The 58447-nt window shown below is 39.0% G+C and overlaps 3 protein-coding genes and 1 long non-coding RNA gene across 13 annotated transcripts; 2 read left to right on the forward strand and 2 right to left on the reverse strand.

Moving 5' to 3' along the window:
* Positions 1 to 5066: 5066 nt before the first annotated feature.
* LOC114292429 (uncharacterized) lies at positions 5067 to 14479 on the forward strand. Of its 5 annotated transcripts, none has more exons than XM_028236402.2 (6): positions 5067 to 5430; positions 7370 to 7534; positions 7791 to 8475; positions 8562 to 8657; positions 13099 to 13274; positions 13938 to 14479. In XM_028236402.2, exons 2-6 carry the CDS (start codon positions 7439 to 7441, stop codon positions 14148 to 14150), a joined length of 1266 nt encoding a protein of 421 aa, XP_028092203.2. In that variant the 5' UTR covers positions 5067 to 5430; positions 7370 to 7438; the 3' UTR covers positions 14151 to 14479. The 5 variants fall into 5 exon arrangements, with proteins under 5 accessions (XP_028092203.2, XP_082739772.1, XP_082739774.1 ...); XM_082883646.1 differs by having other exon boundaries at positions 5212 to 5430; positions 7373 to 7534; XM_082883648.1 differs by having other exon boundaries at positions 5212 to 5430; positions 7430 to 7534.
* A 961-nt stretch (positions 14480 to 15440) lies between these two features.
* Positions 15441 to 18395, reverse strand: LOC114292432 (protein trichome birefringence-like 42). Its single transcript, XM_028236405.2, has 4 exons — positions 17587 to 18395; positions 17285 to 17459; positions 16446 to 16630; positions 15441 to 16347 (listed from the first exon to the last, which is right to left on the reverse strand). Exons 1-4 carry the CDS (start codon positions 17976 to 17978, stop codon positions 15849 to 15851), a joined length of 1251 nt encoding a protein of 416 aa, XP_028092206.1. The 5' UTR covers positions 17979 to 18395; the 3' UTR covers positions 15441 to 15848.
* Positions 18396 to 34137: 15742 nt separating this feature from the next.
* Positions 34138 to 56425, reverse strand: LOC145797163 (uncharacterized). 6 transcript variants are annotated; one of them, XR_014338354.1, is made up of 5 exons: positions 56240 to 56420; positions 53802 to 53873; positions 53141 to 53217; positions 37893 to 37968; positions 34138 to 34415 (listed from the first exon to the last, which is right to left on the reverse strand). It is a non-coding gene; the product is annotated as an uncharacterized LOC145797163 (long non-coding RNA). The 6 variants fall into 6 exon arrangements; XR_014338350.1 differs by lacking the exon at positions 34138 to 34415 and adding an exon at positions 35675 to 35912; XR_014338351.1 differs by lacking the exon at positions 37893 to 37968.
* On the forward strand, positions 39201 to 45052 carry LOC145797445 (uncharacterized). The gene is made up of 4 exons (XM_082884593.1): positions 39201 to 39326; positions 40399 to 41067; positions 44219 to 44242; positions 44317 to 45052. Exons 1-4 carry the CDS (start codon positions 39201 to 39203, stop codon positions 44938 to 44940), a joined length of 1443 nt encoding a protein of 480 aa, XP_082740719.1. The 3' UTR covers positions 44941 to 45052.
* Positions 56426 to 58447: the final 2022 nt, after the last annotated feature.

Here is a 58447-nt window from a genome sequence, read left to right on the forward strand (position 1 = left end):
AGTTGTATACCTTCAGTGTGTCGCTCGGTTCCATCTTGACACTTAGCAGATGATCAACTTCCTTTGGTGTTTTTGTGTTGGTTTTGAAGCGTGTAACAAACGCCTCGGCCAACTGATGCCACCTTTGTATGCTCCCTTCCGGCAACCGCTCGAACCACTTTAAGCCCAGCTCGCCCAAACTTGACGGGAAGATTAGGCACATAAGTCCGTCATTCCACCTATGTCCGGCTATAACCTGTCGGAAGTGACTCACATGCATGTAAGGATCGGTTTTTCCATCGTAAAGTGTGAACTTAGGCTGGTGGAAGCCTGCCGGAAGCGGTGTTGTTTCTATATCTAGGGAAAATGGGGTGGCGCTCAGCCTGGCCAAGTCCGTATCCTCAAAGAGCGGCACTGCTTGGCGGGGTGGAGGCATTCCGACCTCCTCACTGGCGTGTACCCCATAAGATAACCGCTGGAGCACCGGTGTTCTCTGTGCTTCGCGCCGGCGGGCCCGCTCCTTTAAGACCGCCCGTAAATCCTCTGACTGAGCAGAGTAAGAGTACCTCGACGTCGTCTCCGGACGTGAGGGTTTGTAGGTGCTGTCTTGCGCGCTAGACTTCCCTGCACCCACGTCGGAATCACCAACCTGGTAACTTCTGGTAATGGATATTGACTGAGTACGTCGCTGACTCTGACCACCTGAACGGCGGGACGGGGTGCGCTCACTGTGGTCTCCCACTCCAACTACACCCTTCCCTTTGACATGCCGCTTGAGATCTTCCATCTCCGCCGCCATTCGCCGGATGACAGCATCTTGATCCCTCAACTTGCTTTCCAGTCGCCTGGCGTGCGAGTCTCTCCTCCGCCGGTGACCGTCTGGACTCCGTGAATGTCCGTGACTTCGTCCGCGCTTGTCCCGCGCGTCTCCAGACTGTCCGCCAGTGGGCGTTCCCAAGTCAGCCATTGGGTGGACAGCAGGAGGTCCCTCTCTCCTACGGGTATACTCCGGGGTGGCTCCGTCGATGGCGGACAACGGAAACTCGTCGTTGTTCGCCATGGACGGCGATCAAATGAACCTAGAAGACAAGGTTTTGTCTGTCAAGCTTCCCACAGACGACGCCAATTGTACGGGGAGCAAATATTCCGGCAAGCCCGTACTCCTTTCTTCCGAGCTCCGTCGATGTCCAATCACCTGCGAGCAAGTAACGGTGAGCTACCCGGCGGTGTGTGGCCGGAAAAACCCTCCGACGATCAAGTTAGCACACACCTTAAGACGGATAGAGAGAAGGGAGAGAGTGTTTGAGTGTAAGAATTCCTTACAGAGATGTTCGTGTCGCGTATGGGGGGCGCAGACATGCTTATATACCTTCTGAGCCCCATATCCACTCCCAGTCATCTCTTGACACGTGGCTCTGCTATCCCATCTGTCAGCGTAAACTTTGCCGATCAACAGCTAATCTCAACTGCCTGACTTCACAGTTGGAGCTCGGCAGCCGAGCTGCTCTACCACGGCCATGCCATGCTTCATACCCAAGCGCCTAACCGGATAAACACATGGAGGACCGGGCTAGGCGGCATCCCGGCAGTGCCTAGCCGGGGCACCTCCTTTGGTCGGCCTTTCTGCCGGTCAAACAGTCTCCTCGGTCGACCACGCCTTTCCGGGCGCCGGTCACTCAGCTTATCTGGCTTCAGCCATCCCCTGATCAGGCAGCCTGGTCCAACCAGGCGCTATTTAGCCGAGCTCCATCTTGGGCCGGGGTGACTCACACTTGGCCCAAGTTCTTCCCGACTCAAGTTCTGGCAGCCCACTTCCCGGCGGATGGCCAGTCATCTCGGCCCCATGCACCGTTGGGCTCTCAATCTGCTCGGCCGTTACCTCGGCCCAACTCCTGATCATAAATCACCCTCTCAAGTCCTAAAAAGTGAATAGTTCAGATTATCAAAATGGAACTTATGATGACTTTTATGAATTCCTCAAATTCTCTGATGTTGATATCCGAACATGAGAGAAGCCCAATCTTTATTTTTTTCCATAATGAGTTAATAATGAAAAATCACTCAAGCGTTACATGAATTTTGAGTGAGGTTAGTATCATCATCATCATTATTATTATTATTATTATTTAAATTCCAAGGAGAGCAAGTGTAATTGACTCTATCTATTTTCAAAAATAGTAAAAATGGAGAATAGAGGAATGAAAATATTTTCAGGGTTTGTAACATTTTTTAAGAGAAAATTAGTTTAAGGTCCCTCTCCCATTTTTAGTAATGGAAGAGATCAACAATATTATTTTATGATGTCTAAGGTCCCTTCACCCCATACCCATATATCACAGAGAAATTTGACTCTTTTACATCAAACCTCATTTCTCGCTCTCTACCTTCTCTATTTCATGTCTCTCTCTCTCTGAATCCAAACCTCACTTCACTCCCTTCAATGGCCACTGCCACCACCACCACCACAAATACCATCGTCGTCGGAGTCGATTTCATCGCCATCGGAGTTGCCACCAATGTAGATCGGCACAAATCTCTGTCTCCCAATGCTGGAAAATGACGTTGACGCAACAGAATGTGTCCCGGACAGAACCACCAAAGACCGCCACAAAGTGGTCCAACTAGCTTGGGAAAAGCTGGTCTTGTGGTCTCGTTCTTGATGAGGTTTTCTTGAGTTGTGTCCATTTCATAGGTTTGTGCTGTTGGGTTTTCTAGTTCGAGTTCATTCTGTTTTGTGCTCCAACGAAGTTGTTTTCAGTGATCAAGATGGCATTACCATTGTTCTCTTTGTTATTTCCTTTTTTATTGCATTTCTGGTCACTTAATAGACATGAAATTATCAGCATTTGGTACTTGAATTGAGTACCTATTTGAACTAAAGCCTCTCTAATGTCTGTGGTCTTGTCTCTTATTAGTTATATCTTTATATGGGTTTAACTCCATTTTTACCATCATCAATTCCCTCTATCACATAAACATGTATGATATCTATTGAATTATGCTTTCATCAGTCTCTTATATGCATAAACATGTATGATAACCATCGAATTATCTTTATATGGGTGTTTGTTCAATTTTCTCTGGTTTGTTGTCATCTGAATGTCTTACAGTCTAGAGATAATTGGTCAAAATGAAAATGATGGTTGTTCAATTTTCTTGGGTTTGCTGTTGTTTGAATCTCTTATAGTCCAGAGAAAATTGGTCAAATTGAAAAAGGTGGTTGTTCAATTTTCTTGGGTTTGTTATTGTTTGAATCCCTTACAGTCCAAAAAAAAATTGGTCAAAATGAAAATAGTGGTTGTTCAATTTTCTCTAGATTGCTGTTGTCTGAATGTCTTACAATCCAGAGAAAATTGGTTAAAATGAAAATGGTGGTTGTTCAATTTTCTCTAGGTTGCTGTTGTCATACAAAACCACACAAATTTTCTCTAACACAATTTTTTTTAGAGAGAGCCACACAGATTTTCTCTACATAATTTTCTCTAACACAATTTTCTTTGGATAGAGCCGCACAAAGTCACACAAATTTTCTACACAATTTTCTCTGGATAAAGCCACGCAAATTTTCTCTAACACAATTTTCCCTAGATAGAGCCATACAAAGCCACACAAATTTTCTCTACATAATTTTCTCTGGATAGAGTCATACAAAGCCACACAAATTGTCTCTTAACACAAATTTCTCTAGATAGAGCCACACAAATGTTCTCTACACAATTTTCTTTGGATTTCTTTGGTACTCAGAGAAAATTGGTCAAAACGGTGGTTGTTCAATTTTCTTTGGTTTGTTGTTGTCTAAATGGCCTACAGTCTAGTTTGATAAAAAACACAGAAATTATGTGCAAACCAAAGAAAAATGGTCAAAAACACAGAGAAATTATTTGGAAAGTCCAGAGAAATTCTATAGAGAGAAGATCTATGGGAGGTCCAGAAAAATTCTCTGGGAAGTGCAGGAAAGAATTTCTTTAGAGAGAAAATCTCTAGAAGGTCCAAAGAAATTTTCAGAATTTCTCTAGAGAGAAAATCTATGGGAGGTCTAGAGAAATTCTCTGGGAAGTACAGAGAAATTAGAATTTCTCTGGAGTGAAAAATCTCTGGGAGGTTCAGAGAAATTTTTAGAATTTCTCTAGAGAGAATTTCTCTGAGAAGGCCAGAGAAATTTTCTAGGTCGAATTTTCTCTAGATCGATATTGAAGGACCTTAGACATTATAAAAATATTTGATGTCTTTTATGTTATAAAATCTTAATACCATGAACCTTCAGAAAAATCCCCATTTTTAACGTGCACTTTTCTACTTTTATTGGCCTTGCTTTTGTGAAATAAGCTTAAAAGTCCAAAATTCTTTTTAAATGGTTATTATGATTTTATTTATATCTTGTGTATCACTATTATCTTGTTGGGAATGATTTGTCTTCAATTAAAAGTATAATTTTATATCAAATAGTTGAGATCTTATCAGTTAGAATTAATAAATGAACATCCCTTTCTTTTAATAAAGATGCTAATTTCTTATTTTATTTATTTTTTCATTCATAATGAATTATATAGCTATATTTTTATAACTATAAAAATAAAAACATATTATTAAATTTCTCAAAAAAAAAAAATCATATGAAATATCATGTTAATTAGAATGTAAGAGCATCACCAACATACTAGGTACATAATATTTGTTAGTCAAAATGCATAGTAAAACTTACTTTTTTCAACTCCAATACACTAGGCATATGATTAGACATTTTATCTCAACTCACATTCACCAGCTACATATAGCTAGTCTTCAAAACTAAGCAAAATATATTTAATTATTAAGATTGTTTTCCTACATCTTTGTTACTAATGTGACATTCTATAAAGTTAATAATATTTAGATGAATAATTAAAATAAAGAACATAATTGAAGTAAAAACATGAAACAATTAATAGGTAAAATAAAAAATATATTTCATAGTAATATTTAAATAGATAAAATACCTATTACCATTAAATATGCTCTAAAAATATAATAATATGTAAAAGAAGTACATATCATAAGTATCTCTATTTCTAGCCGTAATATAATCAAACTTCACCATACCATATGTCATTTAGATTGAAAAACACAAAATTTAATTAATATAATTGTGACATAAAATAATTAAATGTTTCAATCACTAACTTGGATGATTAAAATATTATTACTTCTTATATATTATTTTTATTTTATCGTATTATTGAACACGTGTCGAACAATCAGGTTCAAAGAAACCTAGGTGAACTCGGTCTCTACGTTTTTGATTCTCCTACTCAACACAAAAAACTCTCTCTCTCTCTCTCTCTCTCAAAACTCTTTCTTTGGTATAGTTCTTCCTTTTATCTATTCTCCTTCAAATCCAAAATTGGTTCTGGAATTCACTCCTAATTGTTGATTTCAGAGGTTTTGGCTTCTGGGTATTGATTTCTACCCTACGTAAGTGCCTATACAGTACTTTCTTTTACTGTTCTGTTTTATTTCTATTTATCTCTGTATACGATTTTGTGTTGTTTCTCAGTTATATATTATATTTGGTCTTTTCTCTGTTAACTAATTTATTGATTTTGGAGACTTTGATTGTTTGTGTTGAATTGATTTTTTTTTTTTTTTTTTTTTTTTTTTTTTTTTTTTTTTTTTGGGTACCCCAATTTGGGTTTGAGCAATTTATTTTTCTATATATTGTATTCAGTGAATTGCTTAATGGTTTTTGGTGTACTTTTCGTGATAATTTTGGAGAAGTTTAGTTTTGGGGGAAAAAGGACCTCTTGAAGCCTCACTGTTATGGGCAAGTTAAAGATAACTTGTAGGATATGAAAAGCCTTCAGAGTTATTCCTAACATAAGGGAAAAGTTTTCTGAACATGAATGAATGCTTTAGGGAAATATTGTGTTGTTAAAAGAAAACTTTCCCCTGATCAAAAACTTTCCTCTGATCATAATGGTGCCACTGGTGGATGCCTCTAACAACCACCAAAAAAATGGAAGAAAATAGTAAAAATTGTACCTAATGGTTACATAGTGGTGGGTAGAAGTTAGTTGAAGAGGTGAGGGTACCACCACGCGTATATGGGGCATAATACTTTTGTAATTAGGCGATGTGGTACTTTTCTTTACACCCTCCCTAGTGTGCTTACTCAGCATTTGCTGTGTGTAGGCTAGGGACATGCACCTTACCCATCCTTGGATACTTCGACTCTTATACCATGTTATGATCTTGGGTAAGACTCAACCTCTTGAATTCTACTGAAGACTGTGTAACAGTGAAACAAGTCAGAATATCTAAAGTAGTTCACTTTGTAAACAAACATACCGTTACACGATATTGGGTAAGACTCAACCTTTTGAATTCTATTGAAGACAGTGTAATAGTGAAACAAGTCAGAATATTTAAAGTAGTTCACTTTGTAGACATGTATAACTCCAAACATACGCTCAGCGCAGCTGAAAGCTAGCCCCCACAGTCATCTTTTTAACAGGGTTAAATAATTTTTCAAGCTCCTAAGGAATTAAAAGTAAAATTATCATGATGTACTATGAAGTATGGACACTTCAACTTAGTTGCACTTGTGTTTGACAGTTGTCGTACGCCGACAAGCTTTGGACATGTTGAGTTACGTATTGGACAAGCCACGTGGCATGTCCCATTTTTAACTATTTTTTCTTCTTTCGGACATTTTGGGGACATGTGACAGGCACGCGTGTCCAATGTCTAGAGTGTATGAAGACACAGTTATCTTGCCATGAGCCATAAAAAGAGTCATCATAAATTCATAACCACCACTATGTAAACATGTTGTCTCATATCGATGTTAATCATCACTAAGTAGAATTCCCTCCTTTATTTATTAAGCAATGCAAATAAGTAACATTCTCTCATTTAATTTCTGAATTAGTGTTTGATTGTTGAAATTGTTTTTATTTTTACTTGTAATTGTTATAGGAAAAAACTTGTCTTCTTCTACTCGTGCTAAAACCCACAATTTATAATGTTGATGAAGACAAGCCACTATGATGTAGTGGTTTATGATTGGTAAAATAGTATTTCCTATATTGAATAAGAGTTTAATTTATAGATTGAGTTGTTTTTTCACGTTGAATTGCTATTAGTTTTTCATTATTTTTAGATGTTTGTGGTTGTAATATTCATGTATATAGCAAATAAACATATATAAAAATATTTTTCTTGGTCATATCTTTGTCGTGTCTGTATTATGATTTTTGGAATTTGTCGTATCCTGTGTTGGTGTTGGTGACCGTGTCTGTGTCCATGTTTCTTAGATGACATATTTAGGTTAGGTCAAGGTCTAACTTAATTTGTTTGACCTAACCAACTTAATTTATGCAATCCTGATAGATTTTCATTTGAATTTCTGCAGTAGAGTAGTGCCATCTTGGAGACAGAATCCAATAAAATCACTGGGTCTATTTTCTAGCAGAATCAACATATGATCACTATGGATTTTAATGGTATAGCTTGGGTTGGAAATATATATCAAAAGTTTGAAGCTATGTGCTTGGAGGTGGAAGAAGTTATGTATCAGGTAAACCTATTGCTTTCCCCCTTTCTTTACCATCTGTTTCCTTTTTCCCCACCATTGGTGAAATATGATCCTTTGTTTGAACATGTCTGTCTCTTTGTCTGATGTGAATGTGTTTCATGTAATACCCATTCTCATCATGTGGATGTAGTTATACTAATATGTTAGTTAGTCGCATCTCTGACTATATACACTCGATGAAGTTGGCAATTCTTTTCATCATAATTCAAATTTTGATTTTTTTTTTTTTTTTGGACAGGACACAGTTAAATATGTTGAAAATCAGGTGCAGACGGTTGGCGTAAGTGTCAAAAAGTTTTACTCAGATGTTGTGCAAGATTTGGTTCCTCCATCTTGCATAGATCCTGTGAAAGTAGCTGCTGCTGATTTGTCTCTGAACCCTTATGCTGATTTTGGGATCTATAAGAAACCAAAAGCAAGCATCAAGAAAGGTACTATAAAGCGCGAAAAGGAGGTTACTAAGGATTCAAAAGTGTTTTCTGGTGCGAATACAGACCATAGTTCTTTCAGTGGACTGCACAATGTAGATAGAGGTTTTTATGAACATTCAAATGTGCCTATCAAAAGAAAATCTACAAGGAACAATAATCTGCCATCAGAAATTTTAAGGTCAACCACTCCCCCATCAAAAGATTTGAGCAGGGTGTCATCATGCCATGAAATAGGTGAGAATCATGAAGTAGCATGTGACCAGATTGCTATGATATCGTGTCCAGCTACAGTTGGTGTTACAGGATGTGATACTAGTGTAGCAAAATTTTGTGACAATATTGCTGGCTCAACTGCGTCTAAAGATGATACCTCAATTGATACCCCGAAATCCAAAATGATTTTACCAGTTGAATCTGGTGCTAAGAAAGAAACAAAACTTAGATGTACATCCTCCAACTGTGGGTCTAATGTGTTATCGGCAGAACTAAATGGTGATTATTTCCATCATTAATTTAATTTTAGTTTTTAGATGCGTTCTCTAGCTTCTGTATGGTAACTTTTGCTTTGGAAACTGCAGGCATGAATAGTGGAGTGGTTTCTCTGATAGAGTCATACATTAGTGGTGATCCACATTACAGTGAATCTGCTAGTGAGGACTATTTCTCCCCTACAGGTATTGATGTTTTGCATATTCATGATATGAACTTCTCTATTTTGTTATGACTTTTTATAAAAAAATTTGTGGGAAATGTAATATAGGTTACAAATAAAAAATTGTACGTCTGACCTGAAAAATGGAACCAAAATGATTTCTGAAACTAACTTGAATTCCCTATTCCAGCTAATCAAAATGCCAGTAGATTATAGTATACTAGTAGGTACAACTGCATGTGACGTAGGTTTAGCAGTTTTGGAACCATCAATGATTGGTGAACCAGCAGATCCATTTGCAACTCCAGGAACTAACACTATACTAATACAATGGAAAGTTATTTGAACACTGATCTGGCAAGTTGTCTACCTGTTCAAAATGTAGAACATCAACAGGGCAGAAATTACTAGCTTTGCCGCTTTTCTGAGGATTGGATAGGGCCTTGGAAACACGGATATGGATATGGGATACGGATATGGCGATACGGCAAAATTTGAAAAATTAGGATATGGGTATGGCGGGGGATACGTTCGTAAAAAATATTATTTTTACAATTTTTAGTAATGTAGTATGCAGTGTTTTAAAAGGCGCGCGCGCCTAAGCGTGAGGCGCAATGAGGCGCAGCCTTGCGTTTCAAACAGATTGAGGCGAGGCGCAACACGCAAGGCGCAGCTTAGGCGCTGAGGCGAGGGCTTTTTTTCGAGGCGCAAGGCATGGGCTTCATGGGCTTTACCCATTTTTCTACTCCAATTGTTGATTAAGTGCTTTTTTTTTAGACATGCCCACAGTAATTCAAAACTATTCAATATAAAATGACCAAATGTAGTCATAAGAGAGCAAAAAGTGATAAAAGATTGAATGTTATACTTTATATCTTTTGTTGGATATTATATTTCTAATTTTTAGAAGATTGAATGTTAGGTTTAGAGATTATTAAAAATGGTTATGATTTTTTAAATATTATATATATATTTGTTATGTTGAAAAATTTACCTATTTTATAATTTTGCTTTTCTTTTACCACTTGAGCTTCGCTTTGGTGAGGCGCGTGCTTCGCCTTACGCCTCGCGCCTCGCGCTTAGGCTATAGGAGACTTTATCGCCTCGGTGCGCCTAGAGCCTTTTAAAACATTGATAGTATGCATAAAAATAAAACCTAAAGCAAAAGACAACTTGATAAAAAAGAAAGATTCCTATAAAGCTAAGAGTCTTCAAGGTCAATAGCTTCAACTTGTTCCCCTTCATCAGTGAATATAACAGCTTCTATATCTGGTTCATCAAGAGAAAGACGTGCAATTTTGAGTAAGCCTGCACCCTCCAATGAATCAAAAGCATCTTCACCAACATCCTATGACTTAGTTTCTCCTTCAATGTAATGTCGACTTCTCCTTGATAGGAGACGAAGATTGTTGTGCACAAAAACAAAATCTTCAGCACGTTGTGGTGTCATTTTGTTTCTTTTCATTGAGTGAATAAAAGAGTAGGTGCTCCAATTCCTTTCACAGCATGATGAGGAACATGGCTGGCCAAGCAATTTTAATGGTAAAGATTGAAGCATAGGAGCATGAGACCCATGTGTAAACCACCAAATAAGTGGATTCAATACTCCTATATCAATCTTTGAGTCAAAATCTCTAAACATATCCAAACCTCTTGAAAACTTGGCATATTCCACATTTCCACATTTACAACCCTTCTCTCTTTTAAATTTAGAAAGTATTTCTTGAAGCACTTGTTTCTCATACTTGAAATTTCTTCATCCCTATGAGGAGGGACACGATTCGGATTTTCATTAAGCCGCGTTGAACTATAATACCTAGATTACAACATTAGAAAGTTTCAAAATTAAATTATATTATTCATATTAAAAGACAAATGTGAACAAAGAAATCTAATTAGTAAGAGTATGAATTAAGTTATTACCTCGAATTCAAAGAATGTGCAAGGCAATGAAGAGGAGAGTTACTTTTGGCCCACCTCTCAACTAGTGTATTGTGCACAATGAAATAAAAGATTGATTCCTTATCATCTAGCTTCCCTTCATACCTAAAGATGCTTGCCTTCACCTTTTCAACCATGGTGTCCCACATTTCATAGACTAAGTGAAGACATGGTTTGTCAGTGTCACAAAACCTAAGCATCTCATAGATAGGCAATGTAAAAGACAAAATGTAATCAATCTTATCCCACCACACATCATTCAATAATTTTTCCTTCACAGATGCTGCTTTCCCAACATTATCTTCTTTGTAAGAAACCCACTGGTCACTAATAACCATTGATTGGAGGCCACGCTTTATAAGTTTAAAACTTTTGAGAATGACAATGGTAGATGCAAAACGTGTGTCCGCAATAGCAACCAACTTCAAGGGTACGAATTCATCGAAAATAGCTAGCCGCATGGAATGGTTCATGATGAAGTTTTTGATAAACATCACATCATCAACACAAAGTGTGATTCAATGACATTCATCATAAGCAAAAGCAGTACCCCCTGTCTCCTTTGGAGCACAAATATTCTTAAGAGCAAGATTCAATGTGTGAACTACACATGTTGTCCAAAAGATACTCGAGTACTTACTTTCAATAAGTAAACCAGCTGCACTACACTTGGGAGCATTATCTGTAATGACTTGAATGACATTTTGATGTCCAACTTCTTCAATTGCTTGACTAATTAAGTTGGAAATAAAAACTTGTCTTTTTGCTCACCTTCACAATTAACAGCTTTCAAGAACACTGCCCCAGCTTATGATGCTCCCATAAAATTAATAACGGGTCTTTGAGAATCAGTCCATCTATCTAAAACAATACTCAATCCCTTTTCCTTCCATGATGCTCTAGTTGGCTCCAACAACCTCTCTACATTAGCCCTTTCTTTTTGAAGCAATGTAGTCCTTAACAATTTATAACCAGGTGGTACATAACTAGGAATTGAATTGTTGGCAGCAAATTGAAAAGAACTAACATAATATGGGTTCCTTGATAAATGAAAAGGTAACCCTGCTGAATAAAATATGCGAGCAATCTCAGAATGCAATTGTTCCCGAATAACAGGGTTGAATGCCTTTTCTAGAGCAGAAGTTCCAGTAGCCTTTCTTTTTCTTGGCTCATACCCTTCCATCTTAAATCCTCCAGTATCTAAAGACCCTGAACCTGTTGAAATAGATTGGCAAGTGAAAGGTGGTAAAGGAACTTTTTTAGGCATAGCTATCTTTGACCTCTTCTCGGCTTCTTCAATTTTCCTTTGCATTTCAGTAAGGTGTTGCGGAGTCACTTTGGGGCACACTTTAATTCCATTGCCAGAAAGTTTTAACAAATGTGCTTTGATCCTAAAGTATGAACCCTTGTACTCATTTTGACAGTAATTGCATTTAAACTTGGTATTACCACCTCTTTCTCCCATTTTTTCCAGTTTTGTAACATAACACCAAAGAGGAGCATGATCATCTTCTTCCATTGGTGTACCACTTGTTGAACCTAAACTTCCCGTACTCGAACTCATTTTCTAAAAATTATAAATTTGGTAAAGAAATAAAACAAAACATTTATGTAGTTATCTTTTGACATGAACATAAAAAAAAATTCAGCAATTCAATTAAATTTCAACAATTCAATTCAATTAAATTCAGCAATTCAATTAAATCTCTTAAATCTTTAAAGAGATAGTCTGTAACAAGTTACTGAAGGGAAAACATAAATTAACATTGAGCAGAAGATGTAACACAGGTAAAGAAAAAAATAATTCAAAAGTAAATTTCTGGTTACTATTTAACAGGATTGGAATAGAGTAAATATACCTCGGATTAGGATTGCCTTTCAGCTTACCTGCAAAAAAAAGGAAAAAAATAAAATAAAAGAGTGAGATTGAGCGAGAGGGAGAAACAGAGAGAGTGAGATTGAGCGAGAGAGACAGAGAGATCGAGCGAGAGAGAGAGAGAGAGAGAGTGAGTGAGATCGAGCGAGAGGGACAGAAAGAGGGAGCGAGAGGGAGAGGGAGATGGCTCACCTTGATCTCCTCCTCCTCCTCCTCCTCCTCCTCCTCCTCCCTGCTGTTTGATTGATTTTTTTTGTTTTATTTTATATTACTTTTGTTATTTTACATTTTGACCCAATTATAAGTTTTTAAAATTATTTTTTCGCCCTGCCGTATCCCAAAAGTATCCCAAGCGTATCCCTGAAGTATTCTCGCGTATCCCAAATGTATCCAAAATTCAAAAAATTTAAAAAAAAATTGGGATACTTCTTTGCCGTATTTGATACGTATCCCGCCGTATCGGACGCATATCCGTATCCGACATGCGTACGGGGGCCATTTCGGAGTATCCGTGCTTCATAGGATAGGGCACTAACTCATGTTTATACCATGTACAATATCTGTGGTACTAATTGCCACTTCTTTCTGAAGTCACCTATTGTTAATTTTTTTAATTCTATCAACTGATGTTGATGAATCTCCACAGGAAGATCAGGTGACTGTAATATAGATGTGATCGAGAATGACGATTGTATAGTCGATCTAGAGATAGAAACCATTGAACAAGTTGAGGAGTCAAAGCTGGAAGAAACTTGTGTATTGGTGGACAGAGAAAACTTTTCTCATGTCACTTGCACAAAAGATAAACCTCGGTCATACAAGGTACTCTCTCTCTCTCTCTCTCTCTATATATATATATATATATATATTTATTTATATGAAGCATGGATACAAATATGACAATACGACAAAATCTAAAAAAATAGGATGTAATTATGGTCATGATACATTGATTTTTTCCATTTTTTTATTTATAAAGTCTTAGTATTATTTTATACATGAGCTCAAAGAATGGGAACTCATTATCTAGGAATTAGATAGTTTTAGAGCTCAAAGAGTAATGAGAAATCATTAACTAGATATATACTGTATATTTTCCAGTGGATAGTTAATTTGACAAAATCTAAAATAGTAGAGTATTACTTTAATCTCACTATTTTTTTCTTCGGTAAGAAATAAGAAAATATTGAAAACTATTCTTATATATATTCTAACAATTATACTCTAATACTATGCAAAAATAATTACAATTTTAATTTCATAGTAGTTTGGATATGAGACCTAGAGTGTTCGAAAAGTAATTAATACTTTTTAAAATTAACATTAAGTATCGGATGCGTTTATGAAATATTAGATATGTATCTACGAGTATCCTAGGAGTATGAGTATCCAACACGGGTATGATATGGATACAGCTCCTTTTTAGTAGTATCCATTCTTCAATCTCTCTCTCTTCATTGTCATTGACCAAATTTCCCCTTTTAGAAAAAGATCCAGAAAGCTCTATCTTCAAAGAGATCAGCAAGAAAGCAGGAGTACAAACAGCTTGCAGTACAACATGGAGATATTGATGTAGGTTCAAATCAAGGAAGTGCAGAGATTGTGATGCTTACACATACCACGGATGCAGATGCAGATGCAGATGCAAAGAAACCACCATCTCATGGCGTTTGTGAATCTGAGTGGGAGCTTCTCTAGATACCACTGCTCGAGAAGGCCTTTGTAAATAAACATTCCACTTGACTGTATCTATTGGCCACTCCTCGGAGATCAAGTGGATAAGGTACTATGCTGGATATGAAAAAGGGCATCTAAGTTTATCCTTCAGAACAATTAGAGTGAAGTGGGTAAAATAGAAAAATAACCGCCCTCTTAGTGTTTTAATTAATCAACAATTTATAATATGTTGAATCCCATGGATGTAATACGGCTTGTTACATGCCGCTTTACCATATAAGATGCAAACATATTCAAAGTTACTGTTTCTGCTCTGTTCTCGATGTATGAATTTCCCTGTTCTTATTTAAGATTGTCTTTGTTCTTATTGGTTCCTTTTTGTTGCCGTTAAAAGTGAAAATTTTCTAGGTTGGTTAATGAATATTGCTGAACCTGAAGATTGTCTGCATATATTTCATTTATTTATTTTCAAGCATTTATTTCATTCATTTATTTTCTAGCACTGAATCCTAGTTAAGAGTTGCATATGCTTCTAATGAGTTGTTGACAACAGGGTATTTGATGAAAATTGTTGCTAAGAATTTCATTTGGGTCAGATATCTGGCTTGGCATGTTGGTTTGAAGTTGAGCGAACCCTGTGATGTAAACGAGATTTTATGATTTTTATATTTTTATTTTATTTTTTTTGGTTTTAGTATTTTATTAGGAATTTTCTAGTTTAGTATAGAACTGTAGAATTATTATTATGTTTCTTAAATTGTGTAGATACAGCTGGTTTCCTGTTTTTGTAGTTTCTTGTCCTACAAGTATTAGATTTATTACAAATAATGGTTGTTAGCCTTAGGAAAACACTAGTTTTGGAAATTAATCACTTTGCTTGGTTTGGATTTTCTAAAAACACTTTTTAAAAAAATTTATTTTCTTATTTTTCGTATTTTTTTTTGTTTTGATTGAATTTTTTAAATATTTTAAGTATTTTTTTTAAAAATTTTTAGACACATATAACGTAAGTATACTTAAAAAGTACAATTTCGTGATTTTTTTTTTAAAATTCACTAAATATCAAAAATGCAAAAAAAAATATTAAAATTCAGTATATTTTTCGTATTTTTGTGTATTTATTAATTTTTTGAAATATTTTTTCACAAATATTTTACTTTTTAAATATATTTAAGTAAGGTGTATCTAAAAAAGTAAAAAAATGCTTAAAATTTTAATAATATTTACTAGAAATAAAAAAAACACGAAAAATAAAAAATTCAATTTTAAAAAAACTGAATTTAAAAAATTAAAACTAAACACACTGAATATAATTTCAAATTTATGCTCATTTTTCTAACCTTGGATATTTTTGAAAATCAACCATTGTCAAGCCTTTATTCTCGTGAATTATTTGTAAACCAATGAGTTTAGAGAAAAATCTTAATTATGATATTCTCTTTTGAATCAATGATTTATAAGATTATCAATGAGTTTAGAGAAGAATCTTAATTATGATTTTCTCTTTGAGTCAATGGTTTATAAGATCGCTACTTCTACACATTCCGGCTATATTAGTCAGCCTGGCCACTAAGGTGTGTGTGTGTGGATCTTGGATTTGAGGAAGAAATTGTGGAGGAAAAAAAAAAGGGGAAAAATGAGATCCAAACATAGGCTAGAAATGGTCCAAAGCAATTCAATTGTTGGATTATGTTTCCTTAGATATCCAGTAACAGAGGCTCAAACCAGCCCATGTGAGGAACTACCAGCACCAGTGTCTCTAGAGGTGTTAAAGACCAAAAGAGCATACAATAGCCTGTTCCATGTATCTGGCAGTCCAGGCAGGCACCAGTGGCTGCAATCGACAACCGGTTGTTGCTTCTCTTTTTTTGCCACATACACCGTCGGATGTGCATCTCTCCTGTATTCCGACAGCTTCGTGATGTTCAAGTACTTTACCGGTGTTTTCATTCCTCTGATTGTCCTCTCAACAACCTCTATCACTGGCTTTGGAAATGAATCTCCTGCATAGGACTCCTCATCCATGATGGGTAGTGTCACATTGTAACACCAATACTTCCCTTTGTGTTCCGGAGAAATACTCCTGAAAAACACAATTGTTTTTGTGGAGTCGACATTGTCATCAATCCATTGAGCCCAAGTTTTCATACCCATCTCAACTGCTGATTCTATATCCATCTCTTTGGCCAATTCTCCCCTGTATCCAAACAAGTCCCACCTGCAATTTTTTCCCCCATTGGACAAACTTGTCAAATACAAAATGACTGAGAATTTATGAAACTCAATTGTTATTTGAACTAAATTTGCCGGACTTACGCCCTAAACTTGCCGCGGTGCACCCACCAGTGACCGGTGTTAAATACCATGATATCAGCACCTCGCCAACGCTCAGCCGAGGTGACAAGTTTGTCTAGCCTTAGAACTTTAGTGCCATTGGCTTGGCTTGTGTCTAGTTGCACCAGAAATGGGCTCCAATGGAATTCCACAGAACAGTTATAGTCCTGTAATTAAAAATCAGAAAAAATGTCTTTTTGAACGTTGTAACCTATATGTAGAATGAGTCAGTATGTCTGTCCCAATCTCCTCTATGCCAATCCTTTAGGAAGTATAGGTGCGGATACAAATACGGGTATGCTACGAATGTACTGATACAACTTGTCTCATTTTTTTGTTTTTAATAATTTGTAGAAGTACATGACATATAACAGTTAAAAATCAAATGTAAAAAGTAATTAAATATTTTTGAAAAATAGAACCCCAAGTATTATTTTCTATGTTTTTGATAATTATAAAAATACCTCAATATTTTTTGAAAATTATATTTATGCCCCAAAGTATATGAAAAATGCACACAGAGTATTTCGTGTGCCAGATACATATTTTACATGCTCGTTACTGGCTAGGTACCTAATACTCGTATACAATAGTATTTTTGAAATACTTCCGCTTCAAATGCAGGTAATGCTCCTTCCCACATAATAATTAGAAAAGACAGAGAGACTCGTGTGTGTGTGATAGAGAGGTTCTTTAAGACATGGGACAAGAAAGGAAAGATTCTAGAGACAGGTTTATGACTAAGTAGACATTCATTGCATGGAAGACCGAGAAAAGGAAGGAACAAAAGTAGAAGTATGGATATGAAACAGATTTTTCACCTTTGCCACAAAGAGTTTGTGGAGACCATTTTGAACATGTATATGGGCTCTTGAGGATGGAATAACAGAATAAAGGAGGCAAGCAAGAGACTCCCATTGGTTTCTGTTGAGGGAGTCTCCAACTACAATCACCCTCTTCCCTCTAAGCCTCTCTAACAAGTCTTTCCCATCAAACCTATCAATCAAACCAACCTATCCATATCACCTTCAAGTTCAAGTTCAAGTTCAAGTTTGACTACATGTATATATAATCACAAGAAGAAGAACGTCAATCAAGTTATAAAAAATAAAAAGAAGCTTACCTAGGAATCTCACAGTCGTTGGCTTCCCAACTCCAATTCTCGTAGTCAAAATCTGGCCGTCCATTTCTCTGGCAGCTTACTTGATCACCAATGAATGGACACTGAAATTCATCGTATAGTGGTGGGCTGTCAATTGGCTTGTAAACCCATCTCCCATCGAAGATATTGCAATGGCCTATGCTTTTAGTTCCGTTTATAGGTTTCCCATTTTCAATGAAGCTTGATGGTTCCAGGGACGATATTATGTTTGTTGTATTTTTGTTTTGAAAAGCGAGGAGTCTAACACTGTTGTGGTTTTCGTTAAGACAGAGCATTAGGATGAAGCAGCCTATGATGCTAGCAAATGCACAAAGCTTCCATTTCTGTTTAATGGTGGAACTACTGGTTTCCATGGCTGTGACTTTGAGATTTTTGAATTTTATTTATTTATTTATTTTTCTGGTACAAGGTAAAGAAGAGAGAAGAGAAACACGGGGTATGTTGTGAGGTTAGTTTAGATTTGTATTAGTTAAAGATTAAGTGTGACTTGGCTGTGGAGCAGGTAAAAAATGGATTTGGACTGAATGAAAAACCAGTGAACTAAAGTCATGTGAGTTGGTAAACCCCCGCATCAAATGAAAATGATAAATTGTTAATTACCTGAGAAACATCTTGACTTGGTTGTGGTTTTATTTTATGGGATGAGTTTGGGGTAGATATGCAAGCATGTAAAAGTTGTTTATGTTGGAGAAAATTCTAGTCTTACAAAATTTCTATTATGGGGTTGGGGGTTAGATATGGATCAAAGCATGTAAGTTGTTTATGTTAGTGAAAATTCAGAGTCTTACAAAATATTTATACTAGTAGTATGCTGCCAACCACATTATTCATTTAATTATATGTATTAATTTTTAATATTATATATATTAATTGTGTCCATCACTATCAATTTTTTTTTTTTAATTATCAAAATTAAACTTACCGCAATCAATTATCACTGTTGATCGTGTTTATTTACAATCACTAGATCATTTTCATTATCAATGTTTGCATAATTTTTAAAATTCAACTTGATAACATTTTGCCTTCACCATTGTCAATTTTTTATTTTATTTTATTATTTTTATTTATTTTTTATTAAATTAGACATGAAGCTTCAAAATGTTCTATGCATCTCTATAACCACATGATGATTTTTATTATTGTTGTCTATCGATGGTATTGATCACCTCAATCGTTGATTTTTTTATTTTTTTATATTTTTTATTAAAATTCAGCTCATTAATGTTGATTATCACCATTAATAATTAAATTATGAAGAAATTAACAGAATTGTAAATAAAAATTAGGTGTAATTATGGAAAAAAAACTATAATTTTTATTAAATTTAAGGGCTAAAATATTAATTTTCCTTCGGTTATATATAATAAAAATAGATAAATAATTTAAATTAAAAATAAATTAAAAGATTATAATTTAAATTGATAAAATTAAAAATTAAAAACATTTATTATAAGGGTCAAACTTAGATTTTTTTTAGTTTGATTTGTTTATCATCCAAAAATATTACATTTGTTGATGATAAACAAATCAAACTGGTACCAATTCTGTACAAATGATGATTCAGCCCCAAACTCCACCAAATAAGCACTTTTTTTTTTATCAAAAATGTCTAAGACCCTTTCTTTTCCCCCGCCCCCTTTGACCCCCCTCTCTCTCTCTCTCATTGGTTGGTTTTTTTGTGTTTTTTGGTTTTCCTTATCCTGCAATCACCACCTGTCACATGTGTTGGCGGTGGTGATTGGAGGGGTTTCCATCACTCCTCTTAAACAAATATGTGACACCTTCTGATGAAATCAAATACGGTAAATCACAAATAAACCCCTGGGGTTTTAAAGTATAGATTACCCTTTGTAGTTTGAAAAATTATAAATACCTAGATCAAAATTAGACTTAACGTAATCAATTATCACTGTTGATCGTGTTTATTTACAATCACTAGATCATTTTCATTATCAATGTTTGCATAATTTTCAAAATTCAACTTGATAACATTTTGCCTTCACCATTGTCAATTCATTTTTCATTTATCAAATTAGACATGACGCTTGATAATGTTCTATGCATCTCTACAACCACATGGTGATTTTTATTATTGTTGCCTATTGATGGTATTGATTACCTCTACCATTGATTTTTCAAAACATTTTTTTTATTAAAATTCAACTCATTAATTTTTAATATTATATATATATATATATATTAATTGTTTCCATCATTATCAATTTTTTTTTTTATAATCCAAATTAAACTTAACGCAATCAATTATCATTGTTGACCGTGTTTACAATGACTAGATCATTTACATTGTCAATTTTTTATGGGAAAATTATTGATAAATTTCATTTAGAAGTGTTTTAACTCAATAAGTTCATGAAGTAATTTTTTAACTCATTTAGTCCCATGTATGTATAGTTTTATTCCATAAAGTCATTTTTCTTGATTTATACTATTTTCTTGGACACTTATGTCCTTATATTTAATTTTGATACCCTTATAAATATTTTTTGAACGGTTAGCAATTTTATGATGCGAATATTCATATTTTAAAATTCACATTGGTAGGAATGTAAAATTGGCCCGTGGGCGGCCCGAAACCCGCCCGCGAGCCGGGGCGGTCCCGACCCGTTGACAATGTGAATATTCACATTGACATGTTAACATTCACATTAATAGGAGTGTAAAATTAGCCTGCGTCCCGTGGCGGCGCGAAACCCGCCCGCGGCCCATGGGCAGGACCGGCCCGGCCCGTTGACAATGTGAATATTCACATTGACATGTTAACATTCACATTGATAAGAGTGTAAAATTGGCCCATAACCAGTGGGCGGCCCGAAACCCGACCGTAGCCCGAGGCGGGCTTGGCTCGACCCGTGACATTGTGAATATTTACATTGACATGTTAACATTAACATTGATAGGAGTGTAAAATTTGCCCGCTGCCCGAAGCTTGGCTGCGGCCCAGGCTAGGCCCGACCTAGCCCGTTGAGAATATGAATATTTACATTGACATGTTAACATGCACATTGATAGGAATGTAGATTTGGCCCGCGGCCCGTGGGCTGCCCGAAGCCTGCCCACGGCTTGGTGTAGGCTCATTTGGGTCAGGGCCCGAGTCGATGGGTCAAGCCTCGGGTCGGGCCGATGGGTCTGGGCCTAGCCTCAGGCTTGGGTCGGGCTTGGGCGGGCCTAGCCATTTTTTTTAATTCTTTTTAATTTTTTCTATCAAAATTTTATTATTTTCCACAAAAAAAGACATTGCGCCTCGGGCGGGCTAGGCCTCTGACCGAGCCTTGAATGGGCCTTAAGCGGGCTGATGGGCCGGGCCGGGCTTCAAAGTGATGGCCTAGGCCCTAGCCTAGGGTCTCGGACATGCTCGGGCTCGGACCCAAACGAGCCTGCCCCGGGCCTTGGGCGGGCTTCGGGCAGCCCACGAGCCGCGAGCTAATTCTATATTCCTATCAATGTACATGTTAACATGTCAATGTGAATATTCACATTGTCAACGGGCCGGACCGGGCCTACCCCGGGCCACGAGCAAGCTTCGGGCAACGGGCAAATTTTACACTCCTATCAATGTTAATGTTAACATGTCAATGTGAATATTCATATTGTCACGGGTCGGGCCAAGCCCGCCCCGGGCTGGCGTCGGGCTTCGGGCCGCCCACGGGGTGCGGGCTAATTTTACATTCTTATCAATGTGAATGTTAACATGTCAATGTGAATATTCACATTGTCAACAGGCCGGACCGGGTCCGCCCCGGGCCGCGCCACGAGCCGTGGGCGGGTTTCGGGCAGCCACGATGCGTGGGCTAATTTTAAACTCCTATCAATGTGAATGTTAACATGTCAATGTGAATATTCACATTGTCAACGGGCCGGGCCGGCCCCGGGCCGCGGGCGGGCTTTTGGCTACCCATGGGCCGCAGGCCAATTTTATGCTCTTATCAATGTGAATGTTAACATGTCAATGTGAATATTCACATTGTCAACGGGCCGCCACGGGCCCGCCCTGAGACGTCCATGGACCGTGGGCGGGTTTCGCGCCGCCACGGGACGCAGGCCAATTTTACACTCCTATTAATGTGAATGTTAACATGTCAATGTGAATATTCACATTGTCAATGGGCCGGGCCAATTTTATATTCTTATCAAAGTGAATGTTAACATGTCAATGTGAATATTCACATTGTCAACAGGCCGGGCCGGGCTCGCCCCGGGCCGCCCACGGGCCGTGGGCGGGTTTCGGGCAGCCACGAGGCGCGGACTAATTTTAAACTCCTATTAGTGTGAATGTTAACATGTCAATGTGAATATTCACATTGTCCACGGGCCGGGCCCGCCCGGGGCCGCGGCTGGGCTTTTGGCTACCCATGGGCCGCGGGCCAATTTTATACTCTTAACAATGTGAATATTCACATTGGCATATGAATATTCACATTGTCAACAGGCTGCCCCGGGCCGCCCATGGGCCGTTGGCGAGTTTCGCGCTGCCACGGGACGCGGGCCAATTTTATACTTCTATTAATGTGAATATTAACATGTCAATGTGAATATTCACATTGTCAACGGGCCGGGCCCGCCCGGCCCGACTCGAACTTTTCCGGGCACCCACGAGGTTCGACATGGGCCAGGCGCCTACACATTGACGATATGAACATTCACATTGACGGTGTGAACATTCACATTAAGGGTATTTTGGTAATTATGTCACCCATAAGACTTATTGAAACATAAGAAAATAATGTGAACTAAATGGAATATAAGTAGATGAAAATGATATTTTGGGCTTCTTATCTCAAATAGGACCTAATGGAATAGTCAAAAAGAATATGGGTTGGATGGAATAAAGGTCTTAGAAAGTGGATTTATCAAAAAAGCTCCCATTTTTTATTTTATTTTATTTTATTATTTTTATTTATTTTTTATTAAATTAGACATGAAGCTTCAAAATGTTCTATGCATCTCTATAACCACATGATGATTTTTATTATTGTTGTCTATCGATGGTATTGATCACCTCAATCGTTGATTTTTTTTTAATTTATATTTTTTATTAAAATTCAGCTCATTAATGTTGATTATCACCATTAATAATTAAATTATGAAGAAATTAACAGAATTGTAAATAAAAATTAGGTGTAATTATGGAAAAAAACTATAATTTTTATTAAATTTAAGGGCTAAAATATTAATTTTCCGTCGGTTATATATAATAAAAATAGATAAATAATTTAAATTAAAAATAAATTAAAAGATTATAATTTAAATTGATAAAATTAAAAATTAAAAACATTTATTATAAGGGTCAAACTTAGATTTTTTTTCGTTTGATTTGTTTATCATCCAAAAATATTACATTTGTTGAGGATAAACAAATCAAACTGGTACCAATTCTGTACAAATGATGATTCAGCCCCAAACTCCACCAAATAAGCACTTTTTTTTATCAAAAATGTCTAAGATCACTTTTTTTCCCCCACCCCCTTTGACCCCTCCTCTCTCTCTCATTGGTTGGTTTTTTTGTATTTTTTGGTTTTCTTTGTCCTGCAATCACCACCTGCCACATGTGTTGGGGGTGGTGATTGGAGGGGTTTCCATCACTCCTCTTAAACAAATATGTGACACCTTCTGAGGAAATTAAATACGGTAAATCACAAATAAACCCCCTGAGGTTTTAAAGTATAGATTACCCTTTGTAGTTTGAAAAATTATAAATACCTAGATCAAAATTAAACTTAACGTAATCAATTATCACTGTTGATCGTGTTTATTTACAATCACTAGATCATTTTCATTATCAATGTTTGCATAATTTTCAAAATTCAACTTGATAACATTTTGCCTTCACCATTGTCAATTCATTTTTCATTTATCAAATTAAACATGACGCTTGATAATGTTCAATGCATCTCTACAACCACATGGTGATTTTTGTTATTGTTGCCTATTGATGGTATTGATCACCTCTATCATTGATTTTTAAAACATTTTTTTTATTAAAATTCAACTCATTAATTTTTAATATTATATATATATATATATATATATATTAATTGTTTCCATCATTATCAATTTTTTTTTTTTATAATCCAAATTAAACTTAACGCTATCAATTATCATTGTTGACCGTGTTTACAATGACTAGATCATTTACATTGTCAATTTTTTATGGGAAAATTATTGATAAATTCTATTTAGTAGTGTTTTAATTCAATAAGTCTATGAAGGAATTTTTTAACCCATTTAGTCTCATATATGTATAGTTTTATTCCATAAAATCATTTTTCTTGATTTACACTATTTTCTTAGACACTTATACCCTTATATTTAATTTTGATACCCTTATAAATATTTTTTGAACGGTTAGCAATTTTATGATGTGAACATGCATATTTTAAAATTCACATTGGTAGGAATGTAAAATTGACCCATGGGCGGCCCGAAACCTACTCGCGAGCCGGAGCGGTCTCGGCCCGTTGATAATGTGAATATTCACATTGACATGTTAACATTCACATTAATAGGAGTGTAAAATTGGCCTGAGTCCCGTGGCGGCGCGAAACCCGCCCGCAGCCCATGGGCGGCTCGGGGCGGGACCGGCCCGGCCCGGCCCGTTGACAATGTGAATATTCACATTGACATGTTAACATTCACATTGATAAGAGTATAAAATTGGCTCGCGGTCTATGGGCGGCCAAAAGCTCAACCGCGGCCCGGAGCAGGCCCGGCCCGTTGACAATGTGAATATTCACATTGATATATTAACATTCACATTGATAGGAGTGTAAAATTAGCCCGTGCCCCGTGGCTGCCCGAAACTCGCCCACGGCCCGTGGGCAGCCCGGGGCGGGCCCGGCCCAGCCTGTTAACAATGTGAATATTCACATTGACATGTTAACATTCACATTGATAAGAGTATAAAATTGGCCAGCGGTCCAAGGCGGGCCCGACCCGGCCCGTTGACAATGTGAATATTCACATTGACATGTTAACATTCACATTGATAAGAGTGTAAAATTGGCCCGTAGCCCGTGGACGGCCCGAAACCCGACCGTAGCCGTAGGCGGGCTTAGCCCGACCCGTGACATTGTGAATATTCACATTGACATGTTAACATTAACATTGATAGGAGTGTAAAATTTGCCCGCTGCCCGAAGTTTGGCCACGGCCCAGGGTAGGCCCGGCCTAGCCCGTTGACAATATGAATATTCACATTAGCATGTTAACATGCACATTGATAGGAATGTAGAATTGGCCCGTGGCCCGTGGGCTGCCCGAAGCCTGCCCACGGCCTGGGGCAGGCTCGTTTGGGCCCGGGCCCAAGCCCGTGAGTCAAGCCTTGGGTTGGGCCGATGGGCCTGGGCCTAGCCTCAGGCTTGGGTCGGGCTTGGGCGGGCCTAGCCATTTTTTTTAATTCTTTTTAATTTTTTCTACCAAAATTTTATTATTTTCCAAAAAAAAAGACATTGTGCCTCGGGCGGGCTGGGCCTCGGACCGAGCCTTGAAAGGGCCTTAAGCGGGCTGATGGGATAGGCCGGGCTTCAAAGTGATGGCCTAGGCCCTAGCCTAGGGTCTCGGACATGCTCGGGCCCAGACCCAAACGAGCCTGCCCTGGGCCGTGGGCGAGTTTCGGGCAGCCCACGGGCCGCGGGCTAATTCTATATTCCTATCAATGTGCATGTTAACATGTCAATGTGAATATTCACATTGTCAACGGGCCGGGCCGGCCGCGGGCGGGCTTTTGGCTACCCATGGGCCGCGGGCCAATTTTATACTCTTATCAATGTGAATGTTAACATGTCAATGTGAATATTCACATTGTCAACAGGCCGCCACGGGCCCGCCCCGAGACGCCCATGGGCCGTGGGCGGGTTTCGCGCCGCCACGGGACACAGGCCAATTTTACACTCCTATTAATGTGAATGTTAACATGTCAATGTGAATATTCACATTGTCAACCGGCTGGGCCAATTTTATACTCTTATCAAAGTGAATGTTAACATGTCAATGTGAATATTGACATTGTCAACAGGCCGGGCCGGGCTCTCCCCGGGCCGCCCACGGGTCGTGGGCGGGTTTCGGGCAGCCACGAGGCGTGAACTAATTTTAAACTCCTATTAGTGTGAATGTTAACATGTCAATGTGAATATTCACATTGTCAACGGGCCGGGCCGGGCTCGCCCGGGGCCATGGGCAGGCTTTTGGCTGCCCATGGGCTGCGGGCCAATTTTATACTCTTATCAATGTGAATGTTAACATGTAAATGTGAATATTCACATTGTCAACGGGCCGTCCCAGGCCGCCCATGGGCCGTTGGCGGGTTTCGCGCCGCCATGGGACGCGGGCCAATTTTACACTCCTATTAATGTGAATATTCACATTGTCAACGGGCCGGGCCCGCCCGGCCCGACTCAAACTTTTCCGGCCACCCACGAGGATCGACATGAGCCAGGCGCCTACACATTGACGATATGAACATTCACATTGACGGTGTGAACATTCACATTAGGGGTATTTTGGTAATTCTGTCACCCATAGGACTTATTGAAACATAAGAAAGTAATGTGAACTAAATGGAACATAAGTAGATCAAAATGGTATTTTGGTCTTTTTATCTCAAATAGGACCTAATGGAATAGTCAAAAAGAATATGGGTTGGATGGAATAAAGGTCTTAGAAAGTGGATTTATCAAAAAAGCTCCCATTTTTTATTTTATTTTATTTTAATATTTTTATTTATTTTTTATTAAATTAGACATGAAGCTTCAAAATGTTCTATGCATCTCTATAACCACATGATGATTTTTATTATTGTTGTCTATCGATGGTATTGATCACCTCAATCGTTGATTTTTTTTTTATTTATATTTTTTATTAAAATTCAGCTCATTAATGTTGATTATCACCATTAATAATTAAATTATGAAGAAATTAACAGAATTGTAAATAAAAATTAGGTGTAATTATGGAAAAAAAAAACTATAATTTTTATTAAATTTAAGGGCTAAAATATTAATTTTCCTTCGGTTATATATAATAAAAATAGATAAATAATTTAAATTAAAAATAAATTAAAAGATTATAATTTAAATTGATAAAATTAAAAATTAAAAACATTTATTATAAGGTTCAAACTTAGATTTTTTTTTAATTTTTTTTAGTTTGATTTATTTATCATCCAAAAATATTACATTTGTTGATGATAAACAAATCAAACTGGTACCAATTCTGTACAAATGATGATTCAGCCCCAAACTCCACCAAATAAGCACTTTTTTTTTTATCAAAAATGTCTAAGACTCCTTTTTTTTCCCACCTTTGACCCCTTCTCTCTCTCTCTCGTTGGTTTGTTTTTTTGTGTTTTTGGTTTTCCCTTGTCCTCCAATCACCACCTGCCACATGTGTGTGGGGTGGTGGGGGTGATTGGAGGGGTTTCCATCACTCCTCTTAAACAAATATGTGACACCTTCTGATGAAATTAAATATGGTAAATCACAAATAATCCCCATGAGGTTTGTTTAAAGTATAGATTACTCTTTGTAGTTTGAAAAATTATAAATACTTAGATCAAAATTAAACTTAACGTAATCAATTATCATTGTTGATCGTGTTTATTTACAATCACTAGATCATTTTCATTATCAATGTTTGCATAATTTTCAAAATTCAACTTGATAACATTTTGCCTTCACCATTGTCAATTCATTTTTCATTTATCAAATTAGACATGACGCTTGATAATGTTCTATGCATCTCTACAACCACATGGTGATTTTTATTATTGTTGCCTATTGATGGTATTGATCACCTCTATCATTGATTTTTTAAAATATTTTTTTTATTAAAATTCAACTCATTAATTTTTAGTATTATATATATATATATATTTTAATTGTTTCCATCATTATCAATTTTTTTTTTTTATAATCCAAATTAAACTTAACGCAATCAATTATCATTGTTGACCGTGTTTACAATGACTAGATCATTTACATTATCAATGTTTGCAGAATTTTTAAAATTCAACTCGATAACATTTTGCCTTCACCATTGTCAATTTTTTATTTTATTTTATTATTTTTATTTATTTTTTATTAAATTAGACATGAAGCTTGAAAATGTTCTATGCATCTCTATAACCACATGATGATTTTTATTATTGTTGTCTATCGATGGTATTGATCACCTCAATCGTTGATTTTTTTTTATTTATATTTTTTATTAAAATTCAACTCATTAATGTTGATTATCACCATTAATAATTAAATTATGAAGAAATTAACAGAATTGTAAATAAAAATTAGGTGTAATTATGGAAAAAAAAACTATAATTTTTATTAAATTTAAGGACTAAAATATTAATTTTCCTTTGGTTATATTTAATAAAAATAGATAAATAATTTAAATTAAAAATAAATTAAAAGATTATAATTTAAATTGATAAAATTAAAAATTAAAAACATTTATTATAAGGGTCAAACTTAGATTTTTTTTAAATTTTTTTTAGTTTGATTTGTTTATCATCCAAAAATATTACATTTGTTGATGATAAACAAATCAAACTGGTACCAATTCTGTACAAATGATGATTCAGCCCCAAACTCCACCAAATAAGCACTTTTTTTTTTTTTATCAAAAATGCCTAAGACCCTTTTTTTTTCCGACCCCTTTTGACCCCCTCTCTCTCTCTCTCATTGGTTGGTTTTTTTGTTTTTTTTTTGTTTCCCTTGTTCTCCAATCACCACCTGTCACATGTGTGTGGGGGGGAGAGGGGGGTGGTGGGGGTGGTGATTAGAGGGGTCTCCATCACTCCTCTTAAACAAATATGTGATACCTTCTGATGAAATTAAATATGGTAAATCACAAATAAACCCCCTGAGGTTTGTTTAAAGTATAGATTGCCCTTTGTAGTTTGAAAAATTATAAATACCTCATTGGTAAAAAAATTTATTTAACAGAATTAACTAAAAAAAAAGAAATTCATAATTGCTCTCCTATACAATAATAAAATTACATAAATTATTAATTGAAACATATTTATAACATTATTAAAAATTATTAATTGACTTGATGATTTATTAATAAAAGGACAGATTTGTTATGAAATTAAAAGATTCAGGGAGTAGAATGTAATTTTCAAAACCACAAAACCGATTTATATTTTAATCAAATCTCAAAAAATATATTTATAATTTATCCAATTAAAAATTATAGCATGTAGTATACACTTTTACTAACCGCCTCCACATAGAAGAAACCAGCTTTGAGTCAGTTGATCTGGGAGAGTCTGTTAATATGGTTGGGGCGGCTAAGAGTCGTGGATATATAAAATAGGGCTTGCTTCTGTCCAGTCCTTAATCGGATTGGATCGTGTTGTTAGATCTGTGGAGATTCATTATGAATTTCGTTTTGATAATCTGAATCGTTAATGTGTAGAAATCGTCGAGTGCTATAAGCCTGTTAAAAATCACGTTAATCGGATATCGGCAGTCATGTGATCAAATCAGTTTTGTATAAAAAAAATAGACGGTGAATAAATTAACGGTCGACAAAACTCTGATTTGATCACATAGCTACCGATATCCGATTAACGTGATTTTTTACAAGCTTATAGTACTCGACGAGTTCTACACATTCAACAGTTCAGATTATCAAAACGGGACCCGTGGTGGGCCCCCACGGGCCCAACAGCACGGTCCAGTCCGATTAAGGATTGGACAGAAGCCAACGCCTATAAAATATTAGGTAAACTATCATCAAGTTGTATTAAAAATAAATCATAATAAAATTATAATTAAAAATAATTTTTTGTGATAGTTTTTTTACTTATATTGTTAAAATTTGATAATTAGTAACTTTTTTGTCATATTTTTATAAATTGTCACTAAAACTTATAATTAGTATTATTTTTTTGTAATAAACTTTTCAAACTATTGCTGAAAGTTGAAAATTAGTAACTTTTTTGTGACAATTTTTTTAAATATCACTAAAATTTATAATTAATGATTTTTTTATGATAATTTTTAAAACGTCACTGAAATTTAATAATTAATGATATTTTTTAATAATATTTGATAAAAAGCGCAATTATGAACCATCTCTATATGCTATTTTATTCATCCGTGTCTCGCAAATAAAAAAAGAGGAGTGATAGAGACTCTCTCCAATCACCACCCCCACCACCCCTCACACACATGTGGCAGGTGGTGATTGGAGGACAAGGGAAACGAAAAAAAAAAAAAAAAAAATCCAACCAATGAGAGAGAGAGGGGGTCAAAGGGGGTGGGAAAAAAAGGGGGTCTTAGACATTTTTGAAAAAATAATTCCATACATAACAAAGGATTAAACAAAACTAAAATCCAAAAGTTAATTTGTATCACCAAAAACTAATTTTGTACCACGCCAAAAGCTAATCCGTACCATGCCGAAAAAGTAATTTGTACCACGTCAAAAGGTAATCTGTACCGCACCAAAAATTAATTTGTACCACGTTAAAAGGTAAGTTATACCAGGCCAAAAAAGTAATCTGTAAGAACAAACTAATCTGTAGACTAAAAACAATGTCTTTCGTGCTTGTCAAAAAAAGCCGTATCCACAATTCCACGCTAAAAACCATTTGTACAAATAAAATTAATTATTAGTATTTATTGGCATATTTAAAATTATAAATATATATATATATATAACTTGAATATAATTAATATTTTCAAATAAATCGTTAGTTTTGCATACTTGAATTTATATAAAAGAAAAATATGTAAAACTTGAATGCATATATCAAGCAACAAGTAATATTTTACAAGTAATCATTGCACATAATTAATAATTATTTTTTCAATTTTGGGCTCCGAACGTCGTTTTTGACAAAGTTGAAGGCTTTTTCACCCCTAACTCCCAGCCTACGTGCCCTATTTACGTACCGTCTGTTCCTACAAGTCATATTTGGCACGAGAAAGCTTTCAATTACATCACAACGCTATTTTACATTTTTGCCCCCAAACCCCTTTTTTCGACTAAGTTCCAGGCATTTTCAACTCAAACTCCCAACCTATGTGTCCTATTTACATACTATCTGTCCCTACAAGTCATATTTCACTACAGGAAATGACACTTTCGGCGACTAAAATATTAGTCGCCAAAGCCCCATATTTTGGTCATTGAAAGTCATTGGCGACTAAAAGTTTTTGCCGCCCAAGTAGTCGGGAATAGGTTATCGGCGATAGTATTGGCGACTAAATATATTGAAAATCAAAAATCGTGCAATTGGAAAAAGGAATGGATTATGCTTCGGAGAGAGAAAGAGAGGTAGAAGAAGGAAATACCTGGTTGATGAGAGCTTCAGAGGTCGGTTGTGGCCAGGAACTTGTGCGTGCGTGCGTGCGTACGTATGTGGTAGAAAGGAAAGAGGGAGACTTAATGCAATTGGCAAAAGGAATTGATTAGAAATTAGGGCCAAATCACTAAATCTCATTTACCACACCAATAATCAGTTCAAAAAATCCTAAATCTATAACACAAATCAAAATCCTACATCAAAAAAAAAAAAAAAAGCTGGTGAAATGGGGAGAGAGAGAGAGAGAGAGCAGTGTGATGATGTGTGACAGTGGAAGATGAGAGACGGTGGTCATATGCAATGGTGAGATGAGCGGCGGTGGTGATTCATTCTGTGTGTGAAACAGAGAGAGCAAGAACCTATTTGTGAAGGACTAAAGAGATTGAAATAAGGAAAAAAATAATGGCAAAAATTTGGGCGACAATCTTAAAATTTTCCCACTAAATTTTTATACACAAAATTTCAAATTGATTTAGTCATTGTTTTTATTGACTAAAATAGTTTAGTCAGAAAATGCTAATATATGACGACCAAAATTATTTAGTAGCCAAAACATGAACTAACACCGACCAAACTAAATTTTAGTCGCCAAGAGTGTAGTGACCATTGCCTACTAAATGTTTTTGGTCACCAAAACTACATAGTTAGTGACCAAATTTTTGGTCGCCGAAGATGCAATTTCCCTGGTGTAGAAATATGCTAAATATTTGGTGACTAAAATATTATTTAGTCAGAAAAAATTAATATTTCGCGACTAAAAAAATATTTTGTAGCCTAAACCTTAAGCTAACGTCGACTAAAGTGTTTTTGGTAGCCTATTGTGGAACTTTTGGGGACTAAATATTTTTTAGTCGGCAAAAAGTAAAATACCCCTGACTAAAAATATTTAGTAGCCTAAAAGCTAAATTAACGGCGGCCAAACATTCTTTTAGTCGCCTATTGTCAAACTTTTGGCGACTAAATTGTTTTAGTCAGCAATTGCCTTCAATAAATTTAGGAATCCCTCCAAAATTTTAATTACAATTGCCGATTAAAATTTACCCGGTAAAAGTTAGCTAAAGGGCGACTAATTTTATTTTAGTAGCTAAATAGTGTCGACTAAATAATTTTAGTCACTAAAAACAAATATTTATTGCCTAAACATTTGGTCGGCAAAGAGAAAAAGTAAAAATTACGTTATTTGGTTGGCGACTAAATTATTTAGTAGGCAAAAATTCTTATAGCACGACTAAAAGTTTTTTTTTTTGTCATGGAAAGTAAATTTTTACCGACCAATTTTCTGGTCGCCAAAGGTAAAAGGTAAAAATTATGCTATTTAATTGGCGACTAAATTTTTTTAGTAGGCAAAAATTACTATACCACAGCTAAAAGTTTTTTTGGTCACCAAAAATAAATATTTGCCAACAAAAATTTTCATCGCAAAATATTAATAACAAACATTAAGCTAGTTGTTTCGCTACTAAATTTATTTTAGTCGGCAAAAATTAGTATACAAAGACTAAAATAAATTTTAGTAGCCTAAATTATTGCCGACCAATATTTTTTTAGTCGCCTATCATGGAATATTTAGCGACTAAATTTCTTTTTAGTCGCCAATAATATTTTTTTGGCTACTAAAAAAAATTAGTAGCTAAAACTATAAACAACACCAACCAATGTAATTTTTAGTCACAGATTGTACAGCTTTTGGCGGCTAAAATCTATTTAGTTGCTAAAAGTGTAATTTCATGTATTGACCTCAACTTTCATGTTTTATTTTGACTAGCAGAGATGGGGTCTTTAGATTCCAAGTTGAAGGTTACAAAACAGTGGAATTTTAGATGAGTTTGCCGAGGATATGGATTTGATTTTTTTGTATTTGATTTTTAATTTGTTGATATAATAATTCTTCTTGTGTGAAGGTTTGTTTCCTATCTTTTCTCCTCCTCTATGGAGGTTTGGATACCTTTTTTCTATGAAAATTTTTATCTCATTTTGAGATCTTGTGATATCACTATATCAAATTAATTCAATCTTTTATTGATTTTATAATTGAAGATTTTCTTTCCGATTAATTTTTTTTGGGCAGTCTGCAACAAAATTGACATGGCATAAAAAATTTCCACTACCATTTCATTAACCAATTAATGATTGGTAATAGAAATAAATGCTCGCATATGGTTTAGGTTACACAGCTTTTTTCAATTTGATATGTTTCTGAATTCTTGCGATTTGAAATTTGAATTTGTTGGTGAAAATACTAGAAGAATTATATTTTATTGATAAATAATGTAAAGAAAATGAGATATAAATATATCAAGCTGAGGCACGGATATCTTGTTTTCTTTAAGGAGATCAAGCCCACTGCGGTAGGAAGAATCCAAATACCGAAGCAGCAGTCACTAAACTTTGACTTGTCCCCTTCAGGATACAACAGCCCGACCACTTGTCGCATGGTTCAGGCCAACTCTGCACAAGATGGTGAAACCAAAGCTCTACTAAGAAAAAACACCCTTCTTTGGCTAGTAATTTCTCAAGTGTAAAAACTAGTTGGTCTAGAAAAGAGTAGATGAGATGAACAATTTATAGGCCACTAAGACCTTGCAAATTACACAAAAAAATAATGACCATTAAACTAGAGAAAAGAGAGAGTCCCAAAACCTCCAAATATTAACTAACCACCAAGCCCATGACCTTCCAATTAATCTCCATTCATGAACAAAACAAAAGGTCACCAAAAAAAATAAGATTCATGAACAAGACAAAAGATCACCAAAAAAATAAAATAAAATAAAAATAAATGGATAAAAGATATTAAAATGGTCCAACAATTCCCCACTCGTTTTGATATCAACAAGGACAAGAGAGATTACCAAACAAAGATAGACTAGTATGCATCATGAAGGTGTGCTCTACATTGAACCTTCATTAGTGAAACAACAACCTCTACTCCAGAGTCAGTAGTGATCTCAGACTTGAACTATGACTACTTAAGAGAAATAAAGTATTATTGCTCACACATAATAATCTAGGTGTTGACATGAGGTTTTAATAGCCAGCAAATTACGGTCTTGTGCCTATCCCAGTTTTTATGAGCATATTTGAGAACAAGCCTTGTTCTCATAGAAAGTGGCCCCACTCCCATGTTCACATAGGTAAAATCTGTCAAGGACGTTCCTATAATTTACACACCCCACTCAACAAGAGTTATAGAATTTCATTATGAGTATAAAGACTCAACCCTCCAATATTATAAGACAAATGCACTTACATCATAAGGATGAACAACAATATATTAAGGAGTGCATTTTTTACAACCATCATATGATTCATTCTTCCCATTGAACCTAGTTACAAGATCTTTGGTCCCCAGGTTGGATATCCTCATACATGGTTTATGATTTTATAGGCTTCAAATCCATCCCCCTCGATGTATTCTAGATCCTATCTCTCGCCAAGGCCTTGGTTAACGGATCTGCAAAATTATCACAAGATTTTACATAATTCACAGTTATGATACTATTACTCAAATAGGATCTCACATTACTGTGTTTCCTTCTAATAGGTTTGGATTTACCATTATAAAAATAGCTGTTCACTCTACCAATAACAGCAGTGCTATCACAACGAATTAACACAGAAAGAATTGATTTTTTCCAAAAAGGGATTTTATGTAACAAATCTCTCAACCCAATTCGGTTCCTCACATGCTGAAACTAACGCTATAAGCTCAGCTTCCATTATAGAACTAGCAATTATAGCCTGTTTTTTAGACTTCTAACATATAGCACCATCACCCAAGATAAAAATAAAATTCAAGGTAGAGAGAGAATCACCTGACAAAGTGTTCCAATCGGCATTACTATATCTCTCAAGTACCACAGGATACTTGTCATAAAACAAACCATAATTTTTGGTACCAGATAAATATTTCATAATTCTTTCCATGGCTAGCCAATGATCTCGACTTGGCTTGCTAGTAAACCTACTAAGTACTCCAACAGCATATGCAATCACTACAAGAAATTACACTTTTGGCGACTAAATTTTTCGTCGCCAAAAGTCAGATTTTTAGTTGCCGAAAAGTTTTCCCGACTAAATAGTTTGGTTGCCAGTTTGGTCGCGAGAAGATTGTCGGGGAAAATATTGGCGACTAAAAAAAATTTAGTCGCCCAAAGTCCTAAACTGGCGACTAAAAAATTAGTCGCCAAAAGTAAACGTATTAGTTGTTGATAGGCTAAATTGGCGACAAATATTTTAGTCACTAAAAAGCTTTCAAAAAAATTAATGACATTTTCAGCGACCAAAACATTTAGTCGCCAAAATTGAAATTATTTTCCAAGACTAATTTATTTAGTAGCCAAAAAGTATTATTTTTTTTTCATCTTATTTTTTAGCTACTAAATGTTTTGGTCGCCTAAAGTGTAATTTTTTTTAGCTACTAAAAAATTTAGTTGCCTAAAGTCTATTTTTTTATTTGGCTACTAAAATTTTAATCGCCAAAAGTTTATTTTTTCATTTGATTTTTTTTTTTAGCTACTAACTATTTAGTGGCTAAAAATATTTATTTTCTTCTTGGCTACTAATAATTTAGTGGCCAAAAACATGATATTAATTTTTTTTAAATGCATAAATTGAATATTTTTCATTAATTTCTAAATTATATGCATTCCATTATCAAAGAAACCTGTATATATATAGAATAATACATCTATCAATTATCATCTAAATCCATTATCAATAATATCCATTTCATTATCAACGATCCAAAAACTTTAACTTGTAACATCATATTCCAAATATCATATAAAACTACACTAACCAAGTATAATCCATCTAAATTATATATTACATACAAAAACACTGAATTTCCAAAACAGAGGAATGTAGAAAAATAAATGCCTTCCATATACAAAACAAACGCTCTTCGTACACAAAAATAAATATCCACAATAGCCCACGCAAAAGCAATCTGTTAAAAATATATATAAAAACAATTAACCATTAGCACTTATCTGTAAAAAATACATTCACTTTCAATCGTCAATTATCAACTGCAGTTTCTTTAAATCATATTCTTATTGAAATATATCCTAACAGAAGACATGATTCAACAATCTCTCAAAAAGGGTCAAGGAAACATGAAATGGTGCCACTATCAACGGTGAGCAATGGGGTATTGTGATGGTGAGTCCTTGAGAGAGAGGGAGCAAGAGTCTATGTTTAGAAGCAACTACTACCTGGCTCCATGCGACAAGAGCATAATGAATCCATGCCTAAATTTTTGAACATATAAGGCTAAAAAGTCTAACAAATATTTACAACACCACAAATGATTGTAAAATCAGTTTCTATTCTTTGTTAAATTTTATTTCTATTCCAATCTCTTAACAAAATCCGGCAATCAAACAACTTTAATTGTGCCAAGCTTATTAGTGCCACTAATGAAACTATAATAGCCAACAATTGACAGCAAAATGACAATATATTCACAATAAAAACATTTACAAGGGAAATTCAAAAAAAAAATTAGCATCAACAAACCAACCATACACTAACAACCATTCCACCAAAATCACATAACAAACTGACACTAAAATTGAAGACCAAAAACGGATCACAAACAATATTAAGATAATAACATCGACAGAGCATATATCTAAAAAGAGTCATTAATCTACATGATGGCGAGGTTCATCTATTGTCATGTCAAATTGCAGCACTTAGTGAGAAAAAAAAAAAAAAAAAAAAAAACCATTCACCTTGCTTGGTTTCCAGTTTTCTAAAACACTTTTCAGAAAATTCTACTTTCTTATTTTCCGTGTTTTTTTGTTTTTACTGAATTTTTTTAATATTTTAAGCAATTTTTTTACTTTTTAGACACACCTAACATAAATACACCTAAAAAGTAAAAAAATTGTAAAAAAAATCTTTTAAAAATTCACTAAATACCAAAAATATAAAAAAAATACAAGAATTCAGTATATTTTTTGTATTTTTATGTATTTATTAATTTTTTAAAATATTTTTTCACAAATTTTTTACTTTTTAGATACATCTAAGTAAGGTGCATCTAAAAAAATAAAAAATATGTTTAAAATTTAAAAAATATTCACTAAAAACAAAAAAACACAAAAATAAAAAAAGTCAATTTTCAAAAACTTAATCCATAAAACTCAAACCAAACACAGTGATTGCTACTTTAAGCAAAGTGTTGAGAAAGCTGCCAAATCAAGATTATCATTAGGATTGATAGTTTAATTAAGAATTTTCAGAAATAGACAAAGCTGTTAATGAATTAGCAGCAATGCAAACTGAATAAGTTGCCTCTTATTGGCATATGGTATATAAGGTGTATACCTATGCTAACCAAAAAAAAAACAAAAACACATGCATATCAAATCAATATAAATCTATAATCATATATAAATCCGAATCAAAGGAACACACACACACACACACACACACACAAAAAAAAAAACCAAACAAACAAACAGACAAACAAACCAAACAAAACAAAACTGGAAGCCATGACAATATAATGTGCAAAAAGAAATCCAAGGTTCTTGAAAGTGTGACTGTCTGTAGCTCTTTCCAAAAAAAAAAAAACCCACATCATTAGTGAGTGATTGGCCGCAACATGCTTTTCATCTTTCCAATCTGTTGCATAAAAGGGAACTGCACTACTATCTTATATCATATCAAAATCAAATAATTAAGCAAAAGAATTTGAATGCCCTAACCATAGCACATTGTTAAAATTTATCCATTTCAGACAAAACCCACATCATTGTGGTCCAGAGTAAGGAATATCAGTGGACAAATTAACCAAAACGCCACTCTTCAAACACAGTTAAAGAGCTGAAAAATAGAGAGAACTAGTAATGGGGAAAAATAAACTAGAAAACAGAGAAGGGAGAGTTAGTTAAGTAATTCATGGTAAAGTGAGAACCTTTAATCCTCTGAAGAAGCTTCTTCACTTTTTGCCTACACCCATCACAGTGTATGTCCACTTTGAGCACACAAGTCTGTAAAAAGACACACACACACACACACACACACACACACACACACACACACACACACACACAAAATTGGAAGGAAACAAAAGCAAACAACAAGAAAACAGAGATTGTGAGGAAAACACCGACACCTAACTGTACGGGGAGCAAATATTCCGGCAAGCCCGTACTCCTTTCTTCCGAGCTCCGTCGATGTCCGATCACCTACGAGCAAGTAACGGTGAGCTGTCCGGCGGTGTATGGCCGGAAAAACCCTCCGACGATCAAGTTAGAACACACACACAGAGGATAGCTAGAGAGAAGGGAGAGAGAGTTTGGGTGTAAGAATTCCTTACAGAGATGTTCGTGTATCGCGTATGGGGGGCGCAGACATGCTTATATACCTACTGAGCCCCATATCCACTCCCTGCCATCTCCTGACACGTGGCTCTGCTATCTCATCTGTCAGCATAAACCATGCCATTCATCACCTAATCTCAACTGCCTGTCATCACAGCTGGAGCTCGACAGCCGAGCTGCCCTACCTCGGTCATACCATGCTTCATACTTCAAGCGCCTAACCGGTTAAACACACGGAGGACCGGGCTAAGCGGCATCCCGGCCGAGCCTAGCCCGGATACTAACTTTGATCGGCCTTTCTGCCGGTCATACAACTACCTCGGCTGACCACGCCTTTCCGGGCGCCGGTCACTCGGTCTGTCTGGCTTCGACCATCCTCGGACCGAGCAGCCTGGTCCGATCGGTCACTTCCTGGCTGAGCAGTTTCTGTACGGTCCGGGGTGGCACACAGTCCAAACTCTGCCCGGCCCAAGTTCTGGCAGCCCCTTTCCGGGCGGATAGTTGATCAGCTCAGCCCCATGCACCGTTGGGCCCTCAACCTGCTCGACCGTTACCTCGGCCCAACTCCAGATCATAAATTACCCTCTCAATTGCCCCTTAATTCCGTCCGCGAAAGCGTGACTGGGATTACTCACTTCGACCGAGATGACGTTTCCCCGGTTCCCAAGATGCCAAAGCTTCACCGAGCTAATCTGCAATCCTTCCCCGGTCATGTTCCTCGGCTTACAGCCTTTTCGCCAAAAGTAGCTCGGTTGGCTCTTCGTCTCTTCAACCCGTCGCTTCAGTCCTGACGTAACCATAAATGGTGACACGTGGCAAGCTCCCATTGGTCATCGAGAAGCCAACCCGCCGTTTTTGTCAGATTTTGAATTTGGGCGGTCTCTTTCGCCTATACATACATGCCCCCCATCATTCCGTTTCTTCCCACTGTTGCTTCCATTTCTGATGATTCTGAAGCTCTAGCCTTTTCCTCAAACTCGACTGCCATTCTTCGTGATTGCGGGATTAGGCCCTGCCCTTCTCTGGTAAGTCATTCTACCTTTATTTTGTTGCCATTTTCTTTTATATTACACACATTAGGGCACAAAAACGTAGCTTTTAGGGCATAGACCATAGAAAACGTCCCAAACCTCCCACTGTTCTTGGTGTTCTTCGTCTTCCTGAAGAACGCTGAAGAACTGGGGTGAACCGGGCTCTGGGCCTTCTTTTGATCCAAAAAACCAACCAAACCGGGCAAACAACATGTTTGTTTCAACCACAGCAAAAACCGAGATAACCAAAGGACTTGGTCGCTCAACCGGGCTAACATCAGGTCTACTTGGGCGACCGAGCTCCTTAATTAGACAACTGAGGTGGTTTGGCACCCTTACTGACCGAGCTGAAGTCTAGCTCCTATTGCGAAACCACGCTCACTTACACTTGCCATCCTTTTCCTGCAGAGTCCAAGGGGACCACTGTCATTCCTAAACCTCTCAGGACCGAGCTGCAGCAATTTACCACCGTGCCCAACCCATCAACCGGGCTATAGTAAGTCGGCCACAAATGGGGAAATTCCGCTTCCTAGTGGATACTTCGGCCGCGCTAGCCGCTTTCAGAGAGGAGTACGGCGTCCCGGCCGACGTCCATCTCGAGCTGGCCGAAGAAGAGACTACGCCTTGGGGTAGGGAGGAATGCCCCTTCACCGTGCTGTCTATTGTCGAAGGGGGCCTTCGTTTCCCTCTTAACCCACTGATTACCGAGTTCTTACGCCGAACCGGGCTAGCGCCAACCCAAGTGTCCACCAACACGTACAGGATAATAAACGGCGTTCATGAGCTGAACAACCGGTTAGGCATTAGCCTAGGTCTAGCCGAGGTCCTACGCTAATACACTTTGGGCCACACCGGCGACGGTCTCGCCTATTACCTCAAGATTAGACCGGGCAGAGAGAAAATCGTGACCGGCACACCAGACAAGGATCTTCACGACGATGATTTCTTCTGGGTGTCTGGTAACTACGAGACAGCCGAGGTACCGGGATGGATGATTAGCAAAAATTTTGGGAGCACATGTAAGCCGTGCAAATTATCTCGATTTATATACTTGACATTTCTATAGACTAATGATTCTCTTGTTTCTTTTGCAGCCATCCAAGCCTTGCAAGCCAACTACAATTTCCCCAACGTAGAGGCAATCAGGACCGCGCTTCGCTACCGCGACCGAGATTGTAACCAGCTGCTCAGCTACAATCCCACATATAGATACTCTGCTCCCCGCCGGAGTAAGGTCACCGACTTCCTCCGAGCTCCAACACCTCCACCGGATCCTACTCTGCCAGACGTGCCCCTCGTTCGCCTGACCGAGGAACAAGAGATGGCCAAGCGCAGCAGAATCAAGAACCTGCTCACCGCCACATCCGCCGAGCTGCCGAGCGTTGCAACTCGCTCACCCGTTGCCGGTCAATCCAGTGGCGCTGTGGTCGCCCTTGCCTCTCAAACGACCGGTCAATCCAGCCGAGAACCCCCTGCACGGCGCGCCGGGAAAAGGGCTCGGGCAGACCCATCCGCCGAGTTAGTCGCCGAGCTAACTACCGAGCACCCGACTGACGCCCCCGCCCCAATACCGGCCTGGCGTCCCCAGTTGAAACACCGGGGTCAGGACATCCCGGCAACGACCTCGATCAAGGCTGACAAAGAGCATCTGCTCGCCTTTGATCTGTCCAAAGCATTCCTACTACCGAGCGACGTGGTCGGCAGTGACCACGTCCCTGACACTCGGTTGGTCAATGTAAAAAATGCAATGTATAAAAAGAAATAGAGAAATGTATTATTGATTGATGTATTGTGTTGTTGTGTATTACAAATGGTGAGTGGCTCATTATATAGGAGAGGGTGAGTGTAGTAGGTGAGGAGTAGGTGAGAAGTAGGTGGTGGTAGGTGATGGTAAATTGGTGGTAGGTGATGGTAAATTCTAACAGCCCCCCGCAAACTCAAGGAGGATAGAAACTAACCAACTTGAGTTTGAAGAGAGGAACAAAACAAGAAAATACATAAAAATAAAAAAGGATAGGAGACACTGTATGGTCGTGTCAGACCATTGGTGAAGACACTGAATGGTGGTGTCATAACGTTGTAGAGGACACTGTATGGGGGTGTCATAACGTTGTAGAGGAAACTGTATGGTGGTGTCATAACGGTGTAGAGGACACTGGATGGCGGTGTCAGACCGATGTAGAAGACAGTTTATGGGGTCATGTCGGACCGTTGTAGAAGACAGTTTACGGGGTCATGTCGGACCGTTGTAGAAACTAACCGGAATCAATGTCGGGACAGTTTACAGAGTCTTGTCGGACCCTTGTAGAAACTAACCGGAATCTATGTCGGGACAGTTTACAGAGTCTTGTCGGACCCTTGTAGAAACTAACCGGAATCTATGTCGGGACAGTTTATAGAGTCTTGTCTGACCCTTAAAAAGTCGCACCCTCAAAAGGTGTGCCCAATCTTTCAAAAGGCGTGCCATCAAAAGGCGTGCCCAATCCATAAAAAGGCGTGCCATCAAAAGGCGTGCTCAATCCATAAAAAGGCGTGCCATCAAAAGGCGTGCCAAGTTGTCGGGCGTCAAGAGGCGCGCGATGCGCGTGGCTGCCTCGGCTATATAACCAAGACTGAACCTGAGGCTGAGGCAGAGGCTGAGACAAAAAACCTGCGAATTGCTCTGAAAAACTCTTCGTTGTGCTGAGAGAGATACACTGGTAACACTCTGTAAACACTCTGTAACCAACCCATCTCTGAAACACTCAGCAACCATAACATGGCCTCTTCTTCCCGTCCAGCTACCCAGAACATGGCCTCCTCTTCCCGTGGTCTGCTTACGCTCTTTCCAGAACTGAACGAGTCCACAAGAGAAATAACTGGTGCGGTGGCCAGTGAACCCCAACTAAACACTTCTGGGTTTGCTCCTTTGAACTTTCCGATGCGGTCGGTGGAGCAAAAAATGGCGGTGCAAACTGATATTGAGGCCAATCAGTATACTCTGAAGTCATGTGTGGAAACCATGACTGCGGTTACAAATTTGTCGAACCGGCTGCAGAGTAGGGCAAATGAGGTGCAGCAGTTAAACTCCCAGCTGGCTCTGCTCCAACGCATGTATAAGGATGCGCGAGCAGAGATAAGTGTGCTAAAGGCGGAAAATAAGGAGCTGAAGCGGAAGGCCACCGTGATGTTCCGATTTGGAGGTCCGCCATATGCTGCAGTAGAGGAGTATGGTGGAGTGATCGTGCCCAGTGGAGTGGGAAACACGGAGGCAACACCGTCAAGGACCGCGCAGGACGGAGGCAAGAAGAAGAGACCGGCAGCAGAGTAGAGAAGAAAAATCCCGCCTGTGGATGTGTTTGGTTGTATTTTTGGTTTTTGTTTTGTTTTGTTATTGTTTTTTTTTTTTTTTTTTTTTTTTTTTTTTTTTTTTTGTGTGTGTTTTGTTTTTTTTTTTGTTTTTTTTTGTTTGTGTTGTTTTGTTTTGTTTTTTTTTTTGTTTTGTTTGGTGTAAAAATGTGATCGGGGTTGATCCCTGAGATGAATAAAAGATGGGTGGTTGTGCAAATTGGTAAACGGGGTTGGGGTTTTGTTTTTTTTTTTTTTTTTTTTTTTTTTTTAAAGAATATAATAAAAAGAGATATATATATATATATATAAAATAAAGAAAGTTGGGCGGTGGAAAATGTGATGATGGTGTTGGGTGGTGGAGAAAAGTGAGAATAGAAAAGTTTATATAAAATTGGGGTAGTGTTTTATAATAATGAAAATAAAGGTGAGATAGTGGATGTCGTGCATGTATGTGTGGTGGAAAAGTGAGGCATTCATCTTATTAAAATATAGAAAGTGGGAGTGTGTGGCAGAATAGTGGAGCAATGTAGTGTGGGTATTGTTTATTTTAGTGTATTTGTTTATGTGTCAAAGCTGCCGAGAGAGTTTGTTTGTTTGTTTTTTTTTTTTTTTTTTTTTTTTTTTTGGAAAGGGAAATATCGTGGGGCATGGGAAAGTGAAAGAAAAATAAAAAGAAATGAAAGAAATAATAAGAAGATGTGAGTGCGTAGGGAGTGGTGTTGTGTAAAGGGAAAAAGCTGGGGCATGTGGGTGGATTATTAGAGAGAGAGAGAGCTTGGTGCTTGTCGAATTTGGGGAGGATGAAGCACAGAAGCACCTCAGTTTAGCGGAAGTCAAGCCAATTGTTGCTCTGAATTTGCCGGAAATGGAGTTCATCAAATGGAGGTCTGTGGGTAGTGGTTGCATTCTTCAGTAACTTCGGTAGTTGCATTCTTTTGTCTCCTCTGTTGTTGCTAATGCTGCACCGGTCCCTGCAGAAGAGGCTCCAGAGGTGATGACAGATGCAGCTGAAGCAACGGATGCTGTCCCGGCAACGGAACCAGTGTCTGAAGAAAAGACACCAAGTGAAGTTGCAGTTGAGAAGAGTGAGGATTAGAGGATATATTGTCTATGAAGACAGCTGCTGGCTATAGCAAGGGTCTGACCCTTCTTCTCTTGGGTCAGAGGAACGAAGAAAAAAAAAAAAACCCAGTTGCGAAAGTGACCTTGGAAGTGTGGCAGGTGAGAGAGGGGTCCGAAGACGCTGCGGAGAGTGGAAGGTATGTGTAGAAAATTCCAGCGGGCAGCAAAGGCAAAGTTGCCGGCCGGCTGCCCGCCGGTGACAAAGAAATACAGGCTTAAATCTTATGCTCTGATACCATGTAAAAAATGCAATGTATAAAAAGAAATAGAGAAATGTATTATTGATTGATGTATTGTGTTGTTGTGTATTACAAATGGTGAGTGGCTCATTATATAGGAGAGGGTGAGTGTAGTAGGTGAGGAGTAGGTGAGGAGTAGGTGGTGGTAGGTGATGGTAAATTGGTGGTAGGTGATGGTAAATTCTAACAGTCAAGTCATCCGTGAAGTCCATGGCCAGGGTAAGTCAATGCAGCTCTGAAAATTTCCCAAGTGTTTGCCCGGTTCCGCTTCTAATCAACTTTGTTTTTTGCAGGCCATTCAAAAACAACACCTGGTTTTGGAGCGCATCCACCGGCTTAGGCAAAAGGCAAACGACACAGCCAGCCAGGTAGAGAGCCTTCAAGCCGAGCTCGGCCGGGCTAAGGCTTCCCTCCAGATAGCAAACGCTGACAATAACAAACTACTCGGTCAGCTGAACGCAGCCGAGAAAAAACAAAGTGAGCTCCAGGCCGAGGTTGACACCTTGAAGAAGACGAAGAGGAAAACTTGCCGGGCTGCCAACAACGCCGGGTTCAACGAGGCCGAGCAGAGCTACAAGAAGCAGGTCTTTGCAACACAAGACATCTACTTCAAGGCCGGTTGGAAGTCCGCCTGCGAACACCTCGGCCAAGGCTCCGACACCGACGTATTTGCCAACCCTCCTCCAGCTTCTCTACCGGTCTACCTTGTGCCTTACGCAAACGATGTATTCAGCGCTTTGCAAGCGGAGGCCGAGGAGGGACTTGAAGATGGAGAGGACGACACAGATTCGAAGGCAGAGGAGGCCGAGGTGCCAGAACAGCCCGGCAGTGCTGAGCCCGGTGCCCAAGAAGTCAGCCCTGCCATCAACCTTGATGCCGGCGAAGACGAGTTCACCAATCTCTACCCCCTAGTTTAGTGTTCTTTTTCCTTGTTTTTGTATTTTTGCTTCCAACTCTTTTGATGTAACCGGGCTCTGTCCCCTCCGTTTGTAATGAATTTCTTATCAATGAAAATTCAAATTTTTGCAAGTGTATGCACGGTTGTAATCAGTTCTGTCTTCAGCAAAACATCTCGGTATAACTCATCGTTTGAACACTTTGTCGACCGGAATACATAACACGGTCTAAGCACTTCAGCAGAACAAGACAAATTCATGAACCGAAATAGCCACTTCGGCTGTAACAAAGTCGAACAAATCAACACTTCCAACCGGAGTACATCATCTCGGTTGGGAATCCAAAGTTGGACAAGACACCAACTCTTCCAACCGGAGCACCTCATCTCGGTTGGGAATCCTAAGTTGGGCAACACCAACTCTTCCAACCGGAGTACATCATCTCGGTTGGGAATCCTAAGTTGGGCAAGATACCAACTCTTCCAACCGGAGTACATCATCTCGGTTGGGAATCCAAAGTTGGACAAGACACCAACTCTTCCAACCGGAGTACCTCATCTCGGTTGGGAATCCTAAGTTGGGCAACACCAACTCTTCCAACCGGAGTACATCATCTCGGTTGGGAATCCTAAGTTGGGCAAGACACCAACTCTTCCAACCGGAGTACATCATCTCGGTCCGTAACAATAATCCAAGTGCTAAAGCAAAATTACTTCTATAATTTGACAAAAAAAATTACATTCTGCTTTGCAAACCAAAAAATTTCTTTACAAAAAGAGGAAAGTAAAAGCTTAAAAATAATACAATTTCACGTTGGCCGCATTCCATAGCCGGGGTATGGCTCTTCCCTCTAGATCCTCCAAGTGGTAAGCCCCCTTGCCAGCTAGACCAGTGATCTTGTAGGGTCCTTCCCAATTTGCCCCTAGTTTGCCTTCTCCTGGCACCAGGGTGTTGCCCATAATCTTCCTCAAAACCCAATCTCCAACTTTGAACGGTCTGGGGTGCACTGTCTTGTTATATTTCTTGGAGAGCTCTTGTTGGTAGGCGGCCACATGGATGAGGGCTTTCTCCCGGCGCTCTTCCGCTAGGTCGAGCTCCAAGGCAATAGCCTCGGTATTTAGCTCGGGCTCGAAACTTTCGCTTCTAAGGGTGGGCATTCCAACTTCCAAAGGTATGACCGCCTCCATGCCATAAGCCAAAGCAAATGGAGTTTCCCCGGTCGAACGTCGCGGGATTGTTCGGTATGCCCAAAGGACGCTAGGTAATTCTTCAGCCCATTTGCCCTTAGCCTTTTCCAGCCGTTTCTTCAACCCATCTAGTATAGTCTTGTTTGATGCTTCGGCTTGGCCATTGGACTGTGGGTAGGCCGGGGTGGAGTTGTAGAATTCTATCTTCAAATCTTCACAAAATCCTCTGAATAGGCGACCGTCAAACTGGGTGCCGTTGTCAGAGATCAAAATCTTGGGGACGCCAAACCGCGTAACCACGTTCTGCCAGACAAATCGCTTCACGTCTTTCTCTTTGATGGTTGCCAAGGGCTCAGCTTCAACCCACTTTGTGAAGTAATCTGTGGCCGCGATGAAGAATTTCCGGTTGCCCGGTGCTGTTGGCAGTGGTCCCACTATATCTAGCCCCCACATGGCGAAAGGCCAAGGACTGGTGAGGGGAAGAAGTTCCCTGGCAGGCTGGTGGATCTGATGGGCGAATTTCTGGCATTTTTCGCACTTGCGGACATATTTTTGCGCGTCGGCCTGCATGCACGGCCACCAGTATCCCTGCGAAATAGCTCGGTAGGCCAAGGACCTGCCCCCTATGTGGCTGCCACAAATGCCTTCATGAATTTCAAACAAGAAGGCCTCCACACTATTCAGGTGCACGCATTTGAGGTAAGGACCGGTGAAGGACTTCTTATACAACGCGCCAGATGGAGAGAGCCAAAACCGCTCTGACTTCACCCGGATTTTGTGTGCTTCTTTCTTGTCTGTTGGAAGAGTCCGGTCTCTGAGGAACAAGATCAAGGGGTCCATCCAGGAAGGACCTAACTCGGCGCAGAGTACATCCGTCTGCCCGGCGTTTTCAATGCTCGGCCGCGGAAGAAAGTCAATTAATAGGGGGTTTGGAGACGTACTATCTACCATGGAAGCGAGGCCGGCGAGTTCATCAGCTCGGCTGTTTTCTTCCCGGCCAATCCGTTGGACTCTGATTGCCTCAAACTGCTTGATATGGTCCCTGACCAGAGCTTGGTACTTCGCCATCCTATCGTCCTTCGCTTCATAAGTCCCCGAAACTTGGTTAACCACAAGCTGGGAATCACTGTATACCAGGAGCTCGGCAGCCTTCATTTGAATTGCGCTCTTGAGCCCGGCGAGAAGCGCCTCGTACTCAGCCTCGTTGTTAGACGCCGGGAAGCCAAGTGTGATAGAATGCTCAATGGTTAGGCCGTCCGGGGATATAAGAACAATACCTAGGCCGGCACCATGGCGGTTGGACGCTCCATCAACAAAAAGCTTCCACATATCCCCCACAAAAAGCTTCCAACAGTCAGATGGGTCCTGCGAGTTGCGAAGGGCAATGGGATCACAACTGCCCGGCTGTGCGGTGTCAAGTTTGGTGTTGACCGGTTCAAATTCAGTGCCCCTTGGTGATTCGACACCGGACTCAGCAAGTTGGTCTGTAATGCTCAAGTCCGTAGGCGAATCATCAGGTTGTGGTATGAAGCCGGCCGCAGGTTCTGAGCTGTCTGGAACCATTCCTTCCCCCCTTGATGATTCGGCACCGGACTCAGCAAGTTGGTTCAGAATGCCCAAGTCCGTAGGCGAATCATCAATTTCTGAGCTGTGTGGAACCATTCCTTGCCTCCTTGGTGATGCGGTACCGGACAGAGTGGATGGGTTGGTGATACACAACTCCGTCATCGCATCGCCGGGTGGCATGACCGTGCAAACTGAGGGAACTTCGATGGTGCGCACTAACTCCGCGGCGCTTCCCTCGTCAACTGGTTGTTCCTCGGTTGGCATTGCGTGCGTCTCATCATCTGCCTCGGCAATGTCGACAGGGCATACCGGATGAGTGCCAGGTGAGAACTCGGCTACAAAATCGGCCAAGGTTTGGGCTTTGATTGCGGTGCGCGGCTGGAACTTCACATGGAACTGTCCCAACTCGACCGCCCATTTTAAAATTCAGCCTGAAAAGTCTGCGCGTTCAAACAAGGCCTTGAGGGGACGATGGTATGGGCGTGAAAATAATGTGCCAATTTCCTCGAAGCCATCATCAGTGCCAACGCAAGCTTTTCCAGCGGCAAGTACCTCGTCTCAGCCGGCAGCAAGGTCTTACTTACGTAAAAAATTGGGAGGTGCTTGATTCCTTCAGCCCGGACTAACACCGCACTTACTGCGTGCTGGGAGACGGCAAGGTAAAGGTAGAGTTCCTCACCTGGCTCTGGTGTAACCAACAGCGGCGGAGAAGACAAATATTCCTTGAGCTCGGCCAAAGCTCGGTCACACTCGTCATCCCATGAGAACTTTGACTTCAATGCTTGAAAGAAAGGGCGGCAGCGATCTGATGACCGGCTTATAAATCGATTAAGCGCGGCGGCCATCCCGGCCAGATGCTGCATGTCCTTAGCCGAGCTGGGCTGCTTCAACTCTTGCACGGCTCTGATCTGAGTAGGGTCTGCTTCGATGCCTCGGTTCGTGACTAAGAATCCCAAAAATTTCCCGGATCCCACGCCAAAGGCACACTTCGAGGCGTTCAAGCGCAGCTTGTGCTTCTTCAGAATGGCGAACATCTCGGCTAGGTCGGACAAATGGTTTGCCTCATGTCGGCTCTTTACCACCATATCATCGATGTAAGCCTCCATTGTCCGGCCGAGCAAAGGTGCAAACATTTTGGTCACCATCCTCTGAAAGGTTGCTCCGGCGTTTTTCAAACCAAAGGGCATAACTCGGTAGCAGAAGAGTCCCCTTGGAGTCGTGAAAGAGGTGATCTCTTGGTCAGGCCCATGCATGGCAATCTGGTGATAGCCGCGGTACGCATCCAAGAAACTGAGTCGACTGTGTCCAGCCGTCAAATCCACTAGCTGGTCAATGCGCGGCAAAGGGAAGCTGTCTTTTGGACAAGCTCGGTTGACTGTCTTGTAGTCGACACAAACTCGCCACTTTTCATTCTTCTTAGGCACCACTACCGTGTTGGAAATCCACCGAGGGTAGTGCACTTCCTGTATTGCTCGTGCCTCAAGCAAGTTCTTCACCTCCTCTGCTACTACCTCGGCGTAATGCAGCGCCGATCTCCTTGTTCGCTGGATGACTGGCTTTGCTCCAGGGAAGACATTGAGGTGATGGCAGATAAAGCTTGGGTCAAGGCCAGGCATGTCGTAGGGCGACCATGCAAAGACTTCGATATTCGCCATCAAAAACTTAATCATCTCGGTTCTCTCCATGGCCGAGAGACTTGAACCGAGCAAGAAGAATTTGTCCGGCTGCTCGGCATCAATCCGCACCTCAACCAATTCTTCAACAGCCTTGTCTTCGGCTTTGGCGCCAACATCATCCAAGACACTCCGGTCCTCCGGTCCCTCAATCATTTGAACGAATCCTTTGGCAGCCCGGCTCCCGTTGACCGCCACGAAGCATTGCTTGGACATGACCTGATCACCGCAAATCTCCTCGATTGCCCCCATAGCCGAGGGGAATCTCATCACCTGGTGATAGGTCGATGCTACGGCTTGCATGGCGTGAAGCCATCCTCTTCCAAGGATAAGGTTGTACGTTGAAGGCACTTGTAGCACCCAAAACTCCACTTGCTTGACCACGGATCCCGCTTTGACCGGCAGGATAATCTTTCCCAATGGCCACTCCGGCTACGAGTTAAATCCAACCAGTGGCGAAGTGGCCGGAGCCAAGTCTGTCTCACGGAGTTTGAGCTGTTTGAACGCATCATAATACATGATCTCGACCGAACTACCCTGATCGATCAAGATCCGTCTAACATCAAATTCTTTGACGCGTAGTGTTACTACAAGAGCATCGTTGTGCGGCGTCTGGATGCGCTCTAAATCCCTTGAGGTGAAACTAATCACGTCTTTCTCTTCTGTCTTCCCCCTTTTGATGGCAGGCTGTACCGACAAAACTTCCCTCATATGCTCTGCCTTCTTGATCATGCCCCGGAGTTCGCAAACACGCTCCGGTTCCACGATGCCGTGGATGACATTAATAACTCCTTGTGGTGGTGCATCTCGGTCACCCTGTCCCCTGGGATCGACCGGAGCCTGATTCGGTTTCACGCCGCCATCAATGTGAAGGTCCAGATGTCCGGCCGCAACCAGTTCTTCCAAGTGTTGTCGCAAAGGCAAACAATCCTCAGTCCGGTGGCCTCTCTCCCGGTGAAACGTACAACGATACCGCGGATTGTAGCCCTTTTGTCCATCGCCCAGCTTAGCAGGAAACCGGACATACTCCTCGTCTCGGATTTCACTAAGTATGCGATAGATTGGAATCTTGAAGACCGTGGTTATGCCAGTCCTCGCCTTCATTCTTCTGTTTGCGTCCTCAACGTCATCTCGGGGGTAATCATCCCGGTCATTCCGACGTCCTCTACCCCGGTTTTTACAATTTGAACCTCGGTCTGATTCCTCTGCTCGGTCATTTGAGCGGCTGGACTCTTGCCCAACTGCGTGCACTTTGCCTGCTGTCTTCTTGTCTGTTCCGACCGGAGTTGCCTTCACGGTGGAAGCTGACGCATCATCCTCTACTCGGATGTGCTCATTGATGCGCTGCATGAGCTGGCCCATGGAGGTCGGCTGGTGCATGGTAAGCGAGTCCCGCAGTCTATGTCCGACCGGGAGACCACGCTTATATTGCGTGATTGCAAGGTTGACCGGGCAATCCAGGATCTCGTTGAAGGTTTCCCAATACCTTGAATTGTATGCCTTCAGTGTGTCGCACGGTTCCTCTTGACACTTAGCAAGTGATCGACTTCCTTTGGTGTTTTTGTGTTGGTTTTGAAGCGCGTAACAAACGCTTCGGCCAACTGATGCCACCGTTGTATGCTCCCTTCCGGCAACCTCTCAAACCACTTTAAGCCCAGCTCACCCAAACTAGACGGGAAGATTAGGCACATAAGTCCGTCATTTCGCCTATGTCCGGCCATGACTTGTCGGAAGTGGCTCACATGCATATAAGGATCGGTTTTGCCGTCGTAGAGCGTGAACTTAGGCTGGTGGAAGCCTGCCGGAAGCGGTGTTGTTTCTATTTCCAGGGAAAAAGGGGTGGCACTCAGCCTGGCCAGGTCTGTATCTTCAAATATTGGCACTGCTTGGCGGGGTGGAGGCATTCCGACCTCCTCGCTGGCGTGAACCCCGTAGGAGAGCCGCTGGAAAGCTGGTATTCTCTGGGCTTCGCGCCGGCGAGCCCGCTCCCTTAACACTGCCCGTAGGTCCTCTAACTGAGCAGAATAAGAGTACCTCGACGTCGTCGCCGGACGTGAGGGTTTGTAGGTGCTGTCTTGCGCGCTAGACTTTTCTGCATGCACGTCGGAATCACCAACCTGGTAACTCCTGGTGATGGAAATGGACTGAGTACGTCGCTGACTCTGATCGCCCGACCGGCGGGATGGGGTGCGCTCACTATGGTCTCCCACTCCAGCTACACCTTTCCCCTTGACATGCCGCTTAAGATCCTCCATCTCCGCCGCCATCCGCCTGATGACAGCGTCTTGGTCCCTTAACTTGTTTTCCAGTCGCCTGGCGTGCGAGTCTCTCCTCCGCCGGTGACCGTCTGGACTCCGTGAATGACCATGACTCCTTCCGCGCTTATCCCGCGCGTCTCCTGACTGTCCTCCAGTGGGCGTCCCCAAGTCAGCCATTGGATGGACGGCAGGAGGTCCCTCTCTCCTTCGGGTATACTCCGGGGTGGCTCCGTCGATGGCGGACAACGGAAACTCGTCGTTATTCGCCATGGACGGCGATCAGACGAGCCTGGAAGACAAGGTTTTGTCTGAAAACTTCCCACAGACGGCGCCAATTGTACGGGGAGCAAATATTCCGGCAAGCCCGTACTCCTTTCTTCCGAGCTCCGTCGATGTCCGATCACCTGCGAGCAAGTAACGGTGAGCTGCCCGGCGGTGTGTGGCCGGAAAAACCCTCCGACGATCAAGTTAGAACACACACACAGAGGATAGCTAGAGAGAAGGGAGAGAGAGTTTGGGTGTAAGAATTCCTTAAAGAGATGTTCGTGTATCGCGTATGGGGGGCGCAGACATGCTTATATACCTACTGAGCCCCATATCCACTCCCTGCCATCTCCTGACACGTGGCTCTGCTATCCCATCTGTCAGCGTAAACCATGCCATTCATCACCTAATCTCAACTGCCTGTCATCACAGCTGGAGCTCGGCAGCCGAGCTGCCCTACCTCGGTCATACCATGCTTCATACTTCAAGCGCCTAACCGGTTAAACACACGGAGGACCGGGCTAAGCGGCATCCCGGCCGAGCCTAGCCCGGATACTAACTTTGATCGGCCTTTCTGCCGGTCATACAACTACCTCGGCTGACCACGCCTTTCCGGGCGCCGGTCACTCGGTCTGTCTGGCTTCGACCATCCTCGGACCGAGCAGCCTGGTCCGATCGGTCACTTCCTCGCCGAGCAGTTTCTGTACGGTCCGGGGTGGCACACAGTCCAAACTCTGCCCGGCCCAAGTTCTGGCAGCCCCTTTCCGGGCGGATAGTTGATCAGCTCGGCCCCATGCACCGTTGGGCCCTCAACCTGCTCGGCCGTTACCTCGGCCCAACTCCAGATCATAAATTACCCTCTCACTTTCCTCTAATCTCTAGATTTTTTTATTTCTTTTTGAGGTATAAAAGTCATACTAACTAGTAGCCACAGCAGAAGAAAACCAACTCAACAAAGCCAAAGTGAGACTGAGTTGAGCAGACATTTTTATGTGCTGAAACCTCAAAATATGCAAATTTTAACATTCAAAATAATCCCTAGCTTTTCTCAGCAACCAAAAAGAGATTTGGGTAAAGCTGTCTATGCAGTTGTAGACATGTCAAAAGATTAATACAAGGACTAAGAGTTTTAGAAATGTCAAAGAAAGCATAAACATACAAGAAGGAACTCATCAGCCAAAAGTCTGGTAAAAGCAAGACCCCCTCTATATTAGGTATGAAAGCAATGCTAGCTAAATCACATCAAATGAATTTCATAAGTTAAGATACCCACCCCTCATCTGAAAATGAATCCTTTAGTGATCCTCCAGGCTACTTAATAATCTGAATGGCCTCCAAGTTTGTGCTGCCCTGCCATTTCCATGAAAATGATCAGCACAACCACAAAGGATAAAATAATATTTCATATGACCAGCAGTGTACAACAACAAAAGCTGTCTGAATGTACAAAGGAGATTGTAAATTACTAATCAAAGTATTATCAACTTCACAATTTAATTCAACTTCTTTTTATTCAAATGATGTTTGATGTAAGTATTATCTCAATTAGCAATTGCCATTTCAGAAATAAGTTTATACTGAATTACCATGACCTCTATAATCTCTTTCTTTCACAAAATAAATTCATATTGAAAAATGTCCATAAGCAGCAACATTTATGCTAATGAGAACAATTTTCCATGGTAAATCATACAAGAAAATTGCTACTTGTGGACTATTTCCCATGACAAGAATCATTTTCAACATATGTTTCTACCATTGCTCTTCACCTTGACCAACAAAAATAAAGCAATGGCAAAGAGGTCAATAGATTGCTACCGTCAGGATTTGTGTATGAGACTTCTCCAATCAAGTCAAACAGACAAAATATGTGAAAGGAAACCAAATATGTGAATGAGGAATTTTTATATGCAGAATGCCATGATGGAACTTACTTGTGTAGAAGAAGAAATATGCCACACAAAATAAATGTTCCTGTAATGAGTATCCATCCAATGATCACCAAGCTGCAACAATTTAAAAGCACTCCTTCAGAAAGCTAAGCAGAAAAAGCAAAAGAACGGAAATTGAGTTTATATGAAGATACAGTCTCACTCACATGTACACAAGAAACTGCATGCCGAGTAGTGAGAATATTGGACCAAAATATAACCAAAATAAATAATTCAAGTATCACAAGTAACATGAAATCTAAACTTGTGATTTTATTTATGGAATCTAAACTCTTGTGATATCTTTGTCCTTGACAAACTCTTGGGAAATTCTAGGATTTTATGGGCAAGCATATGATTTTTTTACAACATTTGGCCATTAACAATTTCTAAGTCAAATTGAGGTTTCCTTTACAGTGGCTCAGTGACACAGGGAGGCATCAATCAGTAAATATAGTTATGCCTAGGATCCAGAAAATCAAGACAAGCAGCCTACCTTCTACCAGTAGAGAACATGAAACGTCAAACATCATCTTAGACAGACTCTAGTTTATTTGAGTTGTCAAAAATTAAATGGTTTTCATCCAAAACTATCTTTACTAGGATAGGCACTAAATATTCATCACCACTGTGGTCATACAGAACTCACTCGAATCAGTTAATTAGATTTCTGTTGATTCCATTTCCATAAAGCTCTTCTAGCCATCACATTAGTAGAGCTTCTCAGCAAGGCCTAAAAGTACTTTTGGTGGCACTCTACTTGTACACTACCCTTGAAGTGATTTATCAGAAAACCAGGATCTTCCTCAGCTATAACATGATCATTACAAAATTTTAAAATCTTGTAACTTACATTATGAAGGACCTTGGCTTTCATAAGCAGATAATTGTATTTCATAAAAAAATGGTTAGAACATTTTTTTTTACATAAGTTTGGAATTTTTCAAAAAAAAAATATTTCTTTTTGCTGAAAAGGGAAAGTATGGATTGGAATGTTCCATATCATATCAATCTGTTAATCAATCTTTCACTCAAATTTGATGAAAAAAAAAAAAGAAAAAAAAAAGAGAAAGAGAGAGATAGTAAAGATTGAATTTTCTGCAATCATGGTCTCATAATATAGCCATGCAAACAGAAATATGTAAAACTTATTCTTTAATCAGAAGCCAATCAAGCAATATCATGTTGACAGGGGCATGAAATTAAGAAAGAAACAATTCTGGAAACAATGTAGTTCATGATAGATCTAGAGCATATTACACAACCAAAATTAAAACAAAGGCAAAAAGTAAATTTAATAGTTCATTATAACTAAAGCAAGGCTTTTCTTTTTCACCAATTTCTTTTTTTGAAAAATAGATATATCTTATGCCAGACTAGTTTGGTAATCGATACTAGGGTGTAGAAGGTAATCCAGAGAAGAATTTAGCTGAAAGTATGAGTCACAGAAGTATTTGAATTTGAGGCCATTCTACCAATAATCTATCAGACCCTCAGGTTGCATCAATAGATAAAGAACAAAAATAGTTCTCAACTCATGTTCAAAACTACTTCAAATTTGGGTGAATTGATTCAATATGAGCAAGTGAGATCACTAATTACTCAATTTTTATTCCTCTTCAAAGAAATTATGATAAAAACTATTGACAAAATGATAATTTTTTCTCAGTTCAAACTTTTAACTATACTTTTTATTCTTGTACAAATGCCTAAATGAATGATTTAATAATAACGGAACTAACATTAACACCTTAAATATGGTATCTGAAAGTCATTGACATGCTACAGTATTTGTGTTGGTTGGGTGGTTGGTGTTGGTGGTGTAGTTGGAACTTGGAGTTGTTGTCAATGTCCATCTCTACAGTGTTCTCCATTGCTGTGGCTCCCCTTGGGAACTAGAAGAGGCACAGAATAATCAAACCTTTCCTAAAGGAAAATTACTGAAGATAATATAGCAAATAAGATTGATAAAGTAATAAAATAAACTCAGAAATTACAAGAAAATTACAATTCAAGAAGGGAGATCAATAGCATATGATCACTGCATCAGATTGCTATCACTAAAACCAATATTCCATTTTGCTTTAATCTTATAAATTTCGAGATTGGTCATTGATTATGGGTTTGAATCTTCTAAATTTCTTCTCTATCAAACCCATAAAACGAAAATCAAACCCATAAAACTAAAATCAAACCCATTTTCGACATGAAGAATATCATAATTCCATAGAAATCAAACACTTCAACCAAACCTATTAACGAAATCAACACAAAATTAAACTAAAAAAATCATATAAACCCTAAATGAAGTGTGAGAAATGGGGAAATGGGGGAAGGGAGAAAGAGAGAGAGAGAGAGAGGGAACCAGAGAGATGGCTCGGCAAAGAGAGAGAGACCCAGATCGACAACGAGGGAGAGGACCGAGCGCAACAGAGACAAACCTGTGATTTGCGGCAGTGTTGGTGGTGATTTCGGCGATGGCGGTGGCGATATGCGACGGTGGGGACTGATGGTGGCCAGCGACGGTGAGAGAGGGAGGGAAGAGCAGCAGCAGAGAGGGAGAGGGAGAGAGAGAGGGAGAGGGAGAAACGCTGACGAGAGAGAGAAGAAGGGCAGGTTTGTGGTTTGAAAACCAAATACATATATATATATCTATTCTATTATTAAAAGCCAACACCAATTTTGGTGTCATGAAGCCCAACTTTTGTCTCCACCAACTTTAGCCACCTGTAATTACATAATAAAAATAAATAAATAAATACATCCAAATCCACCCACCCCACCCCACCCACGTTCCTCACATATCTCAATCAAACCAATTCTGAACTTCCATATATGTTTTGTTTATAAATTCTGTAAATTTCTTTTTCATAGAAACCGCCATATCAAAATCTTCATCTTCATGTTTATAATGTGATTTTTTTTTTTAAGTTTTATTGATGGAAACATGTAGACATTATGATTTGAAATTTTCCAACAGTAACATATATCCAAGGAGCTTGCTCACGGGGATACTTTCCAACAGCCCAATCAACCCAAGAATTGGCCCTATCCTCCTCAGCATCTGCTGTGAATAGCATGCACTACTGTGTATGTGATCTTCCCTATTTAATTTGGTAAGCATTTCCCCTGCACCCTCTTTGTTTTTCTTTTCCCACTGAATTTCTAAATATGTGTGTATGTGATCTTCCCTATTTGATTTGGTAAGCATTTCCCCTGCACTCTCTTTGTTTTTCTTTTCCCACTGAATTTCTAAATCACCGGTTAATATGTATATCAAAATGAGGAATTGTCAGTTGGGTTTCTCCTTCGGGTTATCGTCGTCTTTCGGGGAAGAAGAAATCTCAATTTCGGTCTGCTAATTACGGCCTACAAAACTCAAACATTCCAAGCGGGAAACAATCTTCGTTTGGGTTTTCATTGGGTCTCTCTTTGCAATGAAATGCAGTTTCTGGGGAATTATATTTCAGAGTTGTTGTGATGTTTATAGGCTCTCTGTTGCAAAAAAACAAAAATGGGTTTTGTGCCATTTTCTTCATTTTCCCAGAAGAGACGATGGAGAAGACACTGTAACAAAAAAAAAAAGTGGAGAAGACATGGGAGTAAAGTCGCTTTTCATATTTGTAACTACTCTTAAAAAAAAACCTTTGTTTTTTCATATGGTTGTTTTCAACTGTACGAGGAAAGAAGCACTGCCACCTCTTTTAAATTTCTAATTTTAATTAATTATGTTTTTTTGTGGTTTTATCTATGATTTGTTGATCTGTGAGTAACTATCAACTATATATCCTCAACAATGTATGTGAATTTGTGTTGTTTGGGTTGAGTTTATGTTTGTGTTTCTTTGATTACTGGGTCTCTTTTACACTACGTCATGGTGCCAAATTATTCAAACAAGCCTTCATAAATATGAATTAAGAACCTAAAAATTAATTTAATGAAAATACAAAAAAACACTGCTTTTTTTCTCCCAAAAAATACACACACACACAAAATTAACAACACTGAATTTTTTTTTTTTCCCCAAAACACACACACAATGAAACTTTTTAATGAAGAATAAAAATACCTAATAGTGTTCATAATCAATATATTTTTTTCGCCTCAGAAACTAATTACACATAGGTGTCAAACTGTTTAATTAAAAACCTAAAAATTAAGAATCTAAAAATTAATTTAATGAAAATACAGAAAATACCGATTTTTTTTCAAAAACAGACACACACAAAATTATGAGCACTGATATATTTTATTTTTTTTCTCCAAAAACACAGACAATGAAAGTTTTTAATGCAGAAAAAAAAATACATAATAGTGTTCTGAATCGATATATTTTTTTCTCCACAGAACCTAATTACATAATGAAACTTTTTATTGGAAGCCTGCATAAATATGAATTAAGTACCTAAAAATTAATTTCATGAAGCTACAAAAAACACTACTTTTTTTCCCCAAAAAAATACACACACACACAAAATTAAGAACACTTAATTTTTTAAGTTTTTAATTTATTTTTCAAAACACACACACAATGAAACTTTTTAATGAAGAAAAAAAATACATAATAGTGTTCTGAATCAATATATTTTTTTCTCCACAGAAACTAATTACACATAGGTGTCGAACTGTTTAATTAAAAACCTAAAAAT

Source organism: Camellia sinensis, chromosome 8 (assembly GCF_055761805.1).
Source record: "Camellia sinensis isolate YWXY chromosome 8, ASM5576180v1, whole genome shotgun sequence".
NCBI lineage: Eukaryota > Viridiplantae > Streptophyta > Magnoliopsida > Ericales > Theaceae > Camellia > Camellia sinensis.

Coding starts and splice junctions, on each gene's coding strand:
- LOC114292429 (XM_028236402.2), top strand. CDS start 7,439: ATGATCACTATGGATTTTAATGGTATAGCTTGGGTTGGAAATATATAT. Junction 7,535..7,790: donor TGGAAGAAGTTATGTATCAG/GTAAACCTATTG, acceptor TTTTTTGGACAG/GACACAGTTAAATATGTTGA. Junction 8,476..8,561: donor GTTATCGGCAGAACTAAATG/GTGATTATTTCC, acceptor TGGAAACTGCAG/GCATGAATAGTGGAGTGGTT.
- LOC114292432 (XM_028236405.2), bottom strand. CDS start 17,978: ATGGAAACCAGTAGTTCCACCATTAAACAGAAATGGAAGCTTTGTGCA. Junction 16,631..17,284: donor ACAAACTCTTTGTGGCAAAG/GTGAAAAATCTG, acceptor TTTTAATTACAG/GACTATAACTGTTCTGTGGA. Junction 16,348..16,445: donor CACCGCGGCAAGTTTAGGGC/GTAAGTCCGGCA, acceptor AAAAAATTGCAG/GTGGGACTTGTTTGGATACA.
- LOC145797445 (XM_082884593.1), top strand. CDS start 39,201: ATGCCCCCCATCATTCCGTTTCTTCCCACTGTTGCTTCCATTTCTGAT. Junction 41,068..44,218: donor CTGACACTCGGTTGGTCAAT/GTAAAAAATGCA, acceptor CTAACAGTCAAG/TCATCCGTGAAGTCCATGGC. Junction 44,243..44,316: donor CCGTGAAGTCCATGGCCAGG/GTAAGTCAATGC, acceptor TGTTTTTTGCAG/GCCATTCAAAAACAACACCT.